The following is a 59,955-nucleotide window of genomic DNA, read 5'->3' as shown; positions in this document are numbered from 1 at the left end:
GCCCACAGCCTAGCCTGGGCGATTGTTCCTTAGGCCAGGTTGTCCGGAGCCCCACAGCCACCCTGGCTGACAAAAGCCACATTGTGGGGCAAGCGGCAGCTGCCGGCATCTGCTCCCCGCGCCACCACCCAGGGGCCTCCCAGCTTCTCCGCGGGGCGAACATGGCCCGTGCGAGGGACACAGCCAGGGTCAGACCTCAGGCCCAGGGCCGGGGGAGGGGCTGACTTTGCCTGATGCAGTGAGGTCTGGGTCGTCTGGTGACTCAGGGTAACCTTAGACTCAAAGGAGGGAGGAACACTGCTCTGAGACACGCACCTGCCACGCCCAGGCTGGAGCACGGCAGTATCTGGAGCCCCACTCAAAGCAGCCTTTTCAGATGGGAAAGCAGGTTCAGAGAGGTTCACTAGCCAGCCTAGCGTCACACAGCAGAGCCAGGGACCCAGTCCCTCAGTGGATGGTCCTCTGGGCTGCCCCCAAGGCTCCGGGCCCCTCTTCCTCCTTTCCCGTCCTGGTCCTGACCTCTCAACCTTTTCTCTCCCTCGCTCATCACTCCCTCCCTAGGGAGTCAGCTGTCTGGGCCAGCCTGTGGACTCCCCTCAGAGCCCCATCCCACCCCGACCCCTGCCTGTGTGGACTCCCCCAGAACACTCCTCTCTGCCCTTGCCAAGCTCTCTAGTGCCCTGCTGTCAGCAGGCATCTCCTGCCTCCTGGAGCGCTGTTCTCCAGCCAGACTGAACTTCCCGGCCCCTCAAGTTCCTCTCTCTGGTCCTGGGCTGCCTCTGCCATCACCCCCCAATCTTCCGTCCTTGGTGGATCCACCCGGCCCCTGCACACGTCTCATCCTTCCTGGGGGCTCCTCTGGCTCCCTGGAGCTCAGCTGCCTTCTCCCACTCAGGGCCTCCTGGCCTGGCTGTGAGCCTCTGTGCTTTGGCGCCCTTGGTGCTGAGCCCGGAAGCCACACCTCAGTGCCTACCCTCAGCCAACATTCGTGGAACTACATCCGCTTCGCAACTGTATCCAAAGGAGAACATTGCAGCTACTCTGTGGGCGGCTCTAGCTAATCCGGAGGGGCGAGGGGCGGGCTGGCCACTGAGGCAAACACACCCACATGCCCGAGAGAGTGCATGTGGCCTTGACAAGGACATGGGGCAGGGCATCCCCTCGGGGAAGTAAGAGCAGACAAGGTCCTCCTGGGGCATGGGCAGTGCCTGGAACCAGGAAACAGCTGAGTGGAAAGAGACTCCCTCAAAGCCCTGTTGGGGTCCGGCCAGTCTGCATAGACTCCAGGGGAGGGCCCCTCCTCTTCTCTCCCTGTCATTTCCTTCTGGGGATCCCCATAGTCCCAAACTGACCAGAAGCCCAAGGAAGGTGGAGGGGGCCTGGGATCCCGGGGTGGCTGGGAGGTGGGGGACCCACTGGAGGAGTCCCAGAACAGGGCCCCCTGTGGAGGCCTGAGCCCAGCACAACCGACTGGATGACAAAAAGATAGGGCCACAAAGGAGATAATGCCCATTGGTCAGGGAAATCAGGGCTGAGCCCGGGTCTCAGGAGGAGAAATGGGGGCCAGAGAGGAGCAGAGGCAAGAAAGGAGGTGGGGGCCGGGAGGCTGCAGGCACAGGCTGCAGCTGGGTTGGGCATAGGAGAGGGCTAGCGGGCTGGGGAGCAGTAGGAGGGACCTGGTCTCCCCAAACCTCAGTGTCACAGTGGAAAGGCAGCATTTTGAGCATCCTAGTCCCTGGGCCAGGAACTGAACTCTCTCCAGGGTGATCCCATGTAACATCATTCATCTTAGCAGGAGAAGGCAGGCCGTGATGCATAACTGAAGGAAGAAATACCAGAGAGTCCCCCGTCCCACCCACGAGGAGGCCCTGAAGGGTTCCAGCCACCTTGGCCAAGGCCGTGGAGAGCTTGAAAAACCCTCCAACAAACAGGCCAGCAGCTCTCACCATGAAAACCCTGGAGCATCTAAAGACAGGTTAGAGGTATGGAATGAAGAATCCTCATCCTCTGTTCCCTTCCCACTAGGAAAACAAGCATCACACATCAAAGCAGGCTCATTTGTTAGAGATCCAATTAAACCTTACAGGCACTGTGAATTTCAGTGACTTCCTGGACTGTCCCACCTGGTAAACACCCTAAGTCAGAAAGCAAGGTCTAAACAGGTGCTGGGAAGGCAGAGGTAGCGACACAGGTGCCCCAGAGAATTGCTTCCTCAGTCTACCTAGAACTGGCATGGTTGGCTAAGGTGAAGCAGAAATCCTACAGGTCCTGAAGTTCTGCCTTCTTCTCCAGCCCCTTGCCCAGCTTCTAGCTCCAACTGTAGACCTAGAGCTTTGGCCAGTGCCTCTACAACAGAAGGCCAGCATTTAAGGATGGTGAAGGGGTAGGGAGAAGGCACTGGGTACCCATGGGCACCCTCAGCCACTTCTCCAGCCCTGTCATCTTTTCATGGGATACCCCTGTTTATTTAAGTGACAATTGCCTGGGTTCTGTTACTTATAACTCAAAGCATCTCTAACTGATCAGTTGGGCTTGGAATCTAGACAGGGCCCTGGGTGTTCTTGAGCCTCTGTGCCTCTCTGGGTGGGCTTCCCTGTGCAGTGGCAAGTTAGCCTGCCTCTAGGTGACTGCAGCCATGAAATTAAAAGACTCTTGCTCCTTGGAAGAAAAGGAATTGATGCTTTCAAATTGTAGTGCTAGAAAAGACTCTTGAGAGTCCTTTGGACAGTAATGAGATCAAACCAGTCAATCTTAAAGGAAATCAGCCCTGAATATTCACTGGAAGGACTGATGCTGAAGCTGAAGCTCCAATACTTTGGCCACTTTATGTGAAGAGCCTACTCATTGGAAAATACCATGATGCTGGGAAAGATTGAAGACGAGGAGAAGGGGACGATAGAGGATAAAATGGTTGGATGGCATCATCAACTCAATGGACATGAGTTTGAGCAAGCTCCGGGAGATGGTGACAGACAGGAAAGCCTGGGATACTGCAGTCCATGGGGCTACAAAGAGTTGGACACCACTCAGTAACTGAACAACAACAGGCTGTTTCAGTCAACTCCAGCTGCTATAACAAAACACTGTAGGTTAGGTGATTCAGACAACAAATGTGAATTTCTCAAAGTTCTGGAGGCTGGATTTCTCAGGTGGCACAGATTCAAGATCTGGTGGGAATTCTCCTTCTGGTTTGCTGTGTCCTTATGTGGTAGAAAGAAAGAGATCTTTTATGTCTCCTCCTCTTCGGTGGCTCAGACGGTAAAGCGTCTGCCTGCAATGCAGGAGACCCAGGTTCGATCCCCAGGTCAGGAAGATCCCCTGGAGAAGGAAATGGCAACCCACTCCAGTACTCTTGCCTAGAAAATTCCATGGATGGAGGAGCCCGGTGAGCTACAGTCCATGGGGTCGCAAAGAGTCGGACACGACTGAGCGAATTCGCTTTCACTTTCACTTTCCTCTTCTTTTAAGGGCAGTAATCCCATCTTGGGAGCCCCACCCATGACCTCCTCTAAACCCAATTACCTCCTACCTCTTAATACATTAAGGGTTGGCGCTCCAACAGATGGATGTGAAGGACAGAAATATTCAGCCCATACAATGGAGCCATGTTGGGGACCAGATACAAGTGCATGGTGTTATCCATGGGTGGACAAACATGGACCATTTACTAGTGATCACTGCTCTCTTCCATGCATGATCTCCTTTCTTCTGAAGGGGATGCGTGTTCTTTTCTGTCTTTATGCATGTGTGTGTGCTCAGTCACTTTGTCGTGTCTGACTCTTTTGTGACCCCATGGACGGTAGCCTGCCAGGCTCCTCAGTCCATGGGATTTCCCAAACAAGAATACTAGAGTGGGTTGCCATTTCCTTCTCCAAGTGATCTTCCTGACCCAGCAATCAAACCCATATCTTTTGTGTCTCCTGCATTGGCAGACAAATTCTTTACCACTGTGCCACCTGGGGAGCTCATGTCTTTATGAGAAGAAATGAGATGGTGACCAGGTGGGGATAGGGGTACAGGTGACTGGGGGCTGAGGGCACCCCTGTAGCTTGAGATAGATGAGGGTGAAGTCCCAGGGCTTGAGACCAAGCCAATTAAAGGCAGAAAAACCCACGCCTTTATCCAGACTCAACTCCATCCCTTTAGGGCTGGATGAGGATGGTAGGGGGACAATGAGATATCCTGGTCCTTGGTGACTCCCTCACAGCGCCCCTCACCCAATGGGTAGGCTCCATAGAAACAGCTGTAGTAGGGTGTGTTTGGGAGGGAGTGCAGCTTTCTTAGTTTGGTTGATAAAGAAGAGATATGTGGCCAGGAAAGAGATTAAAATCCATTATAAACAATTTAAATATGGTTTGTATATTATGTAATCATCATTAAAGGATGATCAACATTTTGATGCAACTATGGCTTCTTGGCTTTGAGAAGCCAAGAAATATTTAGGAATAAGGTGTCAACACTGTACTTTCAAATGATTCAGGAAAAAAATAGATACAAAAAGATATACAGAGAGAGAAAGAGAGGAAAGGACGGCAAAAACTCAACCACTGGTGAGTCTGCATAAAAGATGTTCATTTCACTTCTCTTTCAGGGAGAAAAATTTCAAAGTTAAGTGTTAGAGAGGAAAGCAAAAGGCATTTGACCCTCTGCAGTGCTCCCTGAGTTAGAGGAAGCCTGGGACACCTTGCCCTCTTGCCCTTCCTGCTACCACCAGGGACATCTCTCACAGGCCAAGCATCATCCAGAGCCCTTCCTAACACTGAGGTGTTTATAGTGTGATGGAGAAGGATGCTTCGGATTTTAGGATGAGGATGCCAGGTGGTAGAGGTGGTCCAGCTAGGACTCCAACCCAGATAGACCCCACTTCCCTCTGCTGGCTGCATGTCCCCGCTAAGACATGGCAGGGCTAAGACTCCCTGGCTCCAGCTGCACGCTTCTCTCCATCCTCCCCCTGCAGCAGGTGGGTCTCAAATACTCACCTAGGGCAGCTGCTCTGCTGGCCAGGGCCCTGGGGACACCTGGTGTGTGAACCACTCACCAGCAGGGCTGCCCCTCTGTCCGTTGGGCCTCCTCCTGGTGGATCTGTCCCTGGAGCCTCAGAGGGGTAGCAGAAGGTGCTGAAGCCAAGCCGCCTGGAGACAGCTGAGAGAGGAAGCCAGGGTGCAGGAGCTGATGTGCATAACAAGTGGAGAGAGGTGGCCACAGTGCCCTCAGAAGGAAGAACCCAAAGGATGGACAGATGGCAGCTCTCTTGTCCAAAGGTCCCACCGCTGTGCTTCTCCGGGCCTGGTCCCTCCAGGCCTATCCTACAGAAAGCACCCAGGGCCCAGCGGGCTCTGCTTAGGCATCCTCTCCTGGCTGAGGGACCACGCCCGCTCCAAGCATTGCAGGAGAGAGGCCATGAGCCGAGGGGCAGGCTGACTAAACAGGAGAAAGCCCAGCCCGGCCTGATTCCTCCCCCAGGAAAGCAGCCCAGAGGTTGGGGCAGCCTGGCTGCTCCCAGAGCCCTAGACTCCAGGCAGTGGTACACTGGGAGTGGAAGGCAACAAGTGTCCACATCTCCCCATCCTGGGGTTCCCGGGACACCGTATCTCCATGGTCCCCTTAGATCCCGTTGGTCCAGATGGAGTCAGAGGCATGCCCAGGTCTGAGGGAGGCCGGGAAGACCAGAGACTTCATTTTCCCCTCTGATGCAGAGGCCCTGGCAGAGACCCATCCGGGGTGCAGTGGGTCTCTGCCAGGGTCACTCTCAGCACGATCCTCTGGGAAGTGGCCTTGGCACCATCTCTCGAGCTGCTGGAATCTCTCTCCCTCTCCCGCTGGACTCAGATTCCACAGGGACCACAGGTTGTCGTGGAGACATACCTCTCCTTGACACTGATGAAGTGAGAGTTTATCTTTAAAGGGAAATAACACTTCTTTTTCTCGAAAAAAACTTTGGTTTCCTGGAAGGAAGGGAGATTGGGCTGTGGCTTTTCAGGCCTCTGCCATGCCCACTCCAGTACTCTTGCCTGGAGGATCCCATGGACAGAGGAGCCTGGTGGGCTGCAGTCCATGGGGTCGCTAAGAGTCGGACATGACTGAGCGACTTCACTTTCACTTTTCACTTTCATGCATTGGAGAAGGAAATGGCAACCCACTCCAGTGTTCTTGCCTGGAGAATCCCAAGGATGGGAGAGCCTGGTGGGCTGCCGTCTATGGGGTCGCACAGAGTTGGACACGACTGAAGCGACTTAGCAGCAGCAGCAGCCATGTCCTTATGAGCTGCAGAAGAATGAGACACCATCCCGCTTCAGCATGGAAATGCCTCCACTCTTGCTCCCAGTGGCAGGTTAGTTTCATTTCCTAAAGAATGCCATAGCAGTGCCTCTCACCTCGTATGCTCTTGGAGAACCTTGCCACTCACCCACCAAGAGGTGTCCTCCCCTTGAAGCAGAGAGGCCTTGTGACTGCCCTGGTGCAGAGAGTCCTGTGGAAACACTACTGTGTGACTTCTGGGTGCCAGGTTTGTTGTTGTTTTTTTTGAGTGTGGGTTGCTCTGCCAGGTATTAGTTGTGGCATATGGGAACTAGTTCCCTGACCAGGGACTGAACTCAGGTCCCCTGCACTGGGGCTTCCCTGGTGGCTCAGCAGTAAAGAATCTGCCTGCAATGCAGGAGCCACAGGAGATGCAGGTTCGATCCCTGGGTTCAGAAGATCCCTTGGAGGAGGGCATGGCAACACACTCCAGTGTTCTTGCCTGGAGAATCCCATGGACAGAGGAGCCTGGCAGGCTACAGTCCACAGGATCCCAAAGAGTTGGACATGACTGAAGCAACTTAGCATGCATGCATGCACACACCCCTGCTTTGGGAGCGTAGCGTCTTAACCATCGGACCACCAAGGAAGTCCCAACAATAAATGTTTATTGCTATCTCGAACAACTGAGTTGCGAAGCATTTTGTTATGCAGCGGTAGCTAAGACAGTAAACAATTATCAATGACTGTCACAACAAGTATGTAGAGAAAATTGGTCTGTCATTGGAAAAGATGGCACAAAGGAGCAAAGAAGTGATGCTTTTCATGGAGAGAATGGAGATTATTGGCAATGTTTACGTTTTAAGCTTTTGGATATTTTTCAAATTTAATAGTGTTACAATAAGGATGCTACTGAAGCCTGGAATTTTAGAGTGTGTGTCAGAGGGGCCAGGCTTGGGACAGTCATAGTTCTGGTCACCTTCTGGAGGAGGAGGTTGGGCTGCAAAGACCCCCAAATGGGTCAGGTGCCAGACAGAGGTGTGGCATGGATGAGGGTCCACACAATCACCTCCACCTGGCTTTTCAGAGGAGGGTCTGAGGACGCAGGGAGCTTGCCACTGGGGTCTCTCCCTGACCTATGAGGGGAGTCTCAAGTCAGTCCCTAAGTCAAACACAGAAGAGTTCAAGTCCCTTGAAAATCCCACAGCTCACACATAGAGTCCAGACCTCAGACCCAAGCCCACTATCTTGGCTTTTCCCTCACCAAGATTAAAAGAAAACCTTTTCTTTCCTTCTCTCCTCCCTCCCTCCCTTCCTTTCTCTTTACTGTACAACACGGAATACAACCAACATTTTATAATACTGTAAGTGGAGTATCTTCAAAAATTGTCAATCACTATGTTGTACACTTGTAACTTACATAATATTGTACATCAACTCTACCTCGATTAAAAAAAGAGAATGCAATTCACCTTGAGAATAAAAGAGTAACCAGATCACCACACATAGAGAAATACTTAAATGAATTTGATTTTTCTCATTATGGAATATTATGTTGCTTACAGGATCAAATTTTTATAAAATTTACAACAACAAGAACAACAAAAACCTTTTCCTTGAATGAGCACTAGGTCAGACATTTCTTGGTTTATAGGGACCATGTTTATTTCAGCTAACTTATTTTAGTTTCCCTGGTGGCTCAGATGGTAAAGAATCTGCCTGCAATGCAGGAGAATTGGGTTTGACTCTGGGTTGGGAAGATCCTCTGAAGAAGGGAATGGCAACCCACTCTAGTATTTTTGCCTGGAGAATTCATGGACAGACCATGGGGTTGAAAAGAGTCCGACACAACTGAGCGACCAACACACTTCGCTCCATAACGAATAACCCTGAAAGTAATAGCCTATAGCAACAACCCTTTATTCCATGGATCAGGAATTTCAAAAGGGCTCAGAAGAGATGGTTTGTTTCTGCACCACTGACGCTTGGGCCTCATGGCTGCTAAGACCCTTCTACAGTCACACGCTGGCTTCCAGGTCAGGGTGGTAGGATGTCTTACATAGAAGCTCAGGGAAGTCACACCGCCTCCCTTTCACTGGCTCCATGGATTGAACAAGTCACCAGTGTCAAAATGTTCATGGCCGTTTTTTTTAAACTGTGACAACACTGCAACAATATTTGAAAGCACCTTGCGATCTTGCAACTATTTCTCCCTTGAAGAGTGAGCTCCCGCAGGTGGCATGGGTAAAGCTGCTGTAAGTAGAACTGTGTGCATCACTGGGATGGCTCAGATGATGAGCCCGGCTCCCTCCCCCTCAACCCACTCACGAGTCTGGGCTACAGTCTTTGAGTCGGACCCTCCCACCCCATTATGAAGCAGAGTTCTGCGAGTTCGATCCCTGGTATGGGAAGATCCCTCGGAGAAGGAAATGGCAACCCACTCGGATATTCTTGCCTGAAGAACCCCATAGGCAGAGGAGCCTGGTAGACTACATTCCATGCAGTTGCAAAAGAGTCAGACGTGACTGAGAGACTGAACAACAACTACTCTCGATGTACTGTCCTACATAGGAAGCCCACAATCCAGGAAACTAGGTATGCATGTGAGGATGTGAATGATGGATGGATATAAAAGGTGACCACACAACCCTGGTGCCCATACTAAAGAGACCACCTGACCGGGCATGACCCTGCGCCACTTTCTAACTCCCTTCTGCACTAACAACAACAACAAAATACTGCTTCCCTGTATCCTGTCAACCATCCTTCAGGCCTTCCCTAAGACGTATAAGCAAACAACCAAGAATTAAGAAGTCTTTATCCTACATTGTTCATGGCAAATCTGCCCAATCCTGTTAACAGGAATACTCACTAGACAGGATTCCCCTGAGAGCCCAGAATGGACTAACCTGGCTCTTATTTAATTGATCTGATAAATCCTGACATTAATTAGCTAGCTTCCCAGAGGCTGAGGATGCAGGCATCAGGACAAGGCCAGAGAACCTGGGCTCTGCCTCTCACTAGATGTGGCCTCAGGGAAGTCTCTGGACCTGACTGAGACTTGGTTTTCTTACCTGTAGCGTGGGAAGGCATGGCCCCTCTCTTGTGCTGTCTCCAAGTGAATCAATAAGTCAACATGTCAGGGGAGCTCTGAAGCATTCCCCGGAGGCTGGGACTTACTGACCTTGATGGGTGCTGAGCAAGAACCTTCAGAATCAACTCAAAAGGATTAAATGCAGCATTTGGCCCAGAAAACCCACCAGGGATGGGATTGTTGCTGTTGCTGCTAAGTCGCTTCAGTCGTGTCCGACTCTGTGCGACCCCATAGACAGCTCCACCAGGCGCCTCTACCCATGGGATTCTTTAGGCAAGAATACTGGAGTGGGTTGCCATTTTCTTCTCCTGGAGGAGGGGATTACAAGTTATGAATGGCCATTCGGGTGTGTGTGTTGGGGGTGGGGATGGACAGTGCCTGAAAGAACAGACAATCCCCACTGAGACCAGAGACCCTCCCAGATCATCGTGGAGGAGGGCAGGTCCCATGTTGCTTGTGCTCAGGCGTGGAAGCCATCTGCTCCAGGAAGCCTGGACGAGACCATCCATCATTTTAATGTGCCTTCCTCACACATTGTTGCTGACCCTGTAGATATCTCTCAAGTCTTTGGATAGTAGAGTCTCAAAAGCATTTCCGGTTTTCATCTCTCCCCCGTGTAAACCTGTACCAGATGTGAAGCTAGCTCTCATTGTTCAGGCCCCAATGGGTTATTCTGCCCTCTAGCACCACTGGGAGACTGGATGTGAAGACAGTTTTCTGCTCCACCCCCATGTCACACAGCAGAGAATGGTTTGTTCCCCTACTAACACGACTCTCTGGAAAAGAGGAAGGACGATGCCCAGAGTTGTCACCCCACAGCCCAGCTGCCACCAGGAAGCCAGCCCCAGAGAAGAATGCTATAGAACAAAGCACAGACATCACTCCACCTGCCACCAAGCTTCTCTCTGTAAACCATGTTCTGTTGTTCCCCTTCGGTCCCCTCCTCCCACTTTTGTATTCATGAAGGTGGGCTAAGTTGCAGTAGGCCCTGGATGATTATGGCTCAAACACAATGACCAACTGCAAGCACCCTTGGCTAGATTTCTGGGTTCCAGGCTGCTCTATTTTGGGACTCCATCATCCCCCATCCCCTACGGCTTTGTTGACATAAGCATCCACTGGGCAGAGGGAGAAGAGAAGATACAGGAGGAGAGATCCATTCTCTAAAAGCCCGCAGCCCCTCTGCTCACAGTCCCACCCTGGGGACTTAGTCACTTGGTCACACCTCACTGCACAGGTGTGTGGGAAGTATGGTTGCTCACTGCTGTAGAAAGGGGGGATGGATTTTGTGGATATCTTAGGCCAGTTGGGTTGCTGAAACGCAATATCTGGTGTCTTATAAACAACAAATATTTATTTCTGATAGTTCTGGAGGCTGCAAGTCCAAGATTAAGGTTATCAGCATATTCAATGTCTACTAACTAGATTTTTGAGGAACTAATAGGACCAAAGAAACCATGTCCAAGCATTAATAGAGTTTGTGTCTGGAACTTAAGATAACCCTTCATCTTTAACCTCCTACAGGCTGGAAGCAGGATGGGGAAAGTGCTCAGCCCCATAAGGGAGGCAGATTCCCATTGCCCACCACCACCGCCTCCCACTCCCAGTGCAGCCAAGGAGGATGATGGTGGAGGGGGATCCCCTGAAAGTGGAGGAGCATCCCATGGTGACCCGGCCTCCCAGGGAGCAGGGCTGGATTGTTCACACACTCACTCCAGGATGAAGGGCAAAATTTGCCTAGCAGGGTTCAGGATCACTGTGAACACTGTCTGCTGGGGTCGCCCTCTCCTCCCCTTTCTGAATTGGTCTGTTTGTTGTGTATTCTATCCCTTCCCATCACTGCACATTGGGGTTGTGTATTGGGGGTGGAGGTGGGGTGCAGCAGCCTACAGAGGTAATGGATCTTCAGCCGATGCTTGAATCTCTGTCTTCCTGCCTGCTTCTGATCTCTAGGTCAGGATTTATAAGGTTTCCCACCAGGGGAGGGGGACAGTGTATTTTGTGTATGGAAAAGAAGACGTGAGGGACACTCTGGGTCTCTCTGCCATGGCAGCCAGCATGTTCTAGACAGAGGCTGTTCCGTCAACTTGGGTGTCCCCAGGCAACTCACGAAGGAAATGTAGCATTGCCAGAAATTAACATTTGAGATTTACAGGCAGTCTTTCCTGTAGCATGGCCCAGCTTCTCCTGACAGGTAAGCGGATCTTGTCTACTTCACCTCCTGAAGAATTGTCAGTGGAGCTTCTGCCCTGCTCCAGCCTGGCCTGGTGCGTCTATGCCCCTCCCTTTCCTCCTATGTTGAATGCCTCTTTCCTGTATCACACGCCTCCCTCTTTCTCGGTTGGCTTCTTTATTTTGGTGAAATAAAATTTTGAGATCTCATTCATCTCAAAGTACTTGATTTATACTTTTGCTGGGTGATGACTGGAGAATAATTCTCCTTTAGATCCCCAAGGCTTTGCCCCTCACCTTCTGACTCCTGACCATCTATCTGTGACCTGCTTCTAATGTCAGGACATTTTTGTCCCCATTATTCTGCACTTCAACAGTGATATGCCTTTGGGAAGAACTATTTTTTCCTTGTTGAGCTTCTCGTGGGTCTTTCAACACATGCTCTTCAGTTTGGGAGATTTTTTAAAGGACGAATTCATTGATGATTTCCTCCCTTCCACCCCCGCCCCTGTGTTTCTCTGATTGCTCTTTTGGGGTTCCTATTATTTCATCAATGGACTTTCTGGATGGTCCGCCTTTGTTTTTTCTCTCCTGTTTCCCACTTTGGAGGTTTCTTTTTGTTTTGCTTTCACAGAGATTTCCTCAACTTTATCTTCCAATCCCTTCTGGCAGTATTTTTTTTTTTTAATTTTGCATGTGCAGTCACTAAGTCATGTCTGACTCTTTTGAGACCCCACAGACTGTAGCCCACCAGACTTCTCTGTCCATAGGATTTTCCAGGCAAGAATACTGGAGTGGGCTGCCATTTCTTCCTCCAGGGAATCTTCTTGATCCAGGGATCAAACCTGTGTCTCCTGCACTGGCAGGCAGATTCTTTACAACTGAGCCACCTAGGAAGCCCTTTATTTCCACTATTTCAAATTTCCATGAACACTTTTTGTTTGTTCACCGAATATTCCTTTATACATGGCCTCCCTTCATGGCTTGCGGTATTCTCTTTAGTTACTCTGACGACATGACTTCGATTGATGATTTCATTGCCATGTACTTCTCTCTGCACAGTCTCTGTTTCCTCCAAGTTGCTGTTAAAAAATCTATTGGGGCTTTAGATTTCATGACACAGGATTTCCTGAGATGCTGGATCAGCTCTGGCCACCTCTGAAAGCTGGATTAGAGGCTCTGTATCTGTGGGGGCTCGGAAAGTGCAGCCTTCCCTGGAGTGTGGTCTGGTGGGTGGTTCCACTGGGCAGCTGCAGATGTAAGGAAACTACTGTGTTCCCTTGGCCTGTTTTAATGCCCCAGGAAAGACCCTTCTAGCCTCTTGGCTGCCTGCATTCTGAAAACCCATAAGGGAAGCTGGAACATGGTCTCAGCATCTAATATCTACAGGTTCATTTAACCCCTCTGTTCCTATTATGGCACCTCTGCCCTTCACTGTGCATGGTATCTCTCAGCCCAAGATGCTCCCATTTACCTTATTTATATTATTAAAAAAAAAAAAATTTAGCCATGCCAGGCAGCATGTGGAATCTTAGTTCCCTGAACAGGGATTGAACCCACGACCTCAGTTTTGGAAGCACAGAGTTTTAACTGTACCAGCAGGGAAGTCCCCTTTAACCTTTTTTAGATGACAGACATCCCATCTTTGGTCAGGACAGGGAAGGCAACACAGATCTACTGAGATAATCTGGGTGCCTCTTAAGCAGACTTTCAGCCAATTATTATCTTAGCCCCCCATTCAAACCCTCATCCAGAGGTGCCCAGTGCCATCCATTGGTGGACCTTTTGGGGACTCCAGAGTTTTTTTTTTTTTTTTTTGGCTCCCCCACCCTATCCCACCCCCCTACCATTTCAAGACTTCATTGTCTCAGGTCTATAGAGTATTTCAGCTTCAACAACTGTATTGCAGTTACTTGTTCCCTTGCTTGCCCTATTTGCCAATTTCTCTCTCACAACAGGCAAACACTGCTGTGAAAGAAGGCTCCACAAGTCAGAGTCAACACACACCATCCATCCACCATCTCCGGTGGAAACCTCAGCCCCCTTCCCAGCCCAGCCTCTCCACTATCCAGACACATCCCCATTCACTTGCTCTGGGCTGATCTTTCCCACCCGAAATTGTGTGCTCAGTCTTGTCTGACTCTTTGCGACCCCATGGACCATATACCCTACCAGTCTCCTCTGTCCATGAGATTTTCCAGGCAAGAATACTGGAGTGGGTTGCCATTTCCTCCTCCAGGGGATCTTCCCAACCCAGAGATTGAACCTGGGTCTCCTGCAGCTCCTGTTTTTGTTTGTTCCATTCCTTCTGACACTTGATCCCCACCTACCCTCAGACATACAGAAGCCACATCTGTCAAAATCTGATGAAGCAAGGATAACACAGGCCAGGGGTTATGGTGAGATTTTCCTCTGAGAAAGAGATTGTATGTATCTGGAAGAATTCCCATGTGGGGCCGGGATGAGGGTTGCTGGACCCCAGGACCTCCTTCTATGAACAACCATTAAAGGCCTGAGAAGCAGGCCAAGGGTCTGAGTTTTGCCCCCAGGATGCCCTGAGAGTGCAGCCAAAACACTCAGGGAGGCTGCATCCATGCAGAGACCTGGGGGCTGTTCTGGGCTGTGGATGGGGGTGGGGTGTGTGTGCTTGCAGAGAACCCTTGACCCAGGCCTACCTCCCTCACCCAGAGTAGAGGATGGTTAGTTGTAACCCAATGCCTAGAAGGGTGCCTACTCCTAGGAGGACTGCCAGGGTGTGCCCAAGCTGGGTTGTGTCAAGGGGAGTCATGGAGCTAGTGGTACCTTGAAGACTGAGCAGAATCCTGCTTGCTAGAGAGTGGGAAGCGGGGCGGGGTGGTGGGGGGATGGCTGTTAAGTCAGCACAGGGCCAGCTCCATCCTTAATGAAGTGACTGATTGTGACATGTGGTGAGACTGCAGGAACATTCTGAATCATTATTTGGTCAGAACACAAATCTCTTAAATGTCATCAACATAATCTGGCTGGGAGTAGAGAGATTAGTTCCTGCCAGTAGGAGACCCTTCGAGGAGGAGTCTGACCCAGTGGCCCAGCACAGAGCCCCACCCCTGCAGAGCACACTGTGTGGTCTTCGCAGGGGGCGCCGACCCCACCAGTGAGCTGGAACTTTAGGGTTTTAGTCACAGATTCCCAGGGCACCCAGACATCCGCACCAGCTTACAGTTCACCACAACATGCAACCCAAAACGCGTTTGTCCTTAGTGGCCTGGAAAGTTTTTTCTACCCAGGCCCCAAGATAATTTGGTGTGAAATGGCTGCTCTTAATTTTGTGCTCAGGACGGCTCTGTCCCACCCACCCCTCTTCTCTGGTCCGAAGGATCCAGTGCCTGGGCTGCCCTCCTTCCACTCTCCCCGCGCGGGCGGCTAACACGTTTGAATGTCCATTAAGGGCTGCAGACCCCGGCCGGTCTCTCCGGGCCAGGGGCTTGCTGCGCTCGGCTTCAGCCTCTAACCTCTACGCTGATGGCCTAGGCCTGGAGAAGGGCGGTGGGGTGGCCTCGGAAACAGTGAGGGTGAGGGCGCCGGGGAGAGGCAAGGGCAAGTGGGCGGGGCAGGGCAGGGAGCGTTTCCTCCGCAAGGCCAGGCAGTGGGTGGGCAGGGCCCGCGCAGTCGGTGGCGGTGGCGTCGGAAGCCTCCCCGGCCTGGTGGGAGAGGGGCAGCCGGGAGAAGTTGGCAGCGGGCCTGGGGAGGGGAGGCGGAGGAAGGGGCCCCGCGTTCCATGAGCAGCGGCGCCGGCGCCCCGGCACGTAGTTCACTCTTGCGAGCATGGGACGCCGTGGGCACGTCACCCGCGCTGCCAGGCTAACCACCAGCCTGGTGCCAGTCCGCCTCCGGTTGACCCAGGCTCAAGGGCAGTGCGGCCCGGCCCAGTTCCTGGCTGCCCGGGACGATCGGGAGTTCCGGGTCCCTCCCGTCAGTGCAGCCCCTGCCCCACCCGAGACCCCGCTCCCTGCTGGGCCGCGCCGAGCAGCGGGCTCGGCAGGGGAGGAGCTTGCAGCGGGCGAGCGGCCTGAGTCTCCGGGCCCGGCCGCCCAGGAACCCAGCTTCGGCGGGGTGCGGCAGGGTTGTTCCGAGCTGGCCGGAGCGGACGCGCCTCCTCGCTGGGCACCTCGCTCGGGAAGGGAAAGGGAGAAGCGGAGGCGAGCCCCGCAGGGCGCGCCCACCCGGGGCACGGCAGAGGCGGGGCGGGAGGGACAAAGGGGCGCCCTCCTGAGCGCTCGCCTCCGCGCCGGGGTTCAAGGCTGTCACTGTACAAAAGCCCCAGCAGGAAAATACCCCGCGGGGTCTCCTCCGCGGAGGGGTTGGGGAGCGACCCGCGCGGCCACGCCCCGGCCTGCCGCCCTCGGACGTGGTGCGTCAGCGTGCCCGGCTCACGACTCTAATTTCCGCCCCTCCTCCCGCCCGCCAAGGGGGGACGCCCATTGGCACGCGCAGGCCCCTAGGCCGAGTGGGAGTCTCTCACTGTGAGGATTGGCCGGGCCGCGTACCCGCGAACCAATGGCGCCCGTCCTTGTCCTCGGCCACGCCCCTTCCCCAGAGGCGGGCGCGCGACCGCTCCATCCCGCCGGTGCGCGCTCCGGGATCCCCGCCCCCTCCGCGTGCGCGGCTCCCCGCGGCCGCCGCCGCCGCCTGTAACCTGCGCCGCCAGGATGTGGCTGGGGGCTGACGTCGGGTCCAGATGTGGCCCCGGCCCCGCCCACCCCCGGGGCCGGGCCGCCCACACCGAGCCGCGGCGCGCACGGCTGCTGTCCCGCCTGCCACAATGCGCGGCGAGACTGCGGCCGCGACTTGGCGCGGTCGTCCCTAACGTCGCCGCTCGGCATCCTTAGGACAGGCAGCCCCTGACGTCGCGCGGGGATCCCACTCGCCCGCGCCCCCCATGCGTTCACTTTTCGGAGCCCAGCCGGGCGGGCGCCTAGCAGACGCGGTGCCGCGCGGGTGACGGCAGAGGCGGCTGCGCGCCCAGCCCAGCCCGCGGAGAGGGCGCGCCTCGCCCCCGCCCCCCGCCCGTTCTCCGGAGGCCGTGGGTGCGGATGCGCCGCTGACGACTTGCAGCGACCAGCAGTGCCGCCCGTCCGCTGGCTGGATCCCGCAGCATGGCAGCCGCCGCCTATGTGGACCACTTCGCCGCCGAGTGCCTCGTGTCCATGTCGAACCGCGCGGTCGTGCACGGGCCGCGGGAGGGGCAGGAGCCCGGACCCGAGGGCGCGGCCGCTGTCGCCGCCACGCTGCCCCGCGTCGAGGAACGCCGCGACGGCAAGGACAGTGCCTCGCTCTTCGTAGTGGCGCGGATCCTAGCGGACCTTAACCAGCAAGCGCCGGCGCCCGCCCCAGCGGAGCGCAGAGAAGGCGCCGCGGCCCGGAAGGCGAGGACCCCCTGCCGCCTGCCGCCCGCGCCGCCACCCGCCCCCGAGCCCGCCTCCCCCGGCGCCAGTGGCGCGGCGGCCGCGCCCCTCAGCCCGGCGTGGAGCGAGCCCGAGCCCGAACCCGAGGCGGGGCTGGAGCCGGAGCGAGAGCCGGGGCCCGCGGGGAGCGGCGAGCCCGGCCTCAGACAAAGGGGCCGGCGGGGCCGAAGTCGCACCGACCTCGAGTCCCCGCAGAGAAAGCACAAGTGCCACTACGCGGGCTGCGAGAAAGTTTACGGGAAATCCTCGCACCTCAAGGCGCACCTGAGAACTCACACAGGTCAGTGGGGCGGCCCGGGAGCCCGAGCGCGCGACCCGGGGCCAGTGCTAGTCGCTCGGCCACGCCCCCGGAGCCGCCAGCTGGGTGCGAGGGCGATAGGGCCGGGAACGGTCGGGGCCTCGCCCCTTTCCCCACGGCTCCGGGCTGCGGGCGACCCTGCGCGCCGCGCCAGGCGGGTCCGTGCGCTGGGAGCCGGCGCCCGCCCGGCGACCGCGCCCCCGCCGGGCACGCCCCCTCCGGCGCTCTCGGGCGGGGCCGCGGGGGCGATTGTCGTCATCGGGCCCGGGGGCGGGAACCCCGCCCAGGCCCCCGGGCGCGCAGGCAGGTGCGGGCGAGCTGGGTGAGGGTCGCGGGTGGCACCCGGGGAGATTGGCGGCCCAGACTGCCGGGAGCCGCGGGAAACGGGTGTCCTCGCCCGGCCCCTCCCCCGCCGGTCGGGCGCGCGCTCAGCAGGGGCGGGCCCGGCCCGGGCGCGCAGCGGGCGAAGTTCACGCGGGGACAGGGCTTTCTCCAGCCACTCGGCACATTCTTCGCTCTCCTCTTCCTGTAATTTTTCCAGCGCTCTAAGGTTTAATTTGTCGAAACCGGAGCCAGCGGCTGCCGACGCGGGGGGCGGTCCCGGGTCCTCGCCCTGGGCTCTTTGTGGGAGCCCCGCCCATCCGGCCGGCGGGGGCGCGCCGGACCCGAGGGGCTCCTCGGGGCCTCGGCGCTTTCTCCCGAAAGGAGCGCCCTGCCTTCTGGCCGCGGATCTGCGCCGCCTTCCTCCCGGCCTCGCTCTCACCTGCCGGGGCCGGATGCGGGCCGGCAGCACCTGCAGGGGGGCGGGCGGCGGGAGCCGACATTCTGGGAGCCGCGGATCGCCGCCCGCCCCCCACCCCAGGGCAGCATTTTCCTCTCGCGGGCCCGAGACTTTGTCGTAGATTCCTCTGTGGTGGTTTTTTTGTCTTTAAACACAAAAGTGGAAACAACCTTTCAGTGGATGGCATGCTTTCTCTCCCAGTTTGGTTTAAAGAATTGTGTATTTCCTCTGAGCCCACGCGAACTCTTCTGGACACAAGTCTTCCACTTTGGGGATCGGTTCAAAACTCTCATACCGTTAACCTTGTTATCAAAGGTTGAGGCGTCTCATTTGTCAAACAGTTCACAAGCTGATTAAATGACTGATTTAAAACCCGCAGTTTGTTTCAAGAACCTAGAGCTGAAAAGCTTTTTCTTCCAATAAATTTACAAATGAACCGCCCCACGGTCTGCAGGTATCAGGATCCGCGGATCTCACGAACTGCACCCCCCACGCCGGCCCCGCATTTCTGGTCCCGCGCTGTGACCGCTCAAACCGCTTGGCAGGTGGTGGGGTCGCGGGTGAAGGCGGGGCCATTTCTTGGCTGAGTCAGAATTCGGGCTGTGTGGACTCGGGGGTGGGGACGTTACTGCAAGAGTGGGTGTGGTCGTGGGGGAGGGGCCACGCTGGATTCTGAGCGAGGTGGACCCTGTCCCCCAGTAGCGGGGCCGCGTTTGGTTTGTGGCTGGAGTTGAGCACTCGGTTGAGAGCCAAGCCAGTACCAAGCAGGGGACTGTATTGGAAAAGCTTTCTGAATCCTGTGTTACTGTGCCCTCCCAACCGGTAAATAGTCTGCCTGCAGGGCAGGAGACCCGGGTTCGATCCCTGGATCGGGAAGATCCCCTGGAGAAGGAAATGGCAACCCACTCCAGTATTCTTGTCTGGAAAATCCCATGGACGGAGGAGCCTGGTCAGCTACAGTCCATGGGACCGCAAATAGTCGGATACGACTGAGCGACTTCTCTTTCTTTATTTCCCAACTCGGCAGCACCCGGTAGCCAGGTTCGCGAATTGCGGAGGGACCGGCCCCGGGGCGGGGCCCGCCCGGGCCTCCGGCGGGGGCTGCCTTCCGGATTACCTCAGCCTCCCTGCTCCAGGCTGCCTGTGCCCTACGCAGCACGGGGAAAGATGGCTAGATGCTTAGGACAGGGGCGCTGGGAACCCGCGCCTTTGCAGTGGGGCGGAAGCCAGCTTCTCCGGGAGGCCTGGAAGACAGAACAGGATGAATCCATTCTTTGGCCTGCAGTCTGCTAGTCTGCTAGTCTGTAGGGAGCCGGCCCTGCCTTCCAGGTTTGCAGAAACTCGAATCTTTGCCTCCAGAGCAGATCTCCAAGTCAGGAGTGCACAGGGTCCCTTGGGGCCCCTGGAAGTGTAGGTTCCCAGGTCCCAGATGCTGACTGCAGTTTAAGGGGTCCCCCCAGGTGCATCTGCTTATGAACCAAGGACCTACCTGTGGCCGTAGGGCACCTCCAGGAAGCCTGAGCCCAGGTATGCAGGGCATAAGTAACTGGTGATCATAGAGGGTATAGAGGCAGCCCACAGAAGGGAGAGACTAGGTAAGCTGGTTGCAGGGGCTGACTTAGAGGTGATTTGCAGAGACCCAGGAGGGAGATCCTGGTTTGTGGGCTCCCAGAGTGTTCTGGTGGGGACGGTCTGTGCAGGCAGTGACTCAGGTCATGCTAGGCCTTTCAGACTGTTAGGGACCCTCCCCCCATAATGATTGTATGGTGGAGGGGGTGAATACTAATATGGCTTTAGCCAAGGAGGCAGTTGGAAGCTTGCTTTGCCTAGCTCTGTGACCAGGGACTGGTTCCCATGCCTCCCTTGACAACCTGGAAGGTGTGCAGGTGTGTGTATGTGAAAATCCTTTGGGAGGTCCTAAGGTCAACTTTGACTTGGATCTCCCACCACCACCCTGACCAACTGCATGCAAAGAGCCACCTGTCCTGGTTAGCTGTGTGGCAGTGTGATCCCCTGTTACGTCCCCCACTGGTCATCTTCGGGACTGATGGTCCTCTGTCACCTTTAGGTAACTGGTGTTAGAGCACGCACATGATAGAACAAAACACATGATCATCTTTGCACCTGAATCCCCTTGCTGTTTGGTTGATCATAACTTCCCAGCCCAGACCTGGGAAGTTTGCTTAACCTTGCTCTGGGGACTCCCTAGACCAGGAGCAGATTTTCTTGGAGGCTGAAGGGCTTTGATTTGAAAATTCAAGGACTTGGAGAAGGGAAGCACTGGATCTCTCTGAGGACACCCCCAAGCCCCCCTACCTGGCAAAGTCCCACATGTAAGGATTCCTGCCTGCTAGGCTTGGTGGGGCCAGGCGGAGTGGGCCCAGGCTTTCTTGGCAGACACATCCTGGATCCATTCCTCCCTGTGGGTTCTCACAAACAATTGTTTTCAGATCACCTTTGCACCCTATTCGCCCTCCAGCGCCAGCAGACAGAACCTCTCCTTGCACCCTGGGCTGGGCCGTCTCAGCAGGTCTGGGGGCCTGGCTGGAAAGGTGGATCCAACCCCGCCTCCTGCTGTCCCAGAGTTAGTTGCTCCTGCTCACCTGGCCTGTGTGGGGTGGAAAGTAGAGCAGGTTGCGTTGTCTCAGCCACTTCCTGTGATCACTTGGGGCAGGGTTTGTTTAAAATTTATCTTGACCCTCTCAACAAGGGATTTGATCCTCAGGGCGGTTACAGGGGCCAGGATTTATTCCTAACTCTCCCCGACTGGAGCTCTGGCTTTAGAACGTGGTATTCCAAGCACACTGCCTGCCTAGACCCCTGGCAGGTGCTCCCCAGGCAGCTGTGTTGGGAAGGCAGCCCGTCAGCCTGAAGGGTGGCTGCCAGGATCTCCTTCCTTCACCCAGAGCAAGCCACGCTGGCAGAGGGCCAGCACTTTGTCTGGGCCACAGCCAGGCCAGCATCTCCCGCCCCTGCTCCCCCACAGTCCTAGCCTGCCAGTCGGCCTGGTTGTGAAACTCTTCAAACAATGCAGAAGTGTGCAGGCAGAATTCACGAACCCTCCCCTCCCCCAGCTAGTCACTGTTACTCTATATTATAGATACATTTCTTTCCAGACTCTTTTAATGCATTTTTGTGTATACACACGTGCACGTGCATCCACGGAGTAGGTGATTTAAAAACACACATGTAGGATCCACAGAACACATCCAGTCAAGGCTTTTGTCCTGTGTGTTTGCTTAGGGAGGCAGCTTCATTCTTTTTCCTGGCTGCCTCATACTCCAGGGTGCAGCTCTGTGGCATTACTGTCAGTCACCCAGCCTCTTACCTGCGGCAGGCTCAAGTGTGCTGCTTTTCTCATTTGTTTGCTCTTGGAACCATGTAGCAGGGGACTCTGGTGTGTGTCTTGGTGTCCACCTGGCATTTGTGGGGGATCAAGACCTAGTGGTATTAGTGACAGCATAGGTGGCGTGTGTGTGGTGGAGCTACTCTTGTTGACTTAAAGGACAGGTTATGTTTTGAAAGGAAACAGACCAAAAGATCTTGGTTTCCCCAGGGCTAAGGGTCCTGCCATATCACTAGCTGCCCTTTCTTTTTTTTTCTAAAAAAAAAAAAAAAAAAACTCCTCCCAGTTCTCCTTTTGTACATGTGAAAGCATCACATCGAGAACATTTTTTGAAGCAATCTCAACAAAGCCATGTTAGCCATGCCTCACGACCAGCTGTCCTGCCATCCTGACATGGCTTACCTGCTGGTGCTCAGCCCCTACTGCAGTGAGGTATGCCAGGTGGGCCACCCGGCACAGCCTGCACTGGTGGGGGAGTGTCATGTGAGCTATTTGCTCCCCACTCCCCTGCCTGAAAGCAGACTGGAACCCCGCCCCCTCGACATACCCGCTTCCATGTGAGTGGCGGGTAGGACCAGGTTTCACTTAATCAGAGGCCCTGTCTGTGTGTGGCCTCTGGAACCAACAGGGTTGGGGGAGTCCCCCCTTCAGAGCAGGTGCTGCCGCCAAGTCCACTCATTGAGGAGGGCTCGTGGGGACCTCTGGCTCTCAGGGCCTGTCTGCCCCAACATGACTTCAAATGCTGGTGGTTATCTAACTCCTGGATGTAGTGCATCAGAAGGGCAAGGGTGAGATGCACTGCTGGTGGCTAAAAGCCTGGGAGAAAGGAAACCAAAGGCTTATTCACATGTAGTAGTAATGTGTTTAAATGCATAACTTGAGAAACCCCACAAACCGCACAGCACTAGACTAGACAGACCCGAGGTGTCTCAAGAAGCCATGCCATCCTCCCCGCCATCCCCGGGGCCTGCGCCCCGTGACACCTGATCTTCCCAACAGCGATCTGGAGCTTTCAGGGCATCGTTAAAGTGTGTCTGGTTTGGGCTGAAAGAAGGCAGCGAAAAGAGTTTTTAAAATAAAAAACCTGTAGAATGACACACTCAGCTCTCAGGTCGTGTCCAGCATATCCACACTGCTCACCAGGGGCCAGGCCTTCCACTTGTAATAGGACCCTATGGAATAGGCACTGCCATTGCTACTCCTTTTTAAAGGACAGCCAGGCTCAGACTGGTTAAGAAATATGCTGGAGGTTGCAGAGCAGGTGAGGGTGGAGCTGGGACCTATGCCAGGCAGCCCTGTTCCAGAGTGTGGGTGTGTCGGCATGTGTGACAGCTGCGCCCTTGTGAACCTGGGGATGGCGGGTGAGCAGGGTCTCGGTGTCAGAAGCCCATGTGCCCCTCGCACACTGCTTCCCCCGCAAGTCCTTACTACTTTTGAAACATTAAGAGATGGTACAGTGTACTTGCATATATTCTCCTAGTCGGTAGTTAATATTCTCTCCCAGTTTAAAAAAAGGTCTTTCTTCCTTCCTTCCCGCCTCCTCTCTCTAAATATTATGTTTTCTGCCTTCTTTGCCTCTCAAAATATTACACGCTATCTAACATACAGTCCATATTCAGTTTCCCTGATAACCGCCCTCCCACCCCAGGTGGCCCACATAGAGCCAGGATGTGGTTAATCACACATTGCATTTGGTGTCCTCATTCTTCAGCGTCCCTCAGTCTGAAAGCACCCCCTCTCCCCGCATCATTGGGTCTTTGGTTCATTGGCATTTTAGGACCCAGGCCAGTTGCCTTGCAGAAAAATCCCTCCATCTGCACTTGTCTCATCATTTTCTCATGATCAGATCCCATGTAAACCATCTTTGGTCAAAACTACATCACAGGTAGTGCTGGTGTCCCAGAGGGGGACATGCGGTGCCGTATCGCGAATGAAGGGGTGTTTGCCAGGCTGCCCCACTCTACAGGAATGTCCTGCTCTCGACAATAAGTACCACTCTGAGACCGTGGCTTGCCAGAGGGTCCCACTGGTCCTGCGTGGAGCCAGGTGCCATGCTGGCGTGCCGTCTGCTCACCTGCACTCAGCCCCTGCTGCCTGGTCCACCTGCCTGGCTTCTGTGCATCCCCCAGCCTCCTTGTTTGGACCAGTGCTGGTTTTTCAGGTTTGTTGTTGGAAGTCTTTTTTAAAGTCAGAGGACAACTCGAGAGTCTTAGAAGCTCCCTTTCCCAAACAGACCAGATCCCCTAATGTTAGGTTGAATCAGATGTTTCTGGATGGCCTTCGTCATGGTTTAGGAGGTGGTTATGGGTGTATTCTTCACAGTCAGTGCACCCACACCTGGCTCTGTGCCCACGGTGACCTGTCTCCCAGACCTGGGTGGGCGGGTCCTGCAACCCATGGCACCCTTAATGTCCTGGTAGGTCTCGACATACTTTCCAGAAAAAACACAAATCTGGATCTAAGTCCACACTCCTGAGCCTGATTTCCGTTCCTTTCACAGCCCTAAGTTGGAAGTCAGTGTCCTGTCAAGATGGGAATAAACTTGTTAGTTAAGTCAGGAGCACCTGCTCCTGTGTGACTGGAAGTGGGTGGAGAGGACAGAGTCCCCTGGAGCCGAGAACTGGGCTCAGAGGCCTCGGTCCCTGCCCTGGGCCAAGACAATGGAGGCTAGACCTCTGAGTTTTTACTCTGAGGGCAGTGATCTAACACGAGGCACTTAGTGTAGGACAGGAGAACCCCTCACCCAACCCCAAGTTCTGCCATTTACAAGGTACTCTGTCCCTTGTAGCTGGCCTGAGTATCCCAGCCTGCAGCGTGTTTCCATGGAACCTGTTTCTATGGAACCCATGACTTCTGGTCCTGTCATCTGTTTTACACGTCAGGGCCCACACCCACCCCCAGCCCTTTTCCAGTAAGGAGGTTCTGCAGTGGGTGAGTGGGCTCTGGAGGGGAGACAGCACTCCCTGGTCGTCCGGTGGCCTGGTTGTCCCGTGTCCTCCACCTGCTCCCTGTCCCCACTGAGTCAGTGGGGCAGGGCATCCTCCCCATTCACCGTGGGCCTTGTGTGTGCAGTGGGGGGGCGGCCTGGCCCAGTGCGGCGGATGGGGTGGGCATCCTCCCTGTTCACCATGGGCCTTGTGTGCACAGTGAGGGCAGCTTGGCCCAGTGCGGCATCTGCATGACATCATTCTGAACCTGTAGCATGGATTGGGGAGCCACACTCCAGGTTTTTACTGTATGCAGAGTGGGTAGGGGTGGGAGTGATCTGTTGATTGTTCTCTTCTCAAGTTCATCACGCAAAAACACTTGCTAACCAGGAACTTGGCCGCCCTCCGTGGCCATCGGCCAGTCTGTCCCAAGGTGACCTGTTTGGAAAAGTGCTGAGACTTGAGGCCTTGGATTAAACATCCCTGTGCCATGGCCTGTCCTGCAGGGGTAGGTGGCCCATGGTCCCTGAGCACAGGTCTGCCTCCTGGAGCCGGAGAAAGAGCTTTGCAAGAAATAGTTTGGGGCCCAAATTGGTGGTCACTCACTGGGTGGTGTGAGGCTTGGCCTGTGCCGGGTCCTGTCTTGGAAGGAGCTTCTGGCAAGGCCCATGTCCCGCAGACGCAGCCAGCTGGAAGGAAGCACAGGTGTGGGAGATGGAGGGGGCTTAGGAGTTCCGGGGGCCCCCACGTGGAGCCCCAGCAGGGTGACAGCTGGGCAGCCTGGCAGGAGGTCTGGGGCCCAGGACGGGGCTCCTTAACACCCTTGGGTTAAGTTGGAGATTGTCCTCCTCCGATGGGAGCAGGACAGGAACTTCCTTCCCCTGTACATTCCTTCTCTGAGCTCTTCATTTGTTTTTAACTCTTTTAGTATATTAACACTCACTTTAAAAAATGGAGGAGGAAATGGCAACCCACTCCAGTCTCACCTGGGAAATACCATGGACAGACAAGCCTGGCGGGCTACAGTCCATGGGGTCGCAGAGTCGGACACAACTGAGTGACTAACACACTTTCACTAAATGAAAAAGGATAAAGAGTTAGCTTGGGGGCTAGAGGAAGAAGCTAAAGTTAATGGCAGATCAAGAGTGTAGGTTTTTGCAAGAAAGTGTTGGGAAACAAAGAGGAACCATAAAAGGAGCACACAAACCTCAGCACTCAGCCGCCAGGAGGGGCTGACTGGGGCCTGGGAGGCCCAGGCATGTCCTTGGCGGACAGTGGTGTTTTGCCTGGGCCTTTGGCCGGCTGAGCTGTTCATCTGAGATCGGGGGAGGGTCTGGGAGCTGGCGGGTTAGCATCTTATAGTAACAAACCTTACAGGTTTTCACTAGGGGGAGATAAAGTAAGTGGATTAATTACACAGTTGCCACTGATACTAATCTAAGCTGTATGGTGAGTGATAGGCAGTCTGGCCACTTAGGGGCCCTGCCTGCTTCCCTGACTTCTGCCCTTTGTCCTCCTTCCCACTTCAGGTCACTGTGGTTTGCCCACTGGTCGTGGGTGATCCTCTCCCACTGGGCATGAGCACAGTGGGGCGGGTGGGCGGGGCTCAGGCAGATCTCCATCCATCACTGAGGTCTCGCCCACTTCCCATTCTGGAAGGATTTCCCCGTGTTCATCAGTTGTCATTTTTGTCCCCGAGGACAGGGAGTGTAGGGTCAGGAGGACCTCTTGGGACTCCTGCTCCTGCAGCCCTGGGTGCTCAGGGCCGTTACCCAGGTTTCCTTGTCTTTTCTAGAGAACCGCTTTGGGCTGCTTGCCTAGCAAATCCTGTGGCCTTGGGAATTCCCTGGCAGCCCAGTGGTTCTAGCCAGAACTTCCACTGCAGGGGTTGCAGGTTCAATCCCAGATGGAGGAACTAAGATCCCATAAGCCTCACGGAGCAGCTAAAAAATAAAAAATAATAATGTTGCCTTGTTGTTTGGCCTAAGGCACCAGGGTATTCCCTGGGATAGTCTGAGGGACTTTGCAGGATGCCATCTTTTATGATCATGAAATGTCATTCAGTGTTTTCTCCGAGCCCTCTTGCGGGTGGGGCCTGAGCATTCACTGCACAGGCATTATGCTGTTGTGTTGGCCATCGAGGTGGTTGCCCTGAGTTACCATCAGGCCTCTGGGGTTTGCAGGAAATTCAGCCTTGTCTTCTTTGTTGTTGTTCAGTTGCTAAGTCGTGTCTTAGGCTCTGCGACCCCATGGACTGCAGCACGCCAGGCTTCCCTGTGCTTCACCATCTCCCGGAGTTTGCTTAAACTCATGTTCATTGAGTCGATGATTTCATCCAGCCATCTCATCCTCTCGTCCCCTTCTCCTGCCTTCAGTCTTTCCCAGCATCAGGATCTTTTCCAATAAGTCGACTTTCGCATCAGGTGGCCGAAGTATTGGGATTTTCAGCTTTCAGCATCAGTCCTTCCAATGAATATTCAGCGTTGATTTCCTTGATACGCGCTCCTTCCTGCACTGGACTGGGTGTTACCTGCTCGCATCCTGCTTTGGACAGGTGGCATCAGCCCTTAGTTCACTCACTTGAGCCTTTGAGAAACATCAGTCTTAATCTCCCTTCCCCTGATCATCTCCCTAACTTGTGAGCCAGTTGTTTTAACTTTTTCCATGTTCAACTCCTCCCATCATGTGTTCAGCTCTGCACAGGGCTTAGGAGATAGACACTGACACACATGTATGCACGTGCTATGCATGCTTATGTGTGTGAATGTGGTCAGCCTCCCACCAAAGCTCAGGGCAGTTGTTTCTTTGGAAGGAGGCCTGTCAGGAGGCCTCTGGCCACGTGGCTCTGGCTGCAGCAGGTGTGTCGTCACACCCAGCTTCACCCTGCAAGAGCCTGGGAAGGCACAGTGTGTCCAGAGTGGCTGCAGGGGCAGCAGGGATCCTGGAGCCGTGCTGGAGGGTGTAACTCCCTGGGCCCCAGTAGGTCACTTATTCTGGGATGTTCTACCCTAATCCGGGCCGGCAGCCTGGTATGGGGGTCTGGCGGTGGCTGACCTGAGCTAAGCAGAAAGTCCAGCCTGGTCCTCACGTTTCCTCCTCCTTTCTCTCCTCCCTTTCCTTCACCTCCCTCCCTTCCTCTCCCCCAACCTGGGATCTATGCACACTGCCAAGCTGCCCTCAAGGGTTTCCAGTCCTGGGCAGAGGCGGGTGGGTGCGCTGAGGAGCAGGCCCAGGACGCTGGAGAAGCTCTTCCTTTGTGCTGTGGCCTGGCTCAGCCTGGGAGAGTGGCAGAGGGCTGGGGTGGGGCTGTAGCTTCCTCCTCAGTCTTCTGGGCCCCTGGGGACACCCAGGCGGCCTTTCCTGTGGGGTGTTGGAGGTGGCAGCCTAGCTGTTCCCAGTCAATGGTCAGCATCCTCCTACACAGCGGAGGGAGAGGTAAACACTGGGTTGCCTTGGCAACTGGCTGAGCCAGGGCTCAGTGCTTGTGGTGAGAGAAGCTCTCATTGTCTCAAGTTTCTGGGATGGGCTTCTATTTTCATTTTTTTTTTTCCTTTAATTAGCTGGAGTGACTAAAATACCAAGATGCCTGACCTGGTTCCTAGAATTTCTTAATAAACACTTATATTCCTTTTATAGGAGGCATGCTTTTTGATGGCTTTTTGTTTTAAACCGTGGAGAGGCCCTGGCATGGCTGGGGGTGGGGGTGGGGGGTGCGATGGCAGGGTCGTCGCCCGTGAGTGCTTACTTCAGCACCGCCCAAGGACTGTGTTGACTTTGAGGTTGATGAAGCTCCCTGGAGAGATTTGGGGAGATACCTCTCTCATCTCAGGGTGTTCAGAGCCCCATAACATGTGTCCAGAAGTCTGTCTAAGCCCAAACAGTGCCTTCCCCCCACGTCCCCCCAGATGCCAGGCTCTCCTGGGAGGCCAAGATAGGAGCTCGTGTACACCTTGATACAAGGTGTACTTTGGTGTTTGCTCTTAAACCTTGCTGCTCTCAGATGTGGCTGGGCTGGGGATCCCTGGGCTCGAGAGGGTCTGGCCAGGAGGGGGCACCTCGCTGGGTGACACTCAGTGACAGGCTCTCCTACAGGCCTCTCCCTTTACCTGGCACTGCCCTGCTCCATACACCCCCACTGAGGAGGTGCCAGGTGAGTCTGCAAGGAAGCTGACCTTGTTGGTTTTATCATGCATAGAGGAGACCCAGGTGGCCGTCTACAGAGTCGGGCCTGGCCTGTGTCCAGGGCCAGTCTTTGTAGTGGGTATGCAGGCCTCTTGGCTCCCTTCCCTCAGCACAGACAGGGCTGCCTCGTGGGCCCCCAACCCCTGGCTTTCCTGCACGGGAAGCATCTCCCTGTGGAGCGGCTGTTGGCGTCTCAGGGACAGTATGTTGGGGGTCCTGCCATCTGGAAGTCCTGACCATCTAGGCTGTGGACTTGGAGCCATGTTACTGTGTCTCTGGTCCCGGCCCCACAGAAGCTTGACTGCATATGTACTGTGTCTTAGTAACCTCAGTCAAGAGCCTCTCAACGCTTTGTTTTCATCAGAGGAGGGGCTTTTTGTCTGATTATGTGCTGTCGTTTTAATGGACGCAAAGTGCGGTGCGGTGTTGGCCTGGGAGGGAGAACAGATGGAGCCTGGCTCCATGTTCTCAACTGGGCAGCAGGTTGGGCTGTGCTGACCACTGACCCCTGAGAGCGTGCACAAGGCACGTGGTGGGGAGTTGTGTGTGTATGTGTCTGTGAGTGTGTGTCTGTGAGTTTGTGTGTGTCTACAAGTGTGTGTACGAGTGTATGTGTGTCTATGAATGAGTGTCTACTAGTGTGTGTGTGTCTACGAGTGCATATGTGTCCACGAGTGCATGTGTGTCTACAAGTGTGTGTGTGTCTACCCCATGAGAGCAGGATTCCCCCCAACTGCTGCATTGCTCTTGGGCACCTGAATTAACAGATGTTTTTGCTGACTTCTCTTTTGGGGAGAAACAGATGACTTAGAACGACTTTTTATTTTTTTGGGGGGGTACTTAGCCTCTTATTTATTTTAAAACAGAATTATAACGGGGTGGGAGGTGGGAGGGAGGTTCAAGAGGAAGGGGATATGTGTATACCTATGGCTGATGCATGTTGATGTAAGGCGGAAACCAACACAATATCATAAAGCAATTATCTTTCAATCAAAAATAAATTAATTTTAAAAAACAGAATTGTAACAGTAGTTTATATAATTGAGGCATAAGAACTCATCTAGAATTACACCAGCCTATCAAGTGAGCTCTTATTTTCCCTTCCATATTCACACATAACCTTACAGGTCTACAAACCTGTTTAAACCACGTTCAACCATGCTGATTAGAACTAGAATTGTCTTTGTACAAACTGTCGATCAGGGTCTGTCCCTTTCCCATCCAGTCACCCTCTGGGCTGGGTCTTTATGCACTCGATGTCCTTTATCAACATTTTTGTGTGCACAGTCACTCAGTCGTGTCCAACTCTTTGTGACCCCCTGGACTATAGCCCACCAGGCTCCTCTGTACACGGGATTTCCTAGGCAGGAATACTGGAGTGGGTTGCCATTTCCTTCTCCATAGAATGACTTTTTGAAGTAGATTCCAGATCATGATGAATCAGGGCCTCCCAAGACCGCCCCAGGGCTCATTGTGTGGGTGAGCTGTGTCCCAACCTCAGCTCGGGTCTGTCAAGGGCCCCTCCATCCATTCTGGGCCGCAGAAAGGCCGTAGAGATCCTGTTGCTATGGAGATGCGCTGCCCAGAGTCTGTGCTTAGGCTGGGGAGTGGCACCCCCGCAGGTGAGCCTCACTGGTTTCTGGTTACCAGGCACTCAGCCCTGACCACACACTGTAAGGCAGGAGCTGCCGAACTGGAGCCTTGAGGTAGAAGCCCAGGTCCCCATCCCCAGAGCAGCTCTGAACATGCCCGGGCCAGGGGTGGGAGCAGGGGTGGCATCCTCTGCCTCCCTGCTGCTCGGTATCACTGGTCTTGACTGTCTCATGGTGATGAGTAGCAGTGCTAGTCCTGCCAGGGCATTCCACCTGGATGGACGGGCCCTCTGGGTGGGGCTTCCAGAAGTTGGCCATGTTGGGAGAGGGTCTCACCTCAGGGAGGCCCCTTTGTAAACCACAGCCTCTTCAGTCAGAAGAACAGAGGTCTCGTTGGCAGTGGTCATGGCCCCTTCAGGTGGAGGGCTCTGTCCCCACGGCCAGGGGAGCCCCCTCAGGACTATGGGCTTCCTGAGCCCTGGGTCTGAGCAGCACTCAGGGTGTTTTCCGGGGTGACTGTTCTCATGGACTCCGGGCCATCTGGGGATTTTCTCCACTTTCTTTTTGGGGGCTGCAGTTCTCTGTTTGCAGATTCGAGAGTCGTGTCCTAGAGGGAAGTGTGGGAGCCTTGTTGAGGCCAGCTCATCAGCTGCAGAACCACAGTTCTGCCCTTCTCCTCGAGGCTCTCGCCCTCACATCAGTGCGTTTGGCATCGAGGTGCTTCCTGTGCGGTCTGAGGGGCCACGTGGAAGGAGCACCTCTGTGCCGAGTGACACCTGGGCGCCTGCATGGCCATCCTTCCTCTGTCCTGCATCTGGTTGTTTCAGAGGACATTTGTTGGCATCCAGGCAGGGCAGGGGCTGTTCCACGGGGTCGCTGGACAGAGGAGGACGCTGAGTGACAAGCCTGTTGGTGTGTGAGGTCCCCAAGCCAGATGCCTCCAGCACCCCTGCAGCCCTGTACCTGTGCGGCCCCGCCCCTGCCTCCGCCCTCAGGATGCTCACCTGCTTGGAGATGGTGAGGAGGCCAAGTAGGGTCCAGCCTTCTGCGGGGCCCACAGCGAGAAGGTCCTTGCGTCAGCAGTACCCTGGGCCACAGTGATGCCAACCGGGTTTCTTGTGTTAGGGTATGATTTCTCAGCACAGGAAACGACTGGGAACCATTTACTGCTCACACAGTCCAGAGCTGCTAGGAGCTGGCCAGCCAGGTCCTGGGACACATTCTGGTTTGCAGGCTCAGATGGTGGCCCCATGACCCCCATGGAGGATGGAGTCTTGCAAACCCTGGGTCAGGTGGCCAGAGGGCGCCTTGGCTCCCAGGCTGGGCCTGCTTTCTCCTGGTCCCAGTTCCTGAATCACTTGGGGAGGGGGGGAGGTGTCTGCTTCTCTATCTTCTAGGAGGCTAGAGTCATCCATGTCTCGGGGGGCTCCCCACCCACTATGCCTGGAGCCTATCACTCCTGTCGGGAGGCTGGCCTCACTCCTTCCCTCCTCTGCATACGGGACCAGTCTGTGCTAACCTCTGGTCCCCCCTCTCACACCTGCGGCAGGGCTGGAGGGTCAGCAGAATGGTCTCCTGAGCGTCTTCATCACTGCCCTCACCCCTGTTATCAGGCCGGGGTCAAAACGTGTCCCTGAGTCCAGCCAGGGGTGCCAGGGCGCTGGGAACTGGCCACAACCAGGTGCTTGGCTGTTGGGGTGGCCTACCCCTGCCCCACTGACATGGGCCTATCTTGTGGGGAGTCACCCTGCACTCGGGGGCCTGTTTCCAGAGGTCGGCAGGGAGAGTTCAGGGAGGCCTGGGCTGTCTTTCCACCCCTCCCTGGGGCCAAATCCGGTCATCACAGGATCTGTCCTAAGAATGTGGAGAATGAATCCTGGTTCAGAGGTTTATGGACTTTTTTTCTCCCTGAAAGTAGTAGAACCTTTCTGTCAACAATATCTCAGTGGATTCCAGGACAGAAAAGAGCCTGAAGGACGGCTGGCAGGGCAGGGGTGGGGGTGGTGAGAGGGGCTGCGGCCAGGAGCTCTCCGCGCCCCTGGAGGACAGTGCCAGCCTCCCCAAGGCTGGGCTGGCTCCTGTCTCCACACGGTGGGCACCCAGATGATAGGCTTCAACCCCCGAGGCCATGAGTGGGGTGCACCGATCCTTGGGGCCAGGCTGGGGATTGGGGCCTGTGGTCTTGGGAAGATGCTTCTGGTCTGGGGATCTGCGTCCTCCCAGGCCTTCACGGACTTGGCTAGGGTGACAGGTCTGGAGGAGGCAGTGCTGAGAACCCAGCCACACTGAGGGGCAGGGTGGGCCGGCCAGGAGTCATGTGAGGTCCCACGTCCTCGGGCAGTGGGGTCCCGGCCACACTGTAGCGAAGGTCAAGGCAACAGGGCTGAAGCTAGGGGCTGGCCTGGCCAGTGGCACACACAGACCCGAGTATAAAGCCACACGTGTGGGGTGTGCCCCACGGGACAGTGCCAGGGCAGTGGCATTTTTGCTGTCCTTTGCTGCAAAGGCCCCGGCGTCCGCTGGTGAGGGAGGCCTGCACCTCCCCCAACATCCTCCCTCCCCGACCGTGGGGCCCTGTGCACGTGCATGGTGACGGGACCCTTGGTGGTGAAAGGAGAGGCACTGGGGGAGGGGGAGGGGCAGATGGAGTCTGGAAAGTGGGGAAGCTGAGCGGGGCTGATGTCCCTGCTGGGCAGCACCTGCCTGGCTGGGGGTGTCGCCGCCATGAGGCCACACTGAGAACCCGGGTGGAGGTGGGTTGGCACCTCCCATCACAGACACTGCTGACCTGGGGCATCTGTGACAGGCACCATGCTCAGTAGGTATGATTACTTGGAGGCTGAGAAAGCGGCTGGGGAGGCATGGAGCTGGGGTTTGCCCCAGCAGCACAGGTACCCCCCTGGAGCTCCGATGGGGGCACCAAAGCTCCTGAGGAGAAGGCTCCTGTGGCCCACCCTGGGGACCACCTGGGAGGCCAGGGTCACGGGCACTGGCCCCTGTGCCTAGACCTTGCTGGGCTGACGGCGGTTTAGGAAGTGCACTTCCTGGCGCTTGTGGGTGGGGAGAAGGGGAAAGGGGGGTCTTTACAAAGCGGTGAACTAGTCTCCTGTAAGGTGGGGGTAGGGGGCTTGAGTTTGGACTGTGGGGTTGTGGGAGCAGAGAGGCACTGCCCCGTCTCTAGGGGGTAGTCCAGAGGCAAGTCTGGGCCGGAGGGGCATTGCCTTGGTGATGAGAGCCAAGGTGTGGGCATCCAGGAGCCAAGAAGGAATGGTGGGAAGGGGGAGTCTTGTGGGGGTATTCATCAGCGGAGTGGATGGGGCCCCTGAGGGAAGGGGTGGGTGACACTGGAGGCCAGGGAAGAAGAAAGGAGAAGTGGGTGTCACGATGCCCTTCATGTCCCCCAGCCTCTGGGCCCAAGGGCTGCATGCATACCCCTCCCTCCAAGGGTATCTTTAGAAGAATGCACAGGAGGAGGGAAGGCTCTGGCAGCTTCTTCCTGCTCTTTCTGGGTGCCCCTTGTCTATTTCTGAAGACAGGACCCAAACCCTAGGTTTCCTGCTGTGGTGGAGGAAGGTGGAAAATGCACAGGACATGGCGGGATGTCAGGCTGCCCACGGGAGGGTCCAGTCGAGAAGAGAGACATGGACATATACGGGAGCAGCCGGCAGCCCCTTCTATCACCTCGGACTTGGCTTTGTGCTCAAGTGACAGCAGAGCCCAAGGTCTGGCTGTGTCAGCCCAGCCTGGTGCTCTCTGAGAAGAGGAGGGCCACGTGTGGCATGCGCACATGCGTGTGCACACACGTTTTTGTTGCAAATGATACATTAACTGCAAACAATTTTGGAAAATTTAGAAAAACTCAAGAAAGAGACTATGTGATACCCAATTTTACCTCTTCAAAGCAGTTGTCTGGCTCTGTCCTCACCTTTAGGTCTCTTCTCCAAGACTGGGGATGGTAGACAGCCAAGTGGAGAACTCCACAGCATCTCCCAGAAAGACGTGTCTTTTCAGATGACCCAGGTCCACCATCCGTGGACCTAAGGGCAGCTTCTGAGTGGGGTCCCATCGACAGTTGGAAAATGTGTGCTCCACCCATTTATGACTTGCTGCTGGTGCTCTGGGACCGGGTCAGATATGTTCCTGTTTCTTGTAAGAAGTAGCTTTAGTGGAAACTGTGATTTCAGCACATTGCACTTGTTTTTATTTCCGATTATAAAAGCCAAGTGTGTTCATGAAAGAGGATTTGGGAAATGGAAAAGCATTAAGAGAAAAAGAGGAAAAGCGATAACTTTAATCCCACCTCCCACAAGACACTGTGTTAACACGTCTGCCTGTATCTATTTTAACATGAAACGTGGGATCTTCCCACACAGTCATTTTACGTTCAGCCCTTTCCCACTGTGACATTCTGTGGTGGTCACGTCTCCAAAGTGCCAGCAGGCCCCTGGACCTGGCTTCTCATAGTTGCCCTGCGCATCCTTGTCTGTTCGTCCCTGGTGTCCTTACTAGGACCTGGGTCGGGGGCTGTGATACCTCCAGTGACTTGCTCTCCTGGAAAGCCTGTGACTGACTGTTACCCATGGTGGGCTTGTCCTTGTTATCATCCTGGGAGCAAGCACAGGAATGCGCACTTAGGGGCAGATTGTCTTCTAGAAAGGAAGAATGAGTGACACTACCAGTGATGCATGAGAGCACCCAGCCCAGCACCCTGGCAGGAAGAAGGGTGCTCTTAGATGTCCAAGGGCTTTGCAGTGAGCTGAGCTGGCTGGTAGGGAAGGCCCCAGGCCCCTCAGACTGCTCTGCTGTACACCCCACCTCCGGGCCCGCAGGGCCTCGGAGGCCGAGATCTCCCGGCTCTGGGAAGTGGCCATGGAAGCTGTGCTCATCGTTGGCTCAGGCCACGCCCACAGCTCTCCATCTCTTCTCAGCTCTGGTCTCCACAGGAGACCTCCACCTGGACTCCAGTTCCACCCCTCAAATGACCCGGGCTCCCTGCTCTGTACACAGGTACCTGGTGGCCCGGGTGGCGGCCATCCGAGCCCTGGTCAGAGTTTCTGGAGATGTAAACGGCACTGAGGTCAGTGCTGGGCTAGTGTGGGTCTAGGCCAGCCTGGCTAGTTGTGGGCCAGCACTCGCCCTGTGGCGGCTTCGAGGACTGAAATGTGCACACGTGTGGTGGTGGAGTCGTTTGTGGTGCCTCAGGCTCATGGCCCTGGGCTGGCCCCGGGGAAGGGCCTCCAGCAGCCACTCTGACTTGGGAATGGGCGCCCCATCCCTGGGGCCACAGCCACCCCATGGCCTCTGTGTTCTAGGCCAAGCCAAGCACCCTTAGGAGCGAAGGGAGGCTTTGCTTCCCCCTTCCCAGGAGCGCTGGGCGTGACCTCTAGGGGAGCACAGCTCCCTGACTGCCAAGCGGCAACAAGGCCGGGCCCCTTCCCTTGTCTGTCTGCAGCCACTGTGCAGCCGGCCCCTCTCAGGGGAGTCAGGAGTCACAGCGCCCACCTCCCAGCCATGCCTGTGTGCTCAGGGCCTCTGCCCGCCCAACCGTGTGACCCAGCATGTCACAGACCCTTGGGCCTGGTTTCCTGGTGTGTCACCGGCACTCCCCGTGGAACCAGGGCAGGGGCTCGTAGGCCTGGCTTCAGGGCACAGTCACGGGGGTTTCTACCAGCCCTCCCTGGAGCAGAAGTCAGCCAGGCTAGTGCCAGGGAGGCCGTCTGCGGCCGTGGGAGAGAAGGCCAGCTCGCAGGGCAGCAGCAGCAGGAAGTCCCCGTGGGCGGGAGGAGGGGAGCCCCAGGAGGGGCCAGGCTGGGCCCTGCCGTCTGGCCACCCAGCCCCGGGTGCCCCCTGTCTGCTGGTCCCAGCAGGGCTTGGGTGGCGTCCAGATTTGTTTTCATTTTCAATTCCCTTTATTGCTCAAACCACCTCAGGGCCACAGAAAACAAACCGTTATCCTCAGCCGACCTCAGATCCCTGGCCTCAATTGTTTGCCATTTGCTAATTTTAGCTTCTGATCATTTCCACCCTTATCCTCCCCCCAAAGGGAGACACACACCAAGAATAGCGCCTGGAAGGGGGGCGGTGCCTGCGGCCAGCGTTCCCACAGCCATCTGGCCGCAAGCGGGGGTGGCCCGGGCCTGCAGCAGACCCCCAGGTCCTCTTGGTGGGGATCCTCCACCCACAGGGCTCGGATGTGAGGAAGAGGGGGAGGACTCTTCTGAGTCTGTTTTTCCTTTTAAACAGAAACCACGCTCTTTCTGGGAAGTCCCCCTCCCCCATGGCCCGACCTGGCTCTCGGACCCCTAGAGACAGCAACTCCACAGCATTCCCCACTTCCGGTCCGAGGGGACTCGCACAGTCCAGGGGCCCATGTGGCGCTTGGCAGGGAAGGCTCAACCCCCGCCCAGCGCCAGGGCTCCCGCCCAGCCTACAGGCTGCCACCCTGGCCTCCATAGGGCGGTCCTGGAGCCGCTAACCAAAGCCCAAGCCTAGGGTGCGGCAAGTGGGCCTCAGGCACTGGAGGAGGGACGAGGTCCAGTGAGCAGGTTGGCCTCTGAGCCGGGCCTGCTGGAGGAGAGAGCAGAGCCTTCAGCCCTTGATTCTCTGCAGGGTCTCCAGGCGCCCCTAACATGTCAGGGCCCCAATTTGGAGACCAGAGTCTGGCGTGTCTTGAGCTAGAGTAGTGCTCAGTAAGATGGAATAAAGACACAGAAGCCCAAAGCTCCCCCTCCTCCAGTGACCACGGAGCTGGGGAGTGGGGAGCCCCCCACCCCGCACCCACTGACAGAGCTGCATGGGGGGAGCAAGCAGCTCCCAGGACAAGCACGCTGTCAGAGCTGCTCTGGACACCGAGTTTTACAGAAATTAGGAGCAATGACTGAAACAGCCAAGAGCTCGTGGGGTGATGTGGGCTGGCGGGGATATTCTCTGGTGGGGCGGGGCAGGCACTGAGTCCACCCACCTGGTGCCCTCCATGGCTTTTGCAGATGGGTGATGAGGCCAGCACAGCAACTCTCTGAGGAAAGGCTGGGCTGCCAGGAATGCTGGATGTGTCCCTCCAGTATTATCAGAGTCATTGGGGGGGGGGAGCGGGCAAGACCCGAGGCCTGCATCCATGTTCTGGCTGTGGCCCGTCCTGGGGCAGCCGTGTGGCCTCTTTGGTGGTGACCACCTTGCTCCCCTTCCAGGTCACAGTTTGGGGCATTATCCCACTCACCTTCAGAGATGCTCAGGACTAAGAGATGCAGGCTGCAGGCATCCCAGGTGTTGCTCACGTTTCTTTTCCTGAGAACTAAAGTTGCCCTTCTGCCTGGTTTTCTCAGCGCTGCTTTTACTGCCTCGTCCCCTCACCCCCAGCCACGTGGCTCTCCCCACAGGGTGGGACTTGCAGCCTGTCCTCTAGGGGCCTCCTCTCCAGCTCCCTGAGGTGGACTGGTGGTGCTGCTGTCCTGGGATCTGCCGCCATCTAGGCCCTGTTTCTTGGAGCCTCGAAAGGCGAAGGAGGCTGTTTTTGGAGACGCATGTGTCTGCAGTGTTTTGCTCCTGGCCTCGCACCTGAGTCCTCTGGGCTGGATGTCTGGTCCTGGCTCTTCTAGTCAGCTTGAGGTTTGGGGGGCCTTGCTTCGCAGTCTTGGGCCTTTGCTGTGGTTGCTGGCAAGGCTGAGGCCACTCGACTCCTGGCACCTACATGCTCCCCTGTCCTTGGAACTGTGGGTGTGGTTTCTGTCAGGGGTCTCTATGAGGGGGGTGCACCTGATGCACCCCCCCGCCCCCCGACAATAGGCTCTGTTCCTGAACTTGGTCTCACTCTTGCCCACCCTGGGTGACAACCCACCCCTGTGTCCTCCGGCTCTCTGAGCTCCATACCTGGATGCTTTCATTTTCTTACCTTTGTCCTTTTGTCATCCATTTTCTCATCTTTTGCTCTTTGTCTGTGGCACTGTCTCCATGTTCTCTGACAACTCTGAGATTGGATTTTAATCTCTGCCATATCCCCATATTGTGTGTCTTTGTTTTCAGACTCAGTTTCTGGGTCTCTTCTCTTTAAGGAGCATCCTGTTTTTGCTTCACAGATGTCGTGTCTTACCTCTGAGCACCAGTGACAGCTCTGGGAGTTGCTTCTCACCTCTGCATCCCCCAGGCTGCGTTTTTCCTCTGGCCTGCCTGCCCATGCTCGTCAGAGGCTCTTCTCATGTGTCTGGTGGCCAGTGGTGATTCTGCCCAGAGGCTGGGAGCTGCCTGGGGTGTACCTGCCACACCACCAGGCAGGACAACCCCTTCCCCTCACAGGCGTCACTGCTGCCTTGGGCCGCAACATCCAGCCGGTCAGATGGGGCCCTCCCTTTACTCTTGTCCAGAGATGTTATCCAGGAAGGACAGTTAGAGCCCTAGCCAGAAGTCTTCCCAGGGTGCACAAGGAGGCAGCCATTCAGGGAGAGTAGAGTGCTGCCCCTGAGGCCAGTGATGGTGTGACCCTGGTGGTCCTGCAATGTTGGAACCCACATTGTGGGTGGGGAGGACTCGGTCCATATAGGGAGGACATGGTCCAGGCAAGTATGAAAGGCAGAGTGCATATAGCCCCCTCTATCATGAAAATGCACCCAGTGGTTTATCTAGAACTCAATCACCAGAAATCAACCCTGAATATTCATTGGAAGGACTGATGCTGAAGCTGAATTCCAATACTTTGGCCACCTGATGCGAAGAGCCAACTCACTGGAAATGACCCTGATGCTGGGAAAGATTGAGGGCAGGAGGAGAAGGGGGTGACAGAGAATGAGATGGTTGGATGGCATGACTAACTCAATGGACATGAGTTTGAGCAAACTCAGGGAGATAGTGAAGGATAGGGAAGCCTGGCCTGCTGCAGTCCATGGGGTCACAAAGAGTTGGATATGACTTAGTGACTGAACAACTACAACAAATTGGGCAGAATCAGTTCCCAAAGCCCATTGTAGCTGCAAGGGAGTCGGGAAGGAAGCATTTTCCCCTGGTGCATTGTTGCTGCAGAAGCTAAAGTCGTGTCATCTAGAAAAAAGAAGACCCAGATAGCAGGTGCTGGGATATTGGGCACTTGCCTGTTTCTGCCACAGTCACCACTGGGCAGTTCCTGCACATTCATCCTTGGAATGGGCAAAGCATTCAGTAGGGAAGTATCTGGCTGGCAAAGGTAGCCACTGTGTGAGCCAGTCCTCCTAACACATCTGAGGAACCTTGGAAATCTCTCACTTTCACCAGCATTTACTTTTTTCCCCAACAGGTGGGGCTGTATCAGTCCTTTGCACTATCTAAGAAGTACTGACTGACTTCTCAGAAATAAGCCAGGTAGCCTGGATGAGAGGGGAATTTGGGTGAGAATGGATACATGTATATGTATGGCTGAGTCCCTTTGCTGTCCACCTGAAACTATCACAACGTTGTTATCAGCCATAGTCTAACACAGAATAAAAAGTTAGAAAGAAAGAAGCCACGTGGTCACTGCTGTCATGATCCCACAGTGTGACTGCAGAGTTTTCTGTAATTCACTGTCTGACTACTATAGTAGTCAGCTCTCCTGGGCTTCTCTTGACTGGGACAGGTTCCCAGACTTTCCTTGTTTCCCTTGACCTTGACCATTGTGAGGGGTGGTGGCCAGAGATTGTGTAGAATGTCCCTCAGTTTGCATTTGTCTGATGTTTTTCTTGGAGTGAGACTGGGTTTGTGGCTTTGGGGGAAAAACACCATAGAGGAGAAGTGCTCTTCTGTGCTCAGTCTCTCGTGTCTGACTCTTTGCAACCCCATGGACTGTAGCCCACTAAGCTCAGACTCTGTCCATGGGATTTCCCAGGCAAGAGTACCGGAGTGGACTGCCGTTTCCTAGAAGGGTTCTTCTAGTCACTTTATGTCGGTAGGAGAGCGACAGCATGTATGTACTTTGTTACTCAAACATTCCAGCCTTGGCCAGGGCCAGGTGAGGTTGGCTTCTGGGTCCCTTGCCCCTGTCATGCTGACTTCTGTGCACTTCTTCACTGTCTGAAATTATAAGCTGCTTCTGGCTCATCTTGTATGTTTACCACTCCAGTCCCAGAGTGAGCCGTGTCTCCAAGGATCCCCATTTACGTTTGTTGTAAAATGGTATTTAGAGACCAAGATCTGAGTGCTGCGGGTGTTCCTTGTTCCCAGGGGTGTCACTGCTTCTTGCTCTTCCTGGTGGACAGAGCCAGGATGTGTCCTCGCCCACAGTCTTCACTCACTTAACTCTTTGTGTGGACACAGGACTGAGCATGAGTTCATACCATCTCAGATTTGGAGGCACCCCCCCCCCGAAGGACTCACTGCCTCCCCGCCTCCCCTGGTCCAGAGGCTGTCACGTCTCTGACAGCAAGACCCAGGCTCCCTCCCCCTGCCTTGCATCCACCTGTTTATTCAGCCCTGGAGCACATGTGAAGCACTTTGGGATGGTTTACCCTGGATTCTCCTCCAAGAGGCTGGAGCTCTGTTGAAGCACAGGCTCCTTCCTTGTCCCTGTCTCCCCACCCACTTAGACACCGTGTCATGTGTTTGTAATATGGCTGGTGTCTACTGTCCCAGCCAGCCCCCATCCTAGGATCTCCAGCCTTCTCTCCAGGCTAAACATTTGCAAACATTCCAGGACATTCTTGGTGAAGTCAGTCTCTAGGTTTTGGCAAATGCAGAGAATCTGTAGCCATCCTCCCAGTACCAGGCAGAAGAGTTCCATCACCCTAAATTTCTGCTCTGTGGTCAGCCACAGCCCTCCAACCCCTGGTACATTTTCTGTCCTTACAGTTTTGCCTTTGGCAGAACGTCATATGAGTTAGTCATACAATGTATAGACTTAGGGGTCTAGCTTCTTCTTTGTAGCAAGATGCATTTCAGATGCATCCACTTGTGTGTGCGGGAACCAGTAGTTCCTTCTGTTTTGTGGCTGAATTGTGCTCCACTGTGTGGACGTAGCTCATGTTCACCCCCTCACCCACAGAAAGTGCTGACTGCCAGTGTTGGCTGATGGTGAATTCCCTTGATGAATGCCTAGGAGTGGGACTGCTGCCTTGTCTAGTGAGTCTGTGTTTAACTTCTTAAACTTCCCAGCCATCTTGTAAAATGAACATCCCACATTGCATTGTCACCAGCAGCAAACAAGAGTTTCAGCTGCTCCACCAGCAGGGTCAATTTTTTTGGATTTTAGCTGCTCTCACTTGTGTATGGGCTTCCCAGGTGGGGCTAGTGGTAAAGAACCCACCTGCCAATGCAGGAGACATAAGAGATTTGGGAAGATCCCCTGAAGAAGGGCATGGCAACCCACTCCAGTATTCTTGCCTAGAGAATAGCCTTGGATAGAGGAGCCTGCAAAGAGTCAGACACGACTGAACACACACTTGTGTAGGTTGCCATCCTTTTGTTTTACTTTGGTTTCCTTGATGACAAATGATATTGAGCACTTTTCATATAGCATTTGCCATCTGTGCATCTTCGATAGTTGAGTTTGGGTCTCTCATCAGTATTATTATACAATCAAGTGTTCGCTTATTGTTAGATTTTAATATTCTTTATATATTTTGGATATGAGTTCCCTTTACTTTTAATTTTTATTACTTTCAGGGGGTGCGCTGGGTCTTCATTGCTGCGAGTGGGTTTTCTCTAGTTGCGGCAGGCGGAGGCTTCTCTTGTTGTAGAGCACAGGCTCTAGGCACATGGGCTCAGTAGTTGTGACTCACGGGCTTAGTTGCCCCACAGCATGTGGGGTCTTCCTGGACCCAGGATTGAACATGTGTCCCCTGTATTGGCAGGTGGACTCTTAACCACTGGAGCACCAGGGAAGCCCCACTCCCACTTTACTTTTGATTAGCCTTACATGAAGAATATTTTTATCAAGTGAGTAAAGCTGGGTCTTTTCTTGTGGATCCTAAACTCAAGTCCTCACCTTTCTGGGGTGTTTGAGAAGATCTCCAATGAAACTGACCGAAATGTGATTCCCAGGCTGTCCGGGCTGGGGTGCCACCAATCAGACTCCCAGACAGGCTGTTGACGGCACACTGCTCCTGAGGCAGGAGGATTCTCCTTCTGAGACAGCAGGGAGAGGGCCGGGCCTTGATGGAGCTGCTCCCCTCAGCTCAGGGAAGACACTGGTGGGTTCCCTTTGGAGGCAGTTAGTGACGTGACCACCAAAACAGAGAGGAAAGAGATGGAATCATCTGTTCTTGGGGTTCAGCTCACATGAGTTGCTCATGGCAATACATCCCCTGGAGGAGATCCCCTGTGTGGAGCAGTCTGGGCTCTGGAAGCACTTGGGGGAGCAGGGGAGGTGATACACCTCACCCCGCCTGTCCCTTCAGGAAAAGTACAGGGATGTGAGTCGATTGTGTGTGTGTGATACACAGAGATGGACTCAAGCCCTTGTCTGGAATGGCTGCTGGCTGCCTGCTGGTAGGAACCATTGGTATTTTATTCTCGCTGTTAGAAAGGGGACCTTGGGTACAGAGATTTTCAAATGTGTTTTGTAACCCTTAGCAAAAGCAGGAAAAAGACCTTTCTGAAATGCCTGGTGTGTAGTCCTGACCTTCACAGGCATGTGCACCCGTGCGTGTCGGTGAGCACTGCTCCCTCGGCAGAGGCCTGGGTGCTGGCTTCCACGGAGACAGGCCCAAGTCTGAAATATCTGTTAAGTTTGTTGATCCCCCGTGGTTCAGTGGGTTAAGAATCTGCCTGCAATACAGGAAATGCAGAAGTCCTGGGTTGGATCCCTGGGTCAGGAAGATGCCCGGAGGAGGAAATGGCAACCCACTCCAGTATTCTAGCATGGAGAATTTCATGGACAGAGGAGCCTGGCTGACTACAGTCCATAGAATGGCAAAGAGTCAGACACGACTGAGCTGCTGAGCACTCACACACGTGTAGATAAGTGTAAATGTGTGTGTATATCACCATTGTGTTGCGTTCTGACTGTAGAAAGCAGTGCAGCTGAAAACCATAGTGATGGCAGGATGAGGTCACCCCAGATAGCCGTGGGTCCTCCCCGCAGTCACAGCTTTGGGGCACGTGCGTCTCCCCCGCACACAGGACAGTGGGGCTGACCGCTTGGGGGTCTGTGTTCCTGGTTGGCCGGTGGGGACAGAACTGTGTGCGAGTGGACCCCTGTCTGTGGTTTGTGAGAGGATCAGAGAGACAGCCGGGCTGGCTTCACGCCCACCCACCCCACCCGCACATGAATCCTGGTTGTGGTGACCTTGGCGGGGTGACTCCAAGGAGCGCCACCTTGGGGCAGCTCTCACTGGCCATCCTCAGCGTCAGTCCCCTGCCAAGCCATACAGGAAGGGGGCACCCCAGCCGGAGACTTCTGGGGACACTGCCGGGAGTAGGGGCTGCAAAGTGGCTTCTGCTCTCCTTCCTGGTCCAGGTCCCTTGGAAACCTGCTCCAGCCTGGGCCAGAGAAAGGCAGAGGGCCAGGCAGGGTGTGCAGAGAAGGGCCAGCCTTTGTCCCTGGATCTGGAAGGCTCCCAGGAGGGTACTTCTCCCCAGACAGCATGGATATCTTCAGGGAGGGAGAAGGCCAGTGGAGTAGGGGGGCAACAGGTGGCCTCTCGCTCCATGTGTGCAGCCTAATGTGCTGACTAGCACCCAGGCTTGCTGCAGGGCGATGCCCCCGAGTTCCTGCTACAGCATCTGCTGCAGCAAACAGAATCAGGTGTAACTACCCCATGTGGCTGAGGCTGGCCGGACACTGGCAAGTATGGTGACCTGGGCTCCTTCCTGAGCATCTGGGGTAGGTCCTCTGCGTCTCCCAACTGTTGTAGCAGAAGTAGGTCAGTGGCAGGATTTTTTTTTTTTTTTTTTTGCATCTGCTCCCTCAAAAACCAAAAGCATTTTCAGACGATAGTAAAATGGCTTACTTGTTTTTATTCTCATTTACTTGCTTTATGAAGTCAGCTCTGAAAAGTCCACCATTTAGCTCTGCTCTGTTCGAGCCTCGTGATTTTTTTTCTCTAAGGGAAACGGCCTACTTCTCGTCCCTGGAATAGGCCGGCTGTAGGCACCAGGCCTGGAGGCAGAGCCCGGGCTTAGGTTTTGAGGGTGCAGCCTCTGGGCGCTCAGGCCTTGCAGACAGACAGGCCAGCCTCTCAGGGAAGAGAGCTACCTGGCTCCTTCCATGTGGTGGGTGCCGACAGGGACGCCCTTGCCCTGGGTTGGGGGTCTGCCCGCCCTACCCTAAGGAGCCGAGGGGGGCCTTGTGGCTCTGTGGGAAAGGTGGTTGCGCTGGGGCGGGTGTGGCTCCCCAGGCTGTCTGGATGATAGGTGGTGGCTTCCAGGGTCCCTCTCCTGCTGTCACCCCGGATGTTAGTGGCCAAGGTCAGCATGGGCAGCTGGCCATAGCCGAGCCTGGTCCATGGTGGGGAGGGAGGAAATCCTGACACGCCATCCCCTCATGTGAGCTGGGTAAGACCATTCTGACATTTGACCTCAGGCCTCATCTTACAAATGGTTCATTCTGACCCCCTACCTGCCTCTTGGGATGGGTGCGCTTACGCCCATGCACCATGGAGACTGGTTCCCTGCCTGCGAGGTCCCCCCGGGAAGCACAGGGGGAGGAACCCGAGGGCTGGGGGTGGGGACACAGGAAGAGGAAGTAGGGCCAGAGTGCTTGCATAGCCTCTGCCTGAGAGCAGGGGGTGGCGTGCCCAGCCCCCTGGGTCAGGCCCTCTCCCAGGGGCCCTGGTGGCCCTGCTGACCACGTAGAGCTGGCTTTTTTGGGGCGGGGGTAGTCTGGAGCCCCGGGTTGGCTGAGGGCTCATCTGTATCAAGGAGCAGTCCAGCTCCCGTGGGAGTCTCCGAGAACTTATGTGCAGCTACTGGTGACTATTGTCACCCCAAGATCTGCCCCACCTCCGAACCTCAGAGGCTTTTCCACGCCATTCCTGCTCTCCCATCCCACACACGCCCTGCCTTCTTCATCCTGTCTTTTTTGGTCCAGGAGGAAAGCCTTTCCGGGAGCCTGCACAGGACACCCAGACCCTCCCTCTTTCCTGGCCCTGGCAGAGGACTCCCATTCTCCTGCCTTGAACGTGGGGTTTTCATCCTGGCAGTGGGATGAACTCTCCTGGGTTGCAAGAGGAGGATGGGTGGCAACCAGCGCCTGCCCCATCCACCCAGGCTGGTGCTAAATGGTCAGTCGTGGGAGAGTGGACAGAGCAACTTTTATGGCAGGAACCTGGGGGGCCTCCAGGCATGATTACAGCCCTGGGTCTGCTGCTGTTGGAATGCGTCTCTGCTGTCTTTTAAGCCATACCAGGTCTGTCACACTGTTTATCAGGGAGAGTCCTCCATCTAGGCGTCTGCAGTGTGAGCGGGGCTGTGGAGTTTGGGTGGAGTCCCAGTCCTGCCCTGGGAATTTGTAGAAAGGTAGAATTTGTGGCTACCATTTCCGAGTTTGCTACAGATTTCTGTTTTTAATTTTTAGGTAAATACACCGTATGTTTCAAATACCAGGGCATTCAAGTCCCTTTCCAAGCAAAGTTCTCCAAGTCCTTGCCCTCCAGGCGCCCAGCTCTCTGCCCCCACCGACTGCTGGTCCTGCATCCTCAGGTGCCCACCCGGAGCATCTCAGATCCAGGGAGACCTGCACACACGCGAAACTTGGCCTCCAGACTGAGCGTCCTGCTTGGGAGCTCACTTTTCTCACTGAGAGCCATCCCCCAGAGATCTTTCCATCTCAGTTCAGAAAGAACCCGTTCAGCTCCTTCTTCATAGGAGTCTGTGGTGTGAGGGTCTGTTAAGTGTATGTAACAAAGCCTAGAAGAGCATGAGTTGTTTTGAGATATTTGCCGCACTGCGTGAGCAAGCTCACGTTCCATTTTGTAGGTGTGCGGGTGTAGTATGCAGGATAGTGCCCCCAAGTTGCATTGTGAGTTCAAAGGATACAGAGGTCTGTCATTTGAGTAGTCATTGCTAGGCTGTCCTCTGCAGAGCTGGTAGCAGTATGTACTTCCATCAGTAAAGAGTGGGTGTGCCAGCTCCCACCATCTTAGCACCCTGATAGGTAAGAAGGGGAGTGGCTGTGGGGTTTCACTTGTATCTGTCTCCTGATGGGCAGTGTTGAGCATCTTTTTGGATGTTCAAGAGTCATTGTACCTCCTGTTTATGAACTGTCAGTCAGAGCCCTCGCCCATTTTTCTATTGGGTGTTATGTTTTCCTTTTAATTTGTCATCTCTTGCAGTATTGGAAATTAGTCCTTTGTAACAAGAGCTGCAGATATATTTTTCTCAGTTTGTTACTTATTTTTTGCCTTTCCTTGTGACTGTGTTTATGGGGATGTATTTTATACTTCTGTAGTCAAATTTATCAATCTTTTCATTTATGGCATCTAGATTTTGATTCATAGAAAGAACTTCTAGCATTTAAAAGGAATGTTCTTTCATGTTTTCACCTAACACATCTGTGGTTTTACTTTTCCCATTTAAATCTTTGACCCATTCAGAGTTTATCCTGGTTTAAGGTATGAAGTAAGAGGCAATTGTTACTTAGTTGTCCCGAGTAAGACATTTTTGGACCCTATCCCTTGAACCCTGCCCTAGATGTCATTTTCTGCTCCATAATTTCCATGGTCCTAGAATCTGGTCCAGGCATTTCTGCTGTGCTCCACTGCCAGTCAGCAGCCTGTGCAGTGGCATGGTAGATCTGGTGGTCAGTCCCCCCACTTCAATATTATTTTTCAGAGGGTTTTTTTTGTTTTTTTGTTTTTTTGCTAAAATAAATTTCTATTTATTTTTCTACATGAATTTTAGGACCAAGTTACCCTTTTCCAAAACAAAGCAAGGCAAAGCAACAACCCAGAATGCCTACTTTAAAAATACACCTGCATCGGGAGTTCCTTGGGAGTCTAGTGGTTAAGAATCCACCATGCAATGCAGGGGACACAGGTTCGATCCCTGGTCAGGGAACTAAGATCCCACATGCCAAGCCATCGAGCTGCAGCTAAGACCCAACACAGCCAAATACATATTTTTTTAAAAGACCTGCACCCACTGTACAAACGTGGAGACACACGGGTCTGCAGAAGGCAGATTTGCTTGTTTAACTCAAGCCCCTAGGCTGTGTGTAGCAGTCTCCAGCCAGGCACCACCTCCCTTCATGTCCTGCCAGCCTTGGCATGTGCAAGAGTGCACAGGAGCGTGTGATGAGCCACATGCATGCACCACAGCATTGCTGGAGGAGAGCACCCCAGGCAGGGCCAGGGCAGTTTTGGCAGAGATGAGCACAGGCTGGTGTCTGGCCAGGGACGCTCACAGGAGCCCCACCAGTGATAACTGCCTATCTCCTCTGAACACGTGCGTTTTCTCACACTAAACCTTCACAGTTAACTGTGAGATGCAGCCAAGACAAATGAGCAGGATGCAGGTATGGGAGAGGGGCAGGCGCTGACCTCTGCAGGGGCGGCTTCCAGGCAGAAATCACTGCTTCTGCCCGCTGAGTCCCAGGGCAAGGGGGATCCCACCAGGTGGCAGTTCTCTCTCCTGGGCCTCACCTCCCTCACCTGTACAGTGGTGGGTAAGAGCTTCCAGCCTGGACTCCCCAGGACACAGGCATCCAAGTGTCAGCTCCATGTGGGTTTGTATAAGTCACCAGCAGAGGAGCCGAATGGTCTCCTAAAGAAAATAGAAAAAGTCGGCTTCCCCCTCAGAGAACAGGCCTTTCTGTTGACCCTGAGGCTGCCGGTCTGGCTTTCTTCGGAGGCTGGCAATTGATCAATTGATCGGTCCCAGTGGTCAGCCATCTGCTGAGATGCCTGGAGTGGGAGGGAAAGCAGGCATCCCAGGAGTGAAGAAAGTGGCCGTGTTGAGGTTAGGAACTGGCAGCGGACGCATGCCGGAGACCACAGACTGGAGCGATCTGTTGATGAATGGCAGGCCGCTTGCTGGCAGCCAGTAACTGGAGCCTGGGAGCAGCTGTTTCTCTGTGGAGGCCTCTGCCCCTGCCTCCCTCTGACCGGACCGGCCTTGCCCCTCCCCCATCAGCCTCCACACACCCGCACGGATGCCGATGCCGTGTGCTCACCGAGGTGTGCTCTTGTGGATCTGGGCACCCCTGGACCACCTGCTTTTCTGTCCCGGGGCCCCGGGTCAGACTTCCCTTCTCCCTTCCCCAGGCTTCCCGGAGCTGGGGCCGGTAGAGCCCAGCACTCACTGCCCAGAAGGGGCCCTGGTCTGCAGGCGCTGCGCCGGTCCTGGCTGAGAGCACCACCACCGTCTCGACTGCCCACCAGAGGCTCACACACACAAAAGAACCACGACGTAGTTGCTCTTAGAGCCAGCACCTCCCTCACGCTGTGGAGGCTGGCATGTTTGGCCGAGGCTGGACAGGCCGAGTGAGGTCTCGGGGAGCACACGCCCTTGACGGAGGGCAGGCGGGAGGCGGTCCTTGGACCCGTCCCAGCGGAGCATGCGCACTAGTGAGCGCGGCTGCACCTGCGCGAGGCGGGCCCCGGGGCGGGGCGCCGTTGCGGGGGTTGGGCGAGGAGAGCCCTGGGCTCCCGCCCGGCCTCTTGTGGCTTCTCAGAAAGAACACGCTGTCCCCACCCAGGCCTGCGGCTTGGGCAAGAGTGTGGGACGCCCTGTTCCCTGATAAGATGAGGCAACCGCTCTCGGCTGCCTCGCAGGGCGCCAGGGAACATTTATGTAACCCCCGCCCCGCGTGCCCCTACCCCATCCCCACGACCTGCTCCCTGCGGGACTGCGCTCCCCGCCACTGCACACCGCCAGGCCCAGCCCCCCACCTCGTACCCACACTACATCCCCAAGGATCAGCACCCGCAGGTCCTCAACCTGCCCCCACTGTTAACGCTCGTCCCTCAGTCCTGGCTCCTTGGGGCCTGGCATTCACTGGCGGGTACCCACCCTTCCAGCGTGTCAGGCCCCCACCCAGTCCGTGGATCTCCAAGGCCGGTCACTGTGACCCTGGCCCTCCTCCAGTTTGCCTCCTTCCTCCCTGAGCATCCAGTCCCTTTGCTGTCACCCTGCCTCTCTTCATAAGGTTTCTCGTCATCCTGTCCTATGGCCCACTCGGCGCACACACCTGCCGCCCTCCTGGCTTCTGAAGTTGGGGGCAGTGGGCAGGGAGGCTGCAGGAGACCTGGACTGCCTTCAGGGGTCTGGGGTCTGAATCCTTTCTGCGCTGGGCCTAGCGCCCTCCGGTGGTAGCTCGCGGTACCGCTCCTGTGTCCTGATGACATCCTAGGAAGAGGCAGGTGCAGAACTTGAGCTTGGTTTCCTCTCGCTTTACTTAGTGCGTGGGGTGGACCCCGTCGCCTGGCCTGGGCCTGCTGGCCTCCTGCCCGACTCTGGGTACACCCCGCACACACACACACACACACTCAGCTCAGCCACCATGCCACCTGGGGCCAGTCTCCGGAGCCCCACCCTCCTGAGGTTTTCAAAGTGAGGCCCAGAGACACCTACAGGTACTGCAGACCCTTCCAGGGAGCCGTAAGGTCAGAACTATTTTCATAGCAGTAACATTATTTGTTCTTTATTCTCTCAAAAGAATACAGTGGAATGTCCCAGAGGCTGTGTGATGTATAGTGACATCATCCCTCTGACAGCTACTGGAATGTGTGCTTGAGTTTAAATATTTTGTTTTAATTTCTGTGATAAATGTCGATGGACATAACCCAGGTGAACAAAAGCTCCCTCCCACCCTTCCTAAAAGGGTGAGCAGTGCTGTTGGGGAGGACAGTGCTGTTGGAGAGGACTCCCGTCCACGCTGCCTTTGCCCCACGCTCTGGTCCACCTCCTGGGTGCCGCTTGAATGTCACCACTGAGAGGCCAGCTGAGCCAGACCCAGTGCTGCTTGTTGCCAGCATGAATAATAACTTCTGAATGGTTTATCCGTCTGTCTATGGACCCGCTTATTGGCTGCCGGGAACAGGCTGCTGGAGGAATAGAGAAGGGAGCAGGGAGAGCTCTGTCTGCCGGCATCGCACCCACGTCCCCAGGGCCAGGCATTATGTTTGTACTACATAAAAAAGTCGTGCTGCTGATCCCTGGGCAGGCCGAGGGCTGCTGGCTGGCTGAGTGGTGATGCTGGACCCTCCCACCTGCTGCCACCAGGCTGCCAGGCACCAGCACTCTGTCGTGTTGAATGTCGTCCCTCCCTGCTGCCCTGGGATCATGCAGTCCTCTCTAATTATATCCACCTAAGGAGCCTCCCAGAGTTGCAAGCAGAAGGACCCTGAAAAGGACAAGCTCCCAGCGAGGACACAGGGGCTTACTAGGAAGCAAGGCTGAGTGTGACTTTGGGTTGGTTCTGTGCCCCCCACCCCTGGCTCCTCCAAGCAGGCCCAAATCTGAGAAGACTAGTTGATAAGAATAATAGATAAAAGCGACAGTAGCATCTCAGGAGTCATCACTGGGCATGTACCAGGCCCAGTGCCAAGGGCTGATTGAATGCAGTCCTGTAGAATCACCACATGGAGCTCACTATGAGGATGGGGCACTGTGTTCATTTCCTGTGGCTGTTGTAACCAGTTACCACAAACTGGGTGGCTTGAACACCCACAACAGAAGTGTGCTCTCTCACTGTGGAGGGCAGCTGTCTGAAATCAAGGTGTCGGCAGTGTCAGTTCTCTCCCCCTGTGTCTGGTGGCCACCCCAGATACCGAGTCCCTTGGCTTATGGGCCCATCATTCCCTGGAGTCCTTTCCCTTCTCTAGTCTTTGTGATCTCATCCCATGATCTGTACCTTATCGTATCTGGACAGATATTTTTTCCAAATAAGGTCACATTGACATCTTCCAGGGGTTAGGACTTGGATATATCTTTGGTGGGGCCACTCTTTACCCCATGGTGGGCAGTGAGGCACTTGTCTGAGGCCTCAAGTCAGTACACAGCAGAGAAAGGGGCTGAGCCTCACCTTGAGGCTCAGCACTGGTCATGTGAAAGGACACCACCATATCCTGTGCTGGACCTTTCCGAGTACTTTATAACAACTGTGTGCTGTAATTCTGCTAGGATGGAGTTTGAACTTTTTTTTTTTTAAGTTAAAAATGTTTTCGCTGTGTGTCATGTGGGATTTTAGTTCCCTGATTGGGGATCGAACCTGCGTCCCCTGCAGTGGAAGCACTGAGTCTTAACCACTAGACCACCAGGGAAGTCCCTTCATTTGGCATTTTAGTTTACTTCTAATTTAGACAATTTTCTTGCATGCCTTCTGTTTCTCCTGGAGTTTCTAATTGCCTCTTTTTTCTTTTAACCGAAGAATACTATGTGCTTTCACTGCATTCTGAAATTCATTCAGCCTCTTGACTATACTCTCTGGTGTGGAACTCCCTTTCTTGTAAACCTCCCTGTGTGATTCCTGGCCCACAGCTCCAGTGCCCCATCAGATCTCTTCCCTCACTCCTGTCCGGAGATGACCCTTCATTGTTCACTCACTTCCCTGGCTTCTCCTTTTCTTCTTATTTTTGCTAATGTGTGAGAGGTACTCTTGGGAGGATCTGTTGCTCTGTCATCTAGTGTGGCTTACAAGATGGCTGCTGTCTGTCCCAGCCTCTTTCCCTCTCAGATGACCTGCTTCTCCCCTTTCTCTCAAGTAAGTTCTGCAGTCTCTTCTAGTGTTCTAACATTGCAGATACTCTTGGCAGGAGCCTTTATTCACTACTCCGCCCACCTCTATGCTAACCCTTTCCATGTTAGTTTCCTGTCTCCTTTTTTTACTGTAACAAATTGCTGTGGTTGTTCAGTCCCTCATTAGTGTCCGACTCTTGACAGCCCCATGAACTGCAGCACAGTAGTCTTCCCTGTCCTTCACCATCTCCCGGAGTTTGCTCAAACTCATGTCCGTTGAGTTGATGGTGCCATCCAACCATCTCATCCTCTGTTGCCCCATTTTCCTCCTGCCCTCAGTCTTTCCCAGCATCAGGGTCTTTTCCAGTGAGTCGGCTCTTCGCATCAGCTGACAGATCGTACTCTATTGTTTCTTCGGTAATTTCCTCTCCTCCATTTTTTTCTGTTCTTTTACTCAGTAGTGTCTTCTGTTAGATGTTGCACCCACAGGATCAATTCCCTGTGACTCTGAACTGTGACCTCCTGCTGTTTGTAACTATCAGATGGGAAGTGGTTTGCTTGCCTGCTTAATTGTGAACCCCCCTGCCCATACACCCTTCTACCAAAAACAAAGTCAGTAAGGAGAGCATAGAGAGCCATACAGAGCTCTTAGCTTCAGCATTGCTAGGAGACAGAGAACACCACAACATTCACATATTTTCTCGAGCTGTTTCTGTTTTGTTTTTTTTTTCTATTTTCCTGGGATATTTCCTTGAGTATGTTTCTAGTTTTTCTATGGGATTTTTGTTTGGGCAACAATACTCTCAGTTTTTAAACACTTATTCTCTGTACTCTGAACTTCCTTTTTATGGTATCCTGTTTACACATAAAATTTTGTCTGAAATTTCTTGAGAATGCTAGTCAGAATTTTTAGGTTAATATTCTCTTCGGTTTCCTGGCTTCACTCTTTTTCCTCTGGAGTCAGTGGTTTTATTGCTCTTGGCCTTGCCCTTTCGTGCCACTGGTTTTCCTTGGGGCCTGGCCATCTTTGGGTGTCTGTTTGTATTTAAGGTTGATGGCCTCATTGCGGGTGGGCAGTGTCGATTTCCTCTGCGGGGCCCTGATGGACTGGTTTCAAAGACCAGCTCTCAGCTTGAGGGCCACAGTCTGGGAGGGAGGGGGAGAAATGCGGCAGGAAGGGGAACGCTGGGGCCACCCCCAGTGCCAGAGGCTGCCCTCTGGGGTGCAGGAACTCCCTGCTGGTTCTCCCCGTGCAGTTAAGGTCTTTTTTGTGTGTGATTCAGAGTTTGCCTGGTTGAAGGCTGGCCTGCCTCTTGCTCTAAGCTGTCCTCACCTTCCTCTCTTGGATGTCACCCCCCCCCGTCTCCTCTGCTGAGGAGTTAGCCAGGTTGGAACTTCTCAGAGAGGAACAGCAGCAGACTCTAGTTGGAGCTGCAGTCAAACAGACTCTTGGCCAGTGCCTGCGTGCTCAGTCATGTCCGACTCTTTGCAACCTCATGGACTGTAGCCCACCAGGCTCCTCTGCCCATGGAATGTTCCAGGCAAGAATACTGCAGTGGGTTGTCATTTCCTCCTTCAAGGGATCTTCCTGACCCAGGGATCTAACCTGCATCTCTTGCATCTCCTGCATTGGCAGGCAGACTCTTTTTACCACTGCACCACCTGGGAAGCCCATAAACAGGCTCTTAGTCCCAGAAAATTGTCTGTCCTAACCTGTTCATAATACAGATGAAGAGATTGCAGAGGGTCTGAATGGCTGGGTGCTGGGGTTGGCAAACTGTCTGCAGATCGTGCAGGACTTGAGGCTCTGGAGTTTGGGCTTCCGTGGGGTGAGGGTGATCTGTGGGGTCAGGGTGATGTGGCCAAACTTGCAGGCTTGCGAGCTCTCCCAGAGCCTTCCCCCTTCCCAGCTCCCATTCTTAGAGCCCAGGGACCAGCCGGTGCTTCCTGCCGCTCAGGCACAGCTGACCCAACACAGTCTGCTGGGTGGCACGCACTTGAGGGGCCGCAGCACCTGGGATCTTGTCATTTCCTCCCGGGAGGGGTCAGATGGAAGCAGATGGGAGGGACAGGAGGGTGCTGGCGCCCACACGGAAGTTGGCGGAGATGGGGCACCAAGGAAGGGGTGCAGGGAGGGCGGGAAGCCTAGGGTGTGCGCTGAGACTGACCCTCTGCCCTCTCGCCCGCAGGAGAGCGCCCCTTCGCCTGCAGCTGGCAGGACTGCAACAAGAAGTTCGCGCGCTCCGACGAGCTGGCGCGGCACTACCGCACACACACAGGGGAAAAGAAGTTCAGCTGCCCCATCTGCGACAAGCGCTTCATGCGCAGCGACCACCTGACCAAGCACGCGCGCCGCCACGCCAACTTCCACCCGGGGATGCTGCAGCGGCGCGGCGGGGGCTCGCGAACCGGCTCGCTTAGCGACTACAGCCGCTCGGACGCCAGCAGCCCCACCATCAGCCCAGCCAGCTCGCCCTGAGCGCCTGTGCGCGGGGCGGGGCCCGTGGCAAGCCACGCCCCCACCCAGGCCATGCCACGCCCTGAGGCCCCGCCTCCTTACCACAGCCATGAGCAGATAGATGCTCTCACTTATCGTGATTCCGTGTCTTTTCCTTTTATAATAATAAGAGAGAAAAAAGAGAACTTTATGAAGTCGACGACAACAACAACAACAAAAAAACAATTTTCTTCACCTCAGGTGTCAAATTTGTAAAAAACAAAAAAAACAAAAAAAAAACACAATGAAAAAAATTCCAAAAAACACCATCCACAATTGCACAAGAGACATATCCACGCAGGTGAGATTCAGCGGTGTTGAGCCCCCCCCCCTTTCTCAGGGATGGACATGTTCCACGAGGTCAGTGACGACACCCCCTTCCTGCCGCCTTACTCTGTACATAGATTTCCACTCTGGAGTTTCCTTTAAGATTTGGGTACACACTGGGGGCAGAGCAGTGCAGGTGGAGCTCCCCACGGGCGACAGATGGAGAGGTGGTCACCGGCCTTGTGCTTTCAGGGCAGACCCCTGAGCAGGGCCCACGGCTCCCTCTTCCTGCCCCCTGCCCAGCCTCAGGCTCGCCCCAGCGGCAGTGGGCTAAGAATGCAGAGGGCTCCGAGGGACACCTCAAGCCGTGATGGGCAAGGGGAGCAGTCCTCGCCTCGGGGACCCTGCCCAGGTCCCTCTCAAGCGCTGGAAGCAGAGATGCAAGCCTGGGTTGGGCAGACCGATGCACCGTCCGTCTGATGTCCACACGGCTGTGCAATGCTGTGTCCCCGCAGAAGGCTCTAGGACCTTCCACTATTATACCACGTCCTCTGACTGGCCTCCTACAAGGATGTCCAAAGGTGTCATCAGTGCATCCAATTCCTACGTTTTCCCCGACTGGCCCTGCTCACGAAACGCCGTTGTTTGACACGGTGGGTAAAGCGGGGCTCTGTGCATGTGGCTTGAGGTAGCCATGCATAGCACTCCATGGAGACTGTTCGGTAGCAAGAGACCGGAACATTGTGACTTGGAACTTTGGGGGGTAGCAAGGCGGACGCTATGGGAAATACAGTTGGAGAACATACATTGTCTTTCCTCCCTGGGGAGCACCGGACAGAAGTTGTGGAAAGTGCTTTTTTTCAGACCCACCGTGTCCCCAGCTGGGACTCAGCAAATGCTCAGCTTCTCCATGAGCTGTGTCCCCTGGACTCCTCCCTCCCTGGTCTCCCCCTCCCACCTGGGAGGCCCCAGCCCACCCCCAGCCTTGGGGCACTGTGGTGTAGGGTCCCCATTGCCAGCCTTCCCGAGCAGAGAGCTGGGGACGTCTCTCCGGGAGCCTCGACCTGGGCAGGTGGGTCAGGCAGGCTCCAGCATGCTCCTCTGTGGAGGGCTGGGGCAGCCCCCACCCAGGCACCTCCCTGGCCTTCCTCCAGGGAGTCAGGGCCTGTAAATACAAGTCCCCAGGACAGTGTGTGTATGTGTGTGTGTGTGTATGTGTGTGTGTTGGGGCAGGGGTGTGGGTTTGGGAAGGACTTGGGGTATCTTGCAGAGACCTCTTGTTCATTTTGATGAGGAGGAATGACCCTTGGGACCTCAGAGGGCCATAGAGGGGCTTCCCTGAGCCCAGAGTGCCTTGGTTGTGGCCATCTTGCTTCTGCCCCTACCTGATCACAATGAGGGGTACAGCATAGAGGAGTCCCGGAGACCCAGCCCCAGCTGGTGCTCATGGGCCCTGGGCGGCTTCAGAGCACATGGGCGCCCCATGTCCTTAGCAACTGCCGTCCTCTGCGCTCCGGGTGCCCATTTCTAACTCTGCTGTGTCAGCTGGGGTCAGCCAGTGGTGTGATGGTGGCTTCTGAGAGCATGGCAGGTACAGGGTGGACAGGTGCATCGCTCTTGCTGTGCATGGGAACCGGGCAGAAGCGGCATGGTGAGGCCTCACCCTGGCCTCTGCTGGGGCTGGGTGACAGTCCTGCTCGCATTTGGTCCAGGACAGAGAACAGAATGTGCTGGACACCTGGACAGAGCAGCACCCTGAGCACCGGGGGTGAGAGCTTTTCACACCCAGTCCTCAAGTGAGGCCGGCAGGGCCCTCGGAGTTCCCTCCCAAAGCCGTTTCTGTGTGGGGCTGAGAAAGCCACACTCCGAATACATTTCATGTCTCAGGAACTCACATTCCAGGTTCAGGAATTTTATTCCAAAGTCCTTTGGTGCGCTCACTGCCCACGAGGCCCCCAAAGTCAGGGAGGGGGGCCACGTGCCCCGCAGGAGCCTGGTGTCTCCTCGCGACCTGGCTGTGGCATTGCCGAGGAAAGAGGGTTTCAGAGCCCACGTCTCTCTGCACATAGGAAGAGGGGAAAGGACTCTAAACCCAGTCATCTTGGAATAAAAGAAGAGCTGGTTTGTTTTGGAGGGGGGAGGGGGGTGGGGGAGGGAGGGAAAGCGGGCGTTTGCTGTTCCCAAAGAGAGCACTTAATTTAATTTTTCCTCTAAGTGACCCAGGGCTGTTCCGTCTGCTAGATGGAAGGGTAACATTGCCTTAAAACAGAAATATGCAGGCGCAGGCTATTTTTGGCAAATGAGTGTGTCCTCGTTCCCAAAGCAGTTTCGGTCTAATGGCAGGGTGCGGACCTTCTGAAGTGGGCCTGGCCCCGGACATGGGCTGCTGCTTCTCTGCCTTCGGGCACCTGGAGAGAACTGGCTGGCACCTGGAGCACTTGGCCTGGAGCTCCAGCCAGCAGGCCATCCTGGCTCATCTGAGGCTAAAATTCATCTCACTTGAAGGGTGGGGAAAATCCATGCATCTCAGGCTGGGTTCGAATGGGCTTTCGCTAGCATCTCATCATCACGACATGTGGAAGGAGGGAGTGCAGGGCCTCCCTCGCTCAGACCCCCGTGGGAAGTGGTTGCACGGTGGTGGGGATGGGCGGAGGACCCTGCTGAACAGCCTGCATTTTTTTTTTCAAAGAAGTAGAATGTCTTCCCGGCCCAGGTCTGTTTCAGGGTCTTTTCATTTTTCTGGTTTATGGCCATGCTTGCTGGCTTCAGTGTGACAACTCCTAGAAACAGTAGTGAAAACTCCAACCTTTATTGTGTGCTGACTCTAGTTCTTGTAGGCCAAGGGGGCAGAGATCTCAAAATGAAGGTTGCCTGAGTGAAGGGAGAGCTTCCCCTCTAAGAAGGCCTACAAGCAACCCTGGGCTCAACCTGGGGGCTGGTGTTTGGCCCTTGTCCCAAACAAGGAAGCCCTCAGCGTCAGCCATATTAGGGTTGTCAGCACCCCAAACGCCTACCCTGTTCTATAGCCATGAGGAGAGATGAGCCCCTTCCACAGTGGGCCCTGGGGTGCTGTGTGGGGATGGGCAGTGATGCCCTTGATAGGAATGTGATCCTGCAGGTGCCTGCCTTGCACCCTGCTGAAGCCCATGCACCGCACTTAAGGTGCAGAGCGACCCCTTTACTCTGAGGCCAGGCATCCAGGCAGGTGCCGGATTCGCCAGGGTGCGGCCTCCAGGTGCGCTTCAACAGCAGCACTGGGGTCCCCAGACCTCCCCACGCTCTTGGTCACAGCTTAGACCGGGGTGGTGGGGTGGGAGGCAACTTAGAGACAGGGACAGACAGCAGGCCACCAGTGGCCCCCAGCCCACTTGTTAGGACATACAGACAGGGCTGGTGGCTTTCTGGGGTCCAAGTGAAGTGTGGCAGAAGCGGGGTCTCCATTCAAGTCTCCTGCCCCCCAGCCCACAGTCCCCAGAAGATCCGGCTGCTTTTCTTGCCAGAAGCAGGTGCTAAGGTGGCTGCAGGGTCAGAGCGCCCCAAGGGACTCGCTCCTTGAGCTCAGCAAGCGAAGGACCGCCCAGCAGGGAAGTGTGACCTGAGCAATAGCGTCCCCTTGATGCTCAGCTCCTGGTTTCGGCTGTGTTTACAAGGCTACCTAACTTTTTTTTTAACTTCTAACAGCTGCCACTTTTTTTTTAATTTTCTTAACCCTTCTACAAAGTCATTCAAAGACTCAGTGCTGAAGGGTTTGAAGACTGATGGGTTGGTCACACTGCAGCCAGTAAGAAATGCTCTGCAGGTTACCCACATCTCTGCTGTCCAAAGATCCCACATTTGATTCTGGTGACCGTATATCTTCCAAAGCTAAAACTAAGGATGTGGGCCGAGACTTTTCTTGAATTCAGGATTGCCCTGGGGAAAGCCAGGTCCTGTAACTGATTCTCCTGACTCCAAGACTTGAGCTTCAAAGGTTTGTCCCAGCCACATTCCAGAGAATTTTGTATCAGAACTCAGATGCACCGTCCAGCTTACTACTGATAAATGCCTGAGCACCGTTCAGGGAGAAGCCCTTCCTCCCGCCCACTACTCTGTCTCATCAGTTAGAAGAGTTGGGTGTGGTGGGAGGCAGGAGTCCAGGGCTTACTTGGTTTCTACTGAACCCTTCTTGCCATATGGGACTTGCAGTGTGCCCCCTGGCCCCGCCCAGCCTCTCCCCTTCTCATGCAGCTTTAAAACCTTACTACTTTTATTTAAAGAGGAACGAATGAGAGCAAGTTGCTTCCCCTGCCCTGAGCACCTTGCATTCGCTGTGGGGGACACAGGAGATGTGGGGGGTGGGGGAGGGGTGCATGAGCACCCTTCTCTTAGGGCTCCAGGATGTCTTCTCCTAGGGCACCAGCAGCCTTCTCCTAGAGCACCAGGATATGGTGACAGGCTGCCGCACATGTTTGTTTGGAAACCAAGCCGAATGCCTGCCAGGCAACCAGAGGTCTGTGTGAAGGCTGTCTCCCCTACTCAGCCCAGGAGCACCTGTCCCAGGCCAGCCTGCCATCCCTGGAGCAGAGGGCCACCTCCCAGGGTCCATTCCTGGGTCAGGGTGCCTGTCTCTGGGCATGTGGGCAGGAGGCTCACCTTGGAGAGTCCCTGTGCCAAGTGCCGAGGACCCTGAGGGCTGGAGGTTAGCTGAGCAGCTGTGCATTGTGGGGGGCAGGGCCGTTATGGCTCCCACAGGCCAGGAATCTGTCCGGGAATCTCTGTGTGCTGGGTGCACTAGGGGTCTCAGCCACCCTGGACTTCACAGACGGCCCCTCCTCTTCCCAAAGCCATTGATGGAGCTTCTCTGGGATTGTTTGCCAAACCCCACGGTAGACTCCAAGGGTCCAAGACCATTTCCATCGAGCACACTTTTCTGTAGGAACTTTTGGTTTGGTTTGGTTTGGTTTTGTTTTCTTAACCAGCACCACACCATGCTTCCGAAGGCCACGTCTCATCTTTCCCGGATCACTACAGTGAAGTATTACAGTTGTACAGTTCCCAATCTGGCCTTGGCTTGCTCGGATAAAACTTTGTATGTATTTTGTAAGGCATAGATTCTATATTGTAATGATGTCCTATGCAAAAAGAAAAAAAATTAACGAAACTGTAAATTTTATTGTTTTAACGTGTATGCATGTTTAGTGACGTTTACATTTTGAAATAAAATTTATGATTCATTATTTGCCAGAACTGCTCCTTTGATGGGTGAAGCCCTGGAAGGGGAGGGAACCGAAATGGCCCAGTTTAAGAAGTTGGATATAACTGGCCCAAGGGGTAGACACCAGCTTAGAACTGTCAGGCCTTACATGGGGGAGAGGGAGAAGGCTTTGCAGGGGATGAGTACTTTGGCCACCTGATGTGAAGAGCTGACTCATTGGGAAAGACTCTAACACTGGGAAAGATTGAAGCCAAGAGGAGAAGGGGGCAACAGAGGATGAGATGGTTGGATGGCATCACCAACTCAATGGACATTAATTTGAGCAAACTCCAGGAGATGGTCAAGGACAGGGAAGCCTGGTGTGCTGCAATC

At 54.9% G+C, this 59,955-nt stretch overlaps 1 protein-coding gene and 3 long non-coding RNA genes across 4 annotated transcripts in view; 2 read left to right on the top strand and 2 right to left on the bottom strand.

The window, feature by feature from the left end:
- LOC145528360 (uncharacterized) overlaps nucleotides 1-2,092 on the top strand; it is a 2,105-nt gene extending 13 nt beyond the window's left edge. The window contains exons 1-2 of the long non-coding RNA XR_014070339.1: nucleotides 1-188; nucleotides 1,793-2,092. The exon at nucleotides 1-188 is cut by the window's left edge and continues 13 nt beyond it. This is a non-coding gene — a long non-coding RNA (uncharacterized LOC145528360). The remainder of the gene's footprint in view (nucleotides 189-1,792) is intronic.
- A 14,154-nt stretch (nucleotides 2,093-16,246) lies between these two features.
- Nucleotides 16,247-59,605, top strand: KLF13 (KLF transcription factor 13). Its single transcript, XM_081546663.1, has 2 exons — nucleotides 16,247-17,227; nucleotides 53,815-59,605. The coding sequence occupies exons 1-2, from the start codon at nucleotides 16,639-16,641 to the stop codon at nucleotides 54,102-54,104; spliced, it is 879 nt and encodes a 292-aa protein (XP_081402789.1). The 5' UTR covers nucleotides 16,247-16,638; the 3' UTR covers nucleotides 54,105-59,605.
- Nucleotides 29,497-34,158, bottom strand: LOC145528357 (uncharacterized). Its single transcript, XR_014070336.1, has 3 exons — nucleotides 33,999-34,158; nucleotides 31,078-31,981; nucleotides 29,497-30,949 (listed from the first exon to the last, which is right to left on the bottom strand). It is a non-coding gene; the product is annotated as an uncharacterized LOC145528357 (long non-coding RNA).
- LOC145528358 (uncharacterized) lies at nucleotides 46,811-48,459 on the bottom strand. Its single transcript, XR_014070337.1, has 2 exons — nucleotides 48,120-48,459; nucleotides 46,811-47,710 (listed from the first exon to the last, which is right to left on the bottom strand). It is a non-coding gene; the product is annotated as an uncharacterized LOC145528358 (long non-coding RNA).
- Nucleotides 59,606-59,955: the final 350 nt, after the last annotated feature.

This window comes from Giraffa tippelskirchi, chromosome 12 (genome assembly GCF_054371585.1).
Source record: "Giraffa tippelskirchi isolate mGirTip1 chromosome 12, T2T-mGirTip1v1.2.pri, whole genome shotgun sequence".
Classification (NCBI taxonomy): Eukaryota; Metazoa; Chordata; class Mammalia; order Artiodactyla; family Giraffidae; genus Giraffa; species Giraffa tippelskirchi.
The sequence above is the reverse complement of the archived record's forward strand: the minus strand, read 5'-3'. Positions and strand labels throughout refer to the sequence as shown.

What these genes read in the sequence shown, in the direction of transcription:
- KLF13 (XM_081546663.1), top strand. Translation starts at nt 16,639, where the DNA reads ATGGCAGCCGCCGCCTATGTGGACCACTTCGCCGCCGAGTGCCTCGTG. An exon ending in GCACCTGAGAACTCACACAG is followed by an intron (nt 17,228 to 53,814) that starts GTCAGTGGGGCG and finishes TCTCGCCCGCAG; the next exon opens with GAGAGCGCCCCTTCGCCTGC.